General features: G+C 40.2%; 2 protein-coding genes across 2 annotated transcripts; both read left to right on the forward strand.

Annotated features, from left to right (window-relative positions):
• The first annotated feature begins 2,319 nt into the window (after window positions 1–2,319).
• Window positions 2,320–3,228, forward strand: LOC136126888 (lysine-specific demethylase 4D-like). Its single transcript, XM_065882353.1, has one exon. The coding sequence runs from the start codon at window positions 2,320–2,322 to the stop codon at window positions 3,226–3,228; it is 909 nt and encodes a 302-aa protein (XP_065738425.1).
• Window positions 3,229–37,644: 34,416 nt separating this feature from the next.
• Window positions 37,645–39,210, forward strand: LOC136126890 (lysine-specific demethylase 4D-like). Its single transcript, XM_065882354.1, has one exon. It carries the CDS (start codon window positions 37,645–37,647, stop codon window positions 39,208–39,210), a length of 1,566 nt encoding a protein of 521 aa, XP_065738426.1.
• The last annotated feature ends 32,142 nt before the right edge of the window (window positions 39,211–71,352 follow it).

Here is a 71,352-nt window from a genome sequence, read left to right on the forward strand (position 1 = left end):
CATCCTGTTGATGGACACTTTGGTTGTTTCCATGTACTGGCTATTGTAAATAGAGATGCAATGAACATTTTGGAACATGACTATTTTTGAATTATGGTTTTCTCAGGGTATATGCCCAGTAGTGGGAATGCTGGGTTGTATGGTAGTTCTATTTGTAGTTTTATAAGGAATGTCCATACTGTTCTCCATAGTGGCTGTATCAATTTACATTCTCACCAACAGGGCAAGAGGGTTCCCTTTTCTCCACACCCTCTCCAGCATTTACTGTTTGTAGAATTTTTGATGATGGCCGTTCTTACCGTTGTGAGGTGGTATCTCAGTGTAGCTTTGATTTGCATTTCTCTAATGATAAATGATGTTGAGCATTCTTTCATGTGTCTGCTGCCATTCTGTATATCTTCTTTGGAGAAATGTCTATTTAGGTTTTCTGCCCAGTTTTGGAGTGGGTTGTTTGTTTTTATAAAGTTGAGCTGTATGAGCTGCTTGCAAATTTTGGAGATTAATCCTTTGTCAGTTGCTTCATTTGTAAATATTTTCTCCCATTCTGAGTGAACCCTACCTATATTTCTAATAATTTGTCTATCAATGCAAATTAATGATTAGATTTTAATGAGAATGTTTCAGGTATTTACACATTAAGGATAATGCTTGTTAAGGATGTGTATATTTGTGTTCTGTACTTTTTTCCTGCTTTTGGTTACATAGGCACTCTGTCTATAATGGTAGATTTGTATCTGTGTCCCCTGTTTTATTATAACGTGATATGCTTGTACTTTTCTCTTATGCTTATGTTTTTACACTTTTCATGGTCTACAAATTGCATTTTGGTTTCAGTCATCATTTCTATTGGGTGTTATGTTTTCTTTTGTAATTGTTTCAGCTTATTTCATTGTTTTCCTTTCCCTAATTTATCTTTTGGGTTAAGCCACCCAATTTCTTGAGTTGAGTGCTTAACTCCTTTCCTTTCAAGTTTGCTTAATGTCCTTACTGTTCAGTTAAGTTTTAATTCCACTTTTTCTGTCTTATGATTTGTCCTAATTCTTTATTTTTAAATTTCAGCTTGATTGCTGTATAATTGACTTTTAAAATTGTAAAGTACTCAGTAAACTTTGTGCTGATTTGATATACATTGTGAAAGGATTCCCCCCAAGTAGTTAATTAACACATTTCCTTCATATATTTACTTTCTTTGGTAAGAACATTTAAATCCTACTCTTCTGGAAAATTTCAACTATACATCACATTGTTATCAACTATAATTACCATGGTTAACATTGGCTCCTGAGACTTTATTCACTGTGTACCCTTTTACCCTCCCTTCCCTGCCCTCCCCTGCAACCACTTTTCTACTCTGGTTCTGTAAGTTTTACTCTTTTTTTTTTTTTTTAACATTGCACATATAAGTGATACCATGCCATATTTGTCTTTCTCTGTCTTATTTTACTGGACATAATACCCTCCAGGACCATCCATGTTGTTGCAAATGGCAAAATTTCATTCCTTTTATGGCTGAGTAGTATTCCATCATATCTACGTACCACATCTTCTGTATCCATTCAACCGTCGCTGGACATGTTGGTTGTTTCCATATCTTATCCATTGTGAATGTGGGAGGGCAGATAGCTCCTTGATATTCTGTTGTTATTTCCTTTAGCTATATACCCAGAAGTGAGACTGCAGCATCATATGGTGGTTCTAGTTACAGTGTTTGAGGAACCTCCATACTGTTTTCCATAGTATGCACCATAGCTGCACCAGTTTACATGCCTACCAAGAGAGTGTACTTTTTGCCCTTAAATCCAAACTTTGCAATTAAGATTGCTATACAGTTTTCTTTTACTTGATGTTAACTCAGTTTGTTTTGTCATCCACTTATTTTCAATATTTTGTACTTTCTTCAGGTTTGGCTTGGAAACTTCCATGAAGAGACTTTCTGCTACAGTGAGGTGAGAAGCCACCCATGCACTCAAGCCTGGGAATCTGGAGAGGTCTCAGCCACTTATACCCCCAACAGAGGAAACTCTCAGAGCTGCAGGCTGAGTCAGGACTTGGCTCAGAGAGCCGTCTCCTCTGGGAAATAGTGGATTTCCTTTGGCTCCAAAATGCTGACAAGACTGGAGTCCTTCTGGTGGATTGACAAGCCTGGAGAAGATACCACCTCGTTTGTTGAAAAGTTCAAGTCTGAGTTCCTGCCTCTCAGCTCTATCAAAACTTCTTTAAAGATAAAGGAAGTATAGGGAAGAGGTTACTCCCCAGCATTCTCAGGTATCCAAAGCATACCTAAGAAGCTGGCAGTCCGTTGCTTATTCTGTAGCCGCCATGCACTCTAAGCACTTTGGGAGCCAGAACCCAAGTTATCAGATTACGATCGTCCACCCAACCATGGAAGAATTTGAAGATTTCTGCAAATATATTGTTTACGTGGAGTCGCAAGGTGCACACCGAGCTGGCCTAGCCAAGGTTATTCCAGCGAAAGGATGGAAAGCCAGACAGATGTACGATGATACCGATGACATCTTAATAGCCGCTCCCCTGCAGCAGGTGACCACTGGGCAGGCAGGTGTGTTTACTCAGCACCACAAAAAGAAGAAAGCCATGACCGAGAGCGAGTATCGCCGCTTAACAAACAGTGAAAGACACCAGACTCCATTCTACTCTGATTTTGAGGATCTGAGGCGAAAATATTGGAAAACACACCCCTGTGATTCACCAGTATACGGTGCGGACTTCCATGGCTCCTTATTCGATGAAAACACGAAGCAGTGGAACCTTGGACACCTGGGAACCATTCAGGACCTGCTGGAACAGGAGTGCGGAGTGGTCATCGAAGGCGTCAACACCCCCTACCTGTACTTCAGCCTGTGGAAGACCGCCTTCGCCTGGCACACGGAGGACATGGACTTTTACAGCATCAACTACCTGCACTTCGGGGAGCCCAAGACTTGGTACGCGGTGCCCCCGGAGCATGGCCGGCGCCTGGAACGCCTGGCCAAGGAGCTTTTCCCAGGCTGCTCGTCGGGCTGTGAGGCCTTCCTGCGGCACAAGGTGGCTCTCATCTCGCCCACGGTCCTCAAGGACAACGGCATCCCCTTCGGTCGGGTCACTCAGGAGGCTGGAGAGTTCATGGTGACGTTTCCCTATGGCTACCACTCTGGCTTCAACTGCGCGGAAGCCATCAATTTTGCCACCCAGCGCTGGATCGATTATGGCAAAGTGGCCTGGGAATAGGGCTCTGCATGACCTTTGGAAAGATCTTCGTCACAATAAGGGAGAGTTCAGGTGAGCACCCTTAGGATATTATAAATCGGTGGTTGGGTAGAGACTCTAAAAGGAACCTATAATTACCAGCTGCAAAGGGAGTTGGATATTAGAATAGTAACATTAATACAAGAGCCCTGTAAGGTACTGAAATTGTGTGTGTGTGTGTCTCTGTTTTCCTGAAGCAATATGGAATGGAGACTTCGTTTTCTTGGAGCAGCAAGGAAATAGGAAGGTGAGGAGGCTTTATCTTCCTATCCAGCCAGGCTTGGAGATGGAACAATAAGATGAGTGTGGGCATGAAGAGGTGAGGAAGATGGGCCGTGTCCCTGGCATGCACTGTAGAGAAGAAAGGAGACTTGGGGAGGTCTGTATTGTCACCCGACTGTGAGGCCCCCTTCCCTGGCCCCTCACCAGAGCTGCAGAAGCTTTCCTTCCTCATCATGGCAGAGAGGGTGACCCCCAGGGGAAGCTGACTCTGTCCATTATGAAGTTTTGTCCTTGGTATGGGAAATTCCAGAAAGGCTACTACTCTGGATAGTAATAACAATTCTCTATTCAGTTCTCCTTCCCTATCACCTCCCCTGCAGCCTCTTATTTTTCTTTTAATGGTGAAGTAAGTAAATGTGATGCTGTTGATGTGGTTTTGTGTTGTCCCTCCAGCCACAAACTCAGTCCATCCATGGACCCACTCTGTATGCGTATGTGCAAAGTTGAATCTGAAGCGTTATGTCTTTCGTAAAGGAACCTTTTTGGTAGTCACTGCTTTGAGCTTTCCAGCAGTTACTTAGAGGGGAGAACTGGACTTAGAGTCAGCAGAAATGGCATTCAAACCTGCGCTTTGCTACTGTCTAGTCGTGGGAGCTTCAGCCAAAAAATTATTGATTTTCTCTGAGCCAGAATTACAGTGCGAGAATTTTGTGAAGATACTGGGGATGTAAATGTTACAGGCATGTAAGAGGTGGTCAGTTAATCTGATGTGCATCCATACACTCTCCTGGCCTCTAGGGCCAGCCCAATGCCTAGGACATCTGCTTGTATTCTTTCTGTGATGCTCAGTTCTACTGTTGTTTTCCTCACCACAGCCCCAGGCTTACACGTTACTTTCCTTTTAGTTAATAGACTTTATTTTTGCAGAGTACTTCGCAACAAAATAAAGTGGAAAATACAGAGGATTCCAACATACTCGTTCCCAGGCTCCTCCACCAGCATCCACACCAGAAAGGAACATTTGTTACAGTCGAAGAACCTGCACTGACACCTCATTATCACCCAGAGTCCTTAGTTTAATTTATTCACTCTTGGCATTGTACAGTCTATGGATTTGACCAATGTATAATGACATGTATCTACACTTATAATACCATACAGAATAGTCATTGCCTAAAATCCTCTGTGCTCTGCCTAATCATCCCCCTCCCCGCCCCGACAACCACTGATCATTTTACTGCTTCCATAGTTTTGTCTTTTCCAGTTGACTTCTTTCACGTAGTAATATGCCTTTAAGTTTCCTCCACGTTTAGTGGTTTTATAGCTCATTTCCTTGTATTGGTGAATAATATTCCATTGTGTGATGTACGACCCTTTATTTATCCACTCACGTGCTGAAGGACATCTTGGTTGCTTCCAATTTTTTCTGCAATTATGAATACAACTACTATAAACATTTGTGTGCAGGTTTTCGTGTGGATGTAAATTTTCAGCTCATCTGAGTGAATACCAAAGACTGCGACTGCTGGATGGTATGGTGAGACTATATTTAGTTTTGTAAGAAACTGCCAATTTTTTCTTTTTTTTGCTGTACGCGGGCCTCTCACTGCTGTGGCCTCTCCCGTTGTGGAGCACAGGCTCCGGACGCGCAGGCTCAGCGGCCATGGCTCACGGGCTGAGCCACTCCGCGGCATGTGGGATCTTCCTGGACCGGGGCTCGAACCTGTGTCCCCTGCATCGGCAGGCGGACTCTCAACCAGTGCTCCACCAGGGAAGCCCTGCTAATTATTTTTACCATTAGAAAACTGATAGGTTTTTTTTGGGTTTTTTTTCCTCATGATCTACCGCATGTTTGCACAAAAGTTTACACATACCCGTTTACAAATTCCACTCCTTGTCGTATTTGTCCTTGTTGCAGTGTTACAAAGGCAAGGTAAAGATTTCACAGTCAGTCAAGAGCCAGAGGACCCAGCCTTTATTCAGACTCCTACACCAGCTTGTTTAGTAGTCTTTCACCAAATCAGGTTTCGATGGCTCTCCACTTGCCAGTTTAGGCAAAATGAGCTCTTAGCCACATTGCACCTCTGTTAGATTTGCACATAACAAGTTCAGATCAGTGCAAACATAATTTGTGCTAAATAAATATTACCTATTATCATTATTACTTAGAAGCCCAAAGTTGTAAGATGGACATTAGAACCTGTACTTAAACATAACTCGTAGAGGTTGGAGTTCGGGTCTTGGGACTCCTCTAAGATTTGTATAAAGGGTCAGTTATGGATCTGTCTGACTACTTGGCCACAATGAATTATTCGTAGAGATTAACCATTACACCAATTCAGTTTCCGTGTGTGTAACGGTTCCTTTCCAGATATTTGGAAATAACTTTATCATGATATTTATGTCATTAGATTGTTACCGTATATGGGTCTTGAAGTTGCTTTTTCCCCCAATGTTTGTGTTACCTTTCATCACTTTAAATAGGAAAGCACAAACAGTTGGTCGGAATTGGCTACCGAGGTAAGTGGAATGGACACTGATGTGAGTTGAAGAGATCCTGGTGAGGAGCAGCCCTTGCCCATCCCGCTCTGCTCACCATCCGCTCAAACTGAAATGCCTCCCAAGCTCCTTGTCATTGACCTGCAGTGATTACAGGGTAATAGTGAGACCCTTCTGACGGTTCCTCAGCAAGTGGTGGGTGTTAGGGGGATACGCAATTTCAGGGAGGACAGAGGAAGGGCAGAACTGAGCCCTGTTGGGCATGGGTAACATGTTGGAGGTGCCACTCAATGAAAATGCAACATTTGTGTGGCTGGGTTTCTGGATATTTCTAGGATCCTGGCATCCAGTATCCTCGTGCCCTAAATGTTCAGGCCCCTCTACCTAACAAAGAGCTACGTCCAGTCCTGTAGACCTCAGAGAGCATCTTTTCTTTGTCCCATCTCTCAGAGAGCCTTTTCTGAAAGGCTTCACATGGTGTCTATATATTTCAGTGCCCGTTCACTCACTCTCTTATTAACTCATTCAGCACATGTTTGCTAAGCACTTACCGTGTACCAGGCACTGTTTGTGGAATTGGGGACACAACAGTGAAAAAGGCAAAGTTTCAGTTCTCCTGGAGCTTATATTCTCATTATAAAGAGAGACATAACAAGTCAAGCAGCCACAAGGGCTAGGAGAAAAAATAAAGCAGAGTAAGGGGTTAGAGAGTGACAGGACTGCTGTGCCGGAGAGGGTGGCCTCTTGGGAGTGTGGTCTTCGAATGTGCGCTGTGGACAAGGGAATGAGAGCATCACTCTAGGCAGAGGGACAACACATTCAAATACCTGTGGTGGAGGCACCCTTAAGGAGCTCACAGGTTAGCAAAGTGGCTGGAGAGCAGGAGAGAGGCGGCCGGAGCTGAGGCGGGGGGAAGGCATAAAATGTCATAACTCAGTGAATGCCAACTCCTCCCACTGTGTGATTGAGGCCATTGGTGTTTTAGGTGACCTGGGGATGGAGAAATTTGGGGGCCACAGAGTCTTTGAAAGCACGGATAATTCAGCCATCCCTGGAAATGGCTCTGTCGTTCCTACCAGATGAAAATCCTGAGAGCAGAATGTCTGTATGTTCTCGTTTCCTGCTGTACCAGCTGACATGTCATGTTTCTGACTTGTATTGCATTAGGTGGGACTTTAACAGAGCCAGCAGATCACTGACATTCGCTAAGGTGAAAACAGCCATTCCAGCTGTGTATGAGCAACAGCAAATCAATGCACAATTTTGGAATTGTGCTGAGGCCCATATTCACATAATGCGGAGGGCAGTGAAGGCATCTCCTCAGGAGACTTCAGGAGAAATCCTCTGGAAAAACAGCTACCAGGTGAGAGATCAGGTGTGAGAGTTGAACGGCCTATAGATTTAGAATCTGAGGCTATGCATGGGAAATCCTGGCGCCAGAGATGGATAATTTTTAGGAAAGAGCTAGGATTAAGAATTTGCAAAGAAAGAGGTTAGGATCCATTCCCTGGGAATGTCAAGGGTCTATTGCATAAGTTTCTTTTTCCTGAGAAACTCCTTAGTAACCAGGTGACCTAACCTCAGCTCTCTTGTGCTATATCACCTTGACTGTACTTACACACGACCCTCTAGGACCCTGAGTACTTTATTACCCTATGGTTTAGCTCATGGATTGACCCAGATTAAAAGAGTTGATAATTATCTTTCTTGGCTTTCTCTGTTTAGTGAGGACTCAGTGAATATTGTCGATTGAGTGAATGACTTGAAACCACCAATAGAAATGAAAAAACGAGCTAGTATCATAAGAAACACCTAAAATAAATAAATAATTCCTATTACAGCATAATTGCTTTCATGTTAATTGTGTTTTAAAATAAGATACCCAGTTCTAAGCTGGGGATTGAAATAACTTACAGAGCCAGAGAATATACTGTTTCTCTTATTCCAATATGAGACCTTCATTCATTGACTCAACAAATATTAAGCCCTCACCGTGCCAGGCTAGTCGTACATGCTAAGGAAACATAGTATGACGTTTATGATCTGCTTGGAGACAGACAGGCAGTTAGGCAGTTTCACCACGCCACGGCTTCTTCCCAGCTACCATAACCGTAGCCAGGCTCTCCCCCAAACTGCTGGTTTTAGAGCCTCTGAAGAAAGGTATCTTTTACTGGGAACAGTCAGCCTCAAGTTCAGGGCCAAAGCCTCTTGGGGCTCTCAGAGCTGTTTCAGTCTGTTCTCGGGCTCATGGCAACTCTCTTGTTCACTTTTCTCAATCGTACCTGACAAATGGGCACAGGTCACCTTTTGGGAGAATGATGGCTACTCCGGGCATTCCTTTCTCACCAGGTGTGCAGGGGGATGGGACTGGCTTTGAATGCTCCCACTGGCTGCTTCACTCTAGGAAGTGAGTGTGGCTTACTGTCAAATCCCTCCCTTCCTCCACTTATGACATTGACATTCGTTGGCTCCTTTAGGGAGCCTGGTCATTTCAATTCCATTTCCTGTGTTCCATTCCGTTTTCCCACGATCTTTCCCCTTGCTGTGGACCAAATGTGTCCTCCTAAAATTCATATGTTGACACCTTAATCTCCAGTTAGGGATTTGCAGGTGGGGCCATTGGGAAGTAATTAGATCATGAGGGTGGAGCCCTCATGAATCAGATTAATGCCCTTCTAAAAAGAGAGACGATTATCCTCTTCAGCATGTGAGGATGCAGCAAGAAGGTGGCTGTCTGTAAACCAGGAAGAGAACCCCCACCAAGAACCTGACCATGCTGGCACCCTAGTCTTGGACTTCCTGCCTCCAGAACTGTGAAAAGAAAATGGTGCTCAATCCCCCCACTTTATGGTAAAGAATGTTGACCTAAAGAGGCATCAAACTTCTACCTGTCCAAGGTATCCACATCTCAGTGGGTCTCAGTTATATCCTTTCTGAGATCTTGGCTAAGTTAAAGGGATGGGTACCAGATGCTGCCACCAGCTCCAGGCCAAGTACTAAGAGCAGCTTCTCTCTTTCCTGGGAAATGGGTCAGTCATGTTATCATTTGCCATTGCTATCTTGGACATTGGTTTAAAAATGAGCTATATAATTTGGCTCTGATGAAGTTAGAAGAGCTATATATATTTTATATCTGTATCATCTATTAAATATTCATTTAGTACTGTTTATATGCTGTGTATTTTTCTGAGCTCTTTGTATCCTGAATTTCATCACATCTAAGATGCCACTGATTATAAGCTACACCATTATTTTTCCTACCACTGAGGCAACTAAACTCTGCTGTGCTATCGACTGTAAATTGCACCTCAATTTTAGACATGTTAAAATGTGAAAAATGCATGGCTTAGAATTAATGAAACATGGTATATTAAAGCATGTTGTCTTAATTAAAACAACTCTAGGAGGTAGCTTCTATCACTATCTTGATTTTATAGATGAGGAAACTGAGGCATAGAGAGGTTCCACAATATGCCCAGGATCACACTGCATTTGCACCCAGTCTAACTCCAGGGCCCAGCTCATAACCACTACACTGTTCTCCCTGCAGATAAGGAAAGCCGAAAAAAAAAAAGTTTCACGAAAGTTATTTTAAATATTTCTCTGCACGAGGAGACTCAAAGTTATTCCTGTCTGCAGTTGTCCCCTAACATCTGGATCTATATCCAAAAGCTGAGCAATCCGGAAGTGCTCAGGAGTTCTATGGACCATATGTCCAATTTAGTGCAAGGTCATGGGGTGAGAGTGTGCATGTGGGCACATGGCTGCTTCTGTGAGGACTGAGGTTGTCTGGTATTACTTCTAGACATCATCCAAGGTTTAGCTTTGCCAGAAAGAAGACACTTCTGCCCACAGTTTCAGGAGAGCGTGATTCAGCCTCCTGTTGGCTTGGGTGTCAACCACCTCTTTTGATTCTGATGCCTTCTGCTTCTCACTTGAGGGTTGAGCCTGGTGTCCTTTCTTAGGTTTAGTCATGATTAGGAATATAAATCAGGCATCCTCACCCAAATAGCACCTACTCCTCAGCCTCCTTGCCTCTCATCATAATGCAAATGTGGTTAGTTTCCTCACTCCCTGTCAATTTCATACAAGAGTTTGACAATCAACAGAGAGGAGTGACAAAGAAGTAGCTTCAGGAACCTAGAAATTTAATCATTATTCTAGTTTACAAGCCACAGTTTCAACATATCTCATCGTTAAGTATGATTTTACACCATTGCTACTGTTTATTCAGAGCTACTTCTCCCCAGATTAGCTTCAGCGACCTTTCTCTGCCCTCATAGCACATAGCTCTCTTAAAGAGCACTTCTCACACTGTATTGGAACTCCTTGTATGTCTGTCTGTCTGGCTTCCTTACCTACTTCAAGTTCTGTGGTACAAAGTTCTGTATCTGTCTTGCCCTGGGCTAGAGGTGACACAGCATGAAGTCTATGTTACAGAACTCACTGGTGGTGTGAAAATTCCCCAGCGTTGCCTTTCCCTGTCTCAGGCAGAGCATCAGTTAACTTCTGCTTTCTTTTCTGGTTACCCATGGAGCCCTGAGAGGTGCTGGCATGAGAGCAGGGACCAGATCTAAGCTCGTTCCTCCCTGGATACTCGGCATCTAGCCAGTGCTCATGGTAGATGTTTTAAAAACATTTTGAAAATGAATGAATGGACTAGAGCCAAGAGACTCCAAGTGAAATTTCATGGAAGGGTTTTTCTCCCTTTCTTTTATTCATTTCTTTAATCCCTGTATTGAATACTTACTGTATAGCAGGCACTATGTATATATATGAGGGGCAAGGTAGGAATTAGATACAGGGGAAATACTGGGATTAATAGACACAATCAGGGAGTTCCCTGGTGGTCCTGTGATTAGGACTCTGTGCTTCCACTGTAGGGGCCTGGGTTCGATCCCTGGTCAGGGAACTAAGGTCCCACAAGCTGCAAAAAAAAAAAAGGCACAATAAGAAAGGGCCCTTAACATCACGTAGGGCAGGAGGAGGGCAAGGGGTGAGTGAGGACATGCTTGTTAGGAAGATGGATGAGTTGAGGACCTAATGTTTGGCTGCATTGTGTTTAAAAAAAAAAGGAAAAATAAGGTAAATGAAAGAGTTGAAGGGATGGGAATACAAGGTGAGAATTCCAAGCCAAGGGAAGTATTTTATGATGTAAAGTCTCAGGACAAGAGAGAGCACTGTCTGTGGTAGAAACTGCAAGAAGTTGAATAGTACTGCTCAGAGCAAAGACGGCCAGGTGGCACAGGCCAGAGGTGAGGCCCAAGAGGAAGGGATCAGATCTCAGTGGTGTTGGGGGTCAGGTAGGTAGCAGGGTTTCATCCTAAGGCACATGGAGAGCGATTGACGGGCTGTAAGAGTAGGATGATGTCATCAGATTTATTTTAGGAAGTCACTCCAGCTGCACAATGGATTGGCGGGGATTCAAAACTGGGTATGAGAGAAGAGGTCATGAGGACTGCAGGGCTGGAGAAGGGTCTAGTTTGACTCGTGTCTTCAAACAGCTTGGAAAAGAATCAACCAAACCACTGAAATCCAAGTAGAATGTCGTTTTATTCCACATCAGCCATTCTTCTTCCCCTTCAGGTCTTTGCTGACAGCTATTGACAGATGTTGGATTGGCATGGGTGTGAGTGCTGAGGCCTAAGAGGATCTGGTTAGAAACCTCGTCCCCAGGAGAAGAGAGTCAGTGGCAAAGAAAAGGGACCAGAGGTGACCAAATGGAGACAGTGAATTATGGCTCATAAAGATGCTGGGAAAGACAGGCTTCCCCTAGAATGAGCAGTCAGTAAAAACTTTAATTAGATCAAGGTACTCCCATGACGTACTGTGTTCTAGAATCTTGGGGTGAGGGCATTTGTAATTTGCAAAAGTAAACTCAATAACATCATATAACTTCTCTTTGGAAATCAGGCAAACAAAAAGAAACTTTTTTGTTTGTACTATAAAGTAAAAGGAACTAAAGTAGACAAAATCAGCCTGGCTGTGGGATGTGCACATGTTCTGTGTTATGTGCGTGTTGGTCACTGACAGGGGTCTGGGGAAAAAGTAGAATTTGCCGAAGGGGGTGGGGGAGTAGTGGCAGAGATAGTTATGCTTATCAAAGGGGGGAGCAGGGATCAAGAAAGTTTGAAAAACAGTGAATTAAAGTCATATAAGTGCTTTAGTCATAAAAACTGAGAATTTATTTATATATTCTGCATTTTTTCAAACACAACATAATTATCAAATTTGACATCTATTACTCCAGACTCTGTGGTAGCCAATGGGACCCAGAGACTAAGAAGGGACCACCCTGTCCCCCCAAAGTACATGATCTAGTAGAGAAGACAGAGGAACGATTAATACCCTTACATGACAAGTAGCATAATAGAGCATGTATAAAGAACATGAGAAAGAGAGGGATTGATTTCTAGTTATTTAATTGTGTTTAGAGTTGACAACATGAATGGACATTGGGGAACATGTATAATCCTAGATAGTAATATAAATATTTAAAAATCCCATGAAAACCCTAATCCTCACAGCCTCACATGGAGGACATGGCAGAGGTGTACAAGGGTAAGGATGACCTGGCTGAGGGACAAGTACCACATGACCAGGGTCATGAACTCCAGATCAAAGGGGACTGCAAGTCAGTTTGTTACTGTGACATCACACTGTATGTGTGTTTTTTTAATTAAGAAAAAATTTAGGTTTCATTTCAGGGGCCAAACATAGTCAACCTTTTCAGGTATTGACGCCTCCAAGGAATTGGCTCTTAAGCTCCAAAATGTGTTCTTCTGACAATTTCTCTCCTATTTTATAGGCTCACTTCATGGATTTGCTGTGACTTAGAGGAAAGGCCAAGCTTAGGAAGCAGACGGGCCTGGCTCAAATCTGGCTCAGGACTCACTGATTATGCCATCTTGGACAAGCATCTGAATGCTCTGGTCCAGTTCCCCACGTGGCACACTGAGGAAGTAAGATTAAATAATAAGATGTGAGTGAAGGCACCCTAGTAGGCACTCTGCTTCTGTCTCTACCACCACCGCAGTAAAGGTACCATCTCTCATCTGGATCTTTATCAATGTTTGTCTTCATTTATTCTGGGCCACTCCAGTCCATTTCTGCACAGAAAACAAATGTGATTGTGTCTCTGACATTGAAAGATCAAAAGCTTCAACATGATTTATATAATATTTCTTTCCAGACTGCAGGACATGAGCCATTAATGGGTCATAGAAACAACTTTGTGGGTTAGCAGCAGCATATTTTTTAAAGGGTAACAAAATAGAACACAGCAGAAATACTAGATTGCAATGTCAATTTTAAGCATAAGGATTGTTACGTGAAGCTTGTTTTCACAATATGGGTCCGGGTTTTAGTATTTTCTGAGAGAAGAAATAAGTGCACCTGTGAAATAAAAATAGGACAATGGTGGGGGGCAGATCAGGAAGCTATATACCCTTGAAAAAGCTATGGGGACAGAAATGAGCTGTTAAATATTTAAAGTTTGATAGGAGAAATGAAAAAGACAATAGAAGTAGGTTTACAAGATAAGGATGAGAGAAAATTTCAGAAGATAAAGCATAGTGATAAGGGGATAGAAAATTGGAAGAAGAAAAGACACAAGAATTGGAGGTCCAGTCCATGAGGTCTGATATCCAAATACAGGAGAAAATGTACAGAGGAACAAACTAGAGTAAGTTGTCAAAGAAGGAACTAAAAAGTTTTCATAAAACTAAAGAACAAGAATTTTGAGACGGAAGAAATTTAAGAGCACTGGGACAAAGAAAAGCTCCCATAAACTAATAGAGAGGAAGACAACAAACTAGGACTAGGAATCATACTTACATCTCCCTTATTCCTCACACCATACTCGCAAAACAATAAAAAACGTTCATAAACCCAAAAACCCCAGTTAGAGTTAAAGGTATAACTAAAATCCAAATTAAAAGTACAACTACCATAGAAAGAGGAAAAACCCCATAAGATAATATTAATCTGTCTCTGGATGGGCAAATAACTTTCTAACTTTCTAAACATAAAGGCCATGAAAGGCATTACAAAGGAAAAGACCCACTCAGCATTTTAATATACTAAACCGAAATATGTGGCAAAACCATTTAAAATTAAAATTAAATATAAATTGAAGAAATGGCAAACTGGGAAAAAACTATGAACAGATTAAACAAAGGGTTTAACGTGTAAAGTATTCACATGAGCAATTTGTAAAATGTTCATATACTGGGTAAAATATGCAAAATAGTCACATAATATATAAAATGTTCATGTAAGTAGATGAGAAAAAACACTAGAACCATATTAGAGAAAAATGGGCAAAGGATATGAACCAATACAAATGGCTAGATTCACTGAAGACGAAAAAGTCAATCTTAGTTGTAATTTAAGAAGTATAAATTAACACTTGAGCTACATTTTTTCACCAAAATTTTTCGCAATAATTTTCTTACCAAATTATTAAAGATTGTTTTTCAGAGTAAAGTTAATGGTGAGGATGTAAAGTGATATGTTTCCAGAATGGTTTGGTGATACATTATAAGTATTTTTAATGTTTAAATTTTGCAATGCAGTAATTCCATTTCTAGATATCTAATCCAAGGAATTTTATTATTTAATGTTTTACCAAATATACTGTTCTAGGTACTGAAGTATAGGATATTTATAGGGGATTAGTAATACTTGTGGAAAAGTAAAAAACAAAATAACTGTCCAATAATAGAGGGAACGTTGAGTCACTTATCTCCATCAAATAGAATTTATTTCACCATCAAATAATATGGGTATAATTATTTTCAATAAACGGTAAGTAGACTTTCTAACTTGAGAGGAAATTTATTAAACACAGCATTTAGATATTGGCTGTCAGCAGAAAGAATGGCTAAGGTCTGAGGCATTCTCTCAACAATCCTCATTTGAAATAATAGCTTTGAAATATGCATGGAACATAAAAGACAAGAAGGCTTTCCTGCTGTCTTGAAATTGTTGAGCAATCTGTACAATAAGCAAACTGGACAATGGCCACTGTGAGAGGATTTATTAAACTGACTTCACTTCACACCAGGAAAGCTTGCAGGAATTATTTTTGAAAGACTCTGAATTTCCAGAAGTCCATCAAGTCTAATCATTCTGATAAAAATACTTTTCTTCAATTGTCAGAATTGTCAGGTTTCCTTAGATGAAGAATTTCTGTTACTGGGGTTACCATGAATGAGGGTAAAATGGAAGAGTAACTGAAACGAAAGGGTACTTATTCTCAACTAGTACCTGTGGCTCCAATTGAAAGAAACATGGAGGCGGTTTCACAGTAAAAGCAACCATCTGAGACCCGTAGAGAAGACGTTTGTCTGGATCACTGAAGGATCACCGGAATTGTAATCGGCAAATTCTGAGAAGTGTTGATTTGCGCAAAGAGTTACACTTACAAAATCAGAGTGTTTCCTTTGGATGCTCAGTATCTGAAGACTAATGTGTATGTAGATTATTTTATATAGATGGTAGCCTGGCCTCATTCCTCCTAGGATCCTTAGAAATGTAAAAAGGAAATAATTTAGTTTATAAAACAAATACAGGGAACTTCTTTGGCTGTCCAGTGGTTAGGACTCTCTGCTTCCACTGCAGGGGGACGGGTTTGATCCCTGGTCAGGGAACTAGGATCCCCTATGCCACATGGCAAAGCCAACGAAAACAAAAAAAAAAAATATGCAACTCTAGTCTTGTATTCGTTGTCTATTAATAATTCAATAAGAAATGAGGGCCTGTGTGATATTCATAATCAGCATTTTATGGTTTATTACGGGAAAGGCCCTTAGCATGGTATTTAAATTTTTGACATTAATTTTCCTTCTAAATTGTTTCACTATTCATTTCTTTAGAGGACGTTTTCACATAGAATGAAAATTTTTATTATATATTTATATAGTTTAAAAAAATCATTGTAGAAGAATTTTTAAAATTAAAAATTAGGGTGAGATGGGCAGATTATTACGTGATACAGGTGACCGCTACTTGTAGATCCTCAGGGTCTAGCTTGAGTGGTGACAGCTATAAGTAGGAGAGGAAGGAAAGCTGGATCCTTGGCTTCTTATATAAGGAAGGAGAGCGCAGGAAGCCTCCCTGGAGTATACAGATGTCCCTGGGGCCTCACAGTAGACTGTCATGGGATCGCCTGACATCACCGATTATATGACTAGGGAGAGGGAGATGTAATAACCAACGGTAACTGAGATACTGTATTCCCATCCTTAGAAAAAAAGATTTCTAAAGGAGGAAGTTAATTTCAGGAGAAAGATGATCAATTTGTACTAAACAAGTTGGTTTGCAGGGGCTCAGTGGCCAGTCATGAAGGAAAAGCAAATCAGAAGCACAGGACATAGTCAGTGCTATTAGATAAAGCTACGGCACTAAATAATATCTTTAAAGAGAGAGAGAGTGTGATACTAAAGAATGCCGTGAACATAAAAAGGAAATTTAAGGGGAAAAATAAAGAGTTAAAAGAGAGATGAGAATTGAGCTTTGAAATAACACTGCATTTATGTAGTAGAAAAAGAAGTGGAACCAAGGAGAAAGAAAAGAACCGGAGAAGACTGTCAGTACCCTGGAGGTCAGAGACATTTTAGGAGGAAGGAGGTGTGCCGTGAATCAATGATGTAGAGAGATAAAGTGTAACCCATGGAGCAGCACTTGGGAGACGATGTGATGATTTACAGAGATGAATTTCAGTGGAGAAGTGGGGTCAGAATCATAGGCGGAGAGAGATGAGGAAATGTTTTTGTAAACATAGATTATTTTTGTTTATGTTTTGACATGTTGCGTATTAAAAGGAAGGTAAGGGAAAGGATGCAGCTTAAATCAGGAAACAGACTGATGATGATTTAACTCTTTACAGAGGTGATAGTGATCATTTAATTGACCATAGTTTTGGAATGCATGGGAGGTGTCAGTTTAAGGAGTTTAAATGGCAAGATTAGCTCTGGAGAGGGGGAGTATCTTCTCTTCTCCTGAGACAGGAGAGTAGGAAGAAAGATGAGGTGTAACTAAGAGAAGAGAGACTGCCGTGTGCGCCAAATGATTTTCGTTACTTATTTTTTTAATAAACATTTTTGGAGTGTGCACTATATGAAGTACCAAGATCCCTTGGAAAATATGATGAAAAAGGCCTAGACAATGCTCTCAAAGTAGTTTTATATGGATGATAAGTCAAGTACAAAAATAACTCTAGGGATTGAGAACACAAGCTATTCACTTAAATATAAATTTTTCTACACCTCAGTTTCTTCCTCCATAAAATGGGAATAATGATAATACCACCTATGTTTCCAGCATCCCATTCTCTTTCTAGCTTACATTTCCTAGTGTTCTAATAGAAGTATTTGACCTAATGGAGACATTCAGCCCATAAATCAAACACTGTTTCATTCTCCATCATTGCCCTCAAGTTCTCATTTCCTTTTTTACCCAGGATAAATTTACTGGCCCATCATTTTAATCATTCTCTTATCCCTCCATCCAATCCATCAAGACACTTGGTCCTCTCTCCTTGACATACAAATGGCTGGAAAACCCTAACCCTGATGAAACCTTATTATTTGCTTTCTTCCCACCTTTTGAGTCCCCTTATGAATGGAAGAAAATTCCACAAAGTCATAAAAGACGACTTCAGGAAACATATCAGGGTCAAGGCACACATAGGCTCTGCATTTCTTCAGCATCTACATGGAGAGGCATCCCATGTTGAGGAGGGCTTTGTTCTAGTGGAGGCCCCTTCCCCATTGCTCTTCCTTCATATCAGGCTTTGATGACAGCCACTTTATTAGGAAAGGGACCTTCAGACTGCTTGGGAAGTATGCTGCCTAGATATCATGCGAGCCATTTACAGGAGCTGTCTGGGAAAGCCAGCAGCCCTGTACGTTAGGAGGCCCCTGGGGACCTTGGGCCCTTTTGGATGCTATAGCCGTCCAGTCATAGAAGGAGTGTAGGCTAGCCTACTGTTCAGGCATCCTAGGCTGAAATTATAGGGCCATTTTTGAACAATGCTTCTCCTTCATTACAATCTATCCCCAAGACCCTTGAGTGCTCCTCAGGTGTTTGTGGAATAGGAAGAGAGATATTATTTGACTTCCACCCAGTCTTTAGAGGCTAAGTTAACTGCATTTGTCACACTCCCTCAGGGATAGGCTAGAATGTCAACCACTTCCCCTCCCCACCATTTATTACCAATACATTCTATAGAGACCTCGAGATTGTTTCTTTTTTCTTTGACATTAAAGTTGGAAAAGGAGAAGAGTGCATTGATCCTGCATTACCTACCTTCTGCATAGTCCACGGTGCATGAGGCTCCAGGGCAGAGGTATAAAGAGCTACTACTGCTCACTCAAGGGGCCCCTGCCATCAGTATTCTGGTCTGCAGGAAACATTCGTTTGATGCACTCTTTTTTACTTTTATTTTTTTAACATCTTTATTGGAGTATAATTGCTTTACAATGGTGTGCTACTTTCTGCTTTATAACGAAGTGAATCAGTTATACATATGCATATGTTCCCATATCTCTTCCCTCTTGCATTTGATGCACTCTTGCAAAAGCTACCAGCAGGGGTCACAGAGAGCAAGCCCTTCCTTGGCTATTATTTGTCCCTGATCCCAGACCCAAAAGATAAAGGTGTTATGTTTAAGCCAAATAATGGTGAGCCTCTTTGGGGAGAGAGGTGGTAGAGGATTGGGCCCCAGCCCCAGCTTCCTCTTGTCTTGAATGGACCCCAGATAACATATAGGACCTCTGGCAACTCTTACAGACCATAGGAGATGTGGGGAGTTTCTATTACTTGGAACAATGGCAGGCCAGCTGATCTTTCTTAGCCTTATTGGGGAGACTACAGGGTGAGGAAGGTTCAATGCCTTTGTTCTCTAAAGGCAGTTGAGCTCTTCCTCACCGATTTCTTTAGCGTGGTTTTCTTCTCCTCTCCCTGGTTCTTGTGCTGACCAGATACTAGTGGTGTTTAATGCCCTGACCACTGTGTTAGCTCTACCCATTCTGGCAGTTTTCCCAGGGAAATCCCTCTGTACCTAAAAGGACCCTGACATTTGTATAACCTTTAGATGCCATATATTTTCTTGTAAGAAATCTTAAAGGAAATATTTCAGGCTAAACACCTGTGTTTTGTGGGCTGATAACTTTAAAAATGAGTCCTTTTACTAGACAGTTGGAAGAGCTGATTCCATTCAATTGTGATGTCATCAGGAATGATGCAGTTAGGGTGGGGCTGATTTGAGTAGAATCTGGGAGAGATACATGGGTACTGACCATCAGTTCAAGTTTCACTTGAAACTGTTTTCTTGAGAGAGTACCTGTTTTCCTTGAAGGAAAATTGTCTCTACTTTTATCCAAAGCAAGAGGATCAGAGGAGACTTCACTGAAAAGGTGATGTTTGGGCTGAGGCTTGAGAGTTGCCATGGTGCTAAGACCATCAGACAAGAGTGTACTGGCCTTTTTTGAGACACAGCCAGGAATGAGTTTGGAAGGAGAGAGCAAGGAGCAGGGTAGAAAGGGGTGAGGTCAAGAGGTGATGGTGGGCCAGATCACTTAGGGACTTTTAGGACATTCGAAGGATTCAAAGTGGGGTGGAATAGGTGTGCCTGACGTTTGAGGACAGGGAAAAGTGAAAGAGAATATTTGAACAGTGGAAATGAGTGGAGCTTAAGAGGATTAGGAAACAGTATTAAGGGAGCACTTGAATTGGGTTAATGAGATAGTTTGGTTTTTTTTTTATTTCTACACATATATTTTCTGTCCTAACATTATAATTATTGCATATGTTCCATACAGTTCAAGTTGAACTTGGAGTATTTTCAATGTTTCTGTTTTTTCACACACACACACTGTATTTTATTTTTCTAAGGGATAAATAAACTGACACCAAGCATTGTAAATGGATGACCACAACAAGAGCAGCAAGGATTGCAATTACCAAACACGAAACACACTCATACTATGTCATAATAGTGACAGTCAGTCCAGTAATCCTCCGTGGTAACAGCTCCTTTATTTGCAGAGAAAATTGATTTGTATATTTTTTGCCTCTGAGTCCTTGTGGGATTTTTTTTTTATTCAAACAGAAAGTCACAAAAATTATAACCATCCTCTTCAGTTCACTCAGTCCCATGTAATTAATTTTTTTAAATCTTGATCTTTGTTCGCACTTTAATGAATTCGTCAGTTTTCCATTAGTGTGGTGACAACGCTTATTCATTCAGTTCAGCAGTATAGTCAGTTACCAGAAACCTGTACTTGTCAGAATCTTTTCCATGAATTCCCTGAAGGTGAAAACCTCTTATAGGAACATTTTTGCAAAAGCATCAGAGTACACCCAGAACTGTCTGTAAATGACAAAAGACTTAAAAATGACCACGGTTAAAGATTTGATGAAAGTTCATAATAATGCATGTGACAAGGTAATTTAGTTATTTCTGACATATACATTTTAAAGTAATAACTAGAATTATGACTTATAACATTATACCAGAACATATAAGATTTTTTGAAATTTCATATAATGTCTGAGACATTTATATTAACATATTTCCATACAAATAATCCAAAGAAAGTTTAGTATTAGTTGTTTTTTGTTTGTTTGTTTATACTGCAGGTTCTTATTAGTCATCAATTTTATACACATCAGTGTATACATGTCAATCCCAATCGCCCAATTCAGCACACCACCATCCCCACCCAACCGTGGTTTTCCCCCCTTGGTGTCCATAGGTTTGTTCTCTATATCTGTGTCTCACCTTCTGCCCTGCATCCGGTTCATCTGTACCATTTTTCTAGGTTCAGCACACATGCATTAATATACGGTATTTGTTTTTCTCTTTCTGACTTACGTCACTCTGAATGACAGTCGCTATATCCATCCACATCGCAACAAATGACTCAATTTCATTGTTTTCTATGGCTGAGTAATATTCCATTGTATATATGTACCACAAGTTGTTTATCCATTCGTCTGTCGATGGGCATTTAGGTTGCTTCCATGACCTGGCTATTGTAAGTAGCGCTGCAATGAATGTTGGGTTGCATGTGTCTTTTTGAATTATGGTTTTCTCTGGGTGTATGCCCACTAGTGGGATTGCTGGATCATATGGTAATTCTATTTTTAGTGTTTTAAGGAACCTCCATACTGTTCTCCATAGTGGCTGTATCAACTTACATTCCCACCAACAGTGCAGGAGGGTTCCCTTTTCAACACACCCTCTCCAGGATTTGTTGTATGTAGATTTTGATGATGCCCATTCTAACTGGTGTGAGGTGATACCTCGTTGTAGTTTTGATTTGCATTTCTCTAATAATTAGTGATGTTGAGCAGCTTTCCATGTTGATGCATCTCTTTTTCCTAACTTTAATGAGAATGTTACTTTTGTTTCACTGTTAAGAGTGATCCTTGCTATTTTTTACCTTGAAATTCTTTAACAAAACAAGTTTCTCGTGATGCTTTGCAAGTAAGAATGTAAAATCATGAATGGATTTTGCATTTCATCAAATGCTTTTCTGGTACCTATAAGATGATGGTAGTTCTCATTTACTTTGTTAATATTCTGAATTATATCATTAAATTTTCCAATGTTGAATCATCCTTCCTTTCTATTTGGTCATGATGTTTTATTCTTTTATTATATTGCTGTATTTCATTGGATAACATTCCAGTTCATGTTTTCATCTATGCTTATAAACAAAGATGGCCTGTAGCTTTATTTTCCTTTTTTCGTTTTGCTATCAGAGATCAGAATAGCCTCATCTGAGTAGCTTTCCAACTTTTTCTGTACTCTGAGACAATTTGCACAATAAGAGTTAACTGTTTCTTGCAACTTTTCTAGATTCACATATAAAATGATGTGTCCCCTGGACTTTCAGGGGTCGTACTTTGAACCAGCTTCTTATACTGGGGAATTGTTCAAGCTTTGTGGTGTTTCTTGGATCCATTTTGGATATGTTTCCTCTCCAGAAAATTATTCTTTTCTCTTATCTTTTGAAAATCTTGCTGTCACGTTTCTCCTAAGATTCTCTTTTGAGATTTTAAAAATTCTTTTGTGCACTATTTCATTCCTAGTGGTTTATTTTCCCCTTCTTTCTTAGGCTCAGTTATGCCCATGTTTTATTGCTATCATTAATTTCTTCCAAGAATAATTTTGGTCATCAATGTTTGGTGTTGTATGTGTTTTCTTTCATTAACTTTGTCTTTATGCTTTGCTATTTTTTTACTCCTACCCCTTCTTTCTCTTCTTCTATTTTGTAGCTTCTTCAATTGAATGTTTAGTTCATATATTTTGAATCATCCTTCCTTTTCCTTTTGGTATGATGAAAGATATGTCTCCTTTAATGCTTTTCACCCTAAACTATATTTTTAAATTTATTTAAATAATTTAAATAAATTAAAAAAATTATTTCACAGAAATTTGTAAAAATCATCATAACCTCGAGATTGTTTCTTTTATCCTTTGACATTAAAGTTGGAAAAGGAGAAGAGTGCATTGATCCTCCATTACCTATCTTGTGCATATTCCATGGTGCATGAGGCTCCAGGGCAGAGGTATAAAGAGCTACTACTGCTCACTCAAGGGGCCCCTGCCATCAGTATTCTGGTCTGCAGGAAACATTCGTTTGATGCACTCTTTTTTACTTTTATTTTTTTAACATCTTTATTGGAGTATAATTGCTTTACAGTGGTGTGCTAGTTTCTGCTTTATAACGAAGTGAATCAGTTATACATATGCATATGTTCCCATATCTCTTCCCTCTTGCATTTGATGCACTCTTACAAAAGCTACCAGCAGGGGTCACAGAGAGCAAGCCCTTCCTTGGCTATTATTTAGTCCCTGATCCCAGACCCAAAAGATAAAGGTGTTATGTTTAAGCCAAATAATGGTGACCTCTTTGGGAAGAGAGGTGGTAGAGGATTGGGCCCCAGCCCCAGCTTCCTCTTGTCTTGAATGGACCCCAGATAACATATAGGACCTCTGGCAACTCTTACAGACCATAGGAGATGTGGGGAGTTTCTATTACTTGGAACAATGGCAGGCCAGCTGATCTTTCTTAGCCTTACTGGGGAGACTGCAGGGTGAGGAAGGTTCAATGCCTTTGTTCTCTAAAGGCAGTTGAGCTCTTCCTCACCGATTTCTTTAGCGTGGTTTTCTTCTCCTCTCCCTGGTTCTTGTGCTGACCAGATACTAGTGGTGTTTAATGCCCTGACCACTGTGCTAGCTCTACCCATTCTGGCAGCTTTCCCAGGGAAATCCCTCTGTACCTAAAAGGACCCTGACATTTGTATAACCTTTAGATGCCATATATTTTCTTGTAAGAAATCTTAAAGGAAAAATTTCAGGCAAAACACCTGTGTTTTGTGGGCTGATAACTTTAAAAATGAGGCCTTTTACTAGACAGTTGGAAGAGCTGATTCCATTCAATTGTGATGTCATCAGGAATGATGCAGTTAGGGTGGGGCTGATTTGAGTAGAATCTGGGAGAGATACATGGGTACTGACCATCAGTTCAAGTATCACTTGAAACTGTTGTCTTGAGAGAGTACCTGTTTTCTTGGAAGGAAAATTGTCTCTACTTTTATCCAAGGCAAGAGGATCAGAGGAGACTTCACTGAAAAGGTGATGTTTGGGCTGAGGCTTGAGAGTTGCCTGGGTGCTAAGATCATCAGAGAAGAGTATACTGGCCTTTTTTGAGACACAGCCAGGAATGTGTTTGGAAGGAGAGAGCAAGTAGAAGGGTACAAAGGGGTGAGCTCAAGAGGTGATGGTGGGCCAGATCACTTAGGGAGTTTTAGGACATTCAAAGGATTGTAAGGGTGCAATAGGTGTGCCTGAAGTTTGAGGACAGGGGAAAGTGAAAGAGAATATTTGAACAGTGGAATGAGTGGAGCTTAAGAGGATTAGGAAGCAGTCTTAAGGGAGCACTTGAAATTGGGTTAATGAGATAGTTCGGTTTTTTCTGTTTTTCTTTTTTTTATTTGTACACATATATTTTCTGTCCTAAAATTATAACTATTACATATGCTCCATACAGTTCAAGTTGAACTTGGAGTATGTTCAATATGTTTCTTTTTTATCACACACACACACACTGTATTTTATTTTTCTAAGGGATAAATAAGCTGACACCAAGCATTGTAAATGGATGACCACAACAAGAGCCGCAAGGATTGCAATTAACCAAACACGAAACACGCTCATGCTATGTCATAATAGTGACAGTCAGTCCAGTAATCCTCCACGGTAACAGCTTCTTTACTTGCGGCAAAAATTGATTTGTATATTTCTTGCCTCTGAGTCCTTGTGGGATTATTTTTTTTTATTCAAACAGAAAGTCAAAAAAATTGTAACCATCCTCCTCAGTTCACTCAGTCCCACGTAATTAATTTTTTAAAATCTTGATCTTTGTTAGCACTTTTATGAATTCGTCAGTTTTCCATTAGTGTGGTGACAACGCTTATTCATTCAGTTCAGCAGTATAGTCAGTTACCAGAAACCTGTACTTGTCAGAGTCTTTTCCATGAATTCCCTGAAGATGAAAACCTCTTATAGGAACATTTTTGCAAAAGCATCAGAGTACACCCAGAACTGTCTGTAAATGACAAAAGACTTAAAAATGACCACAGTTAAAGTTTTGTTGAAAGATCATAGTAATGCAACTGACAAGGGAATTTAGTTATTTCTGAGATACACATTTTAAAGTAATAACTAGAATTATGGCTTATAACATTGTACCAGAACATATAAGATTTTTAGATATTCCATGTAATGTCTGAAAGAAACGTTTATATTAACATATTTCCATACAAAAAACCCAAAGGAAGTGTAGTATTAGTTGTTTTTTGTTTGTTTGTTTATAGTGCAGGTTTTTATTAGTCATCAGTTGTATACACATCAGTGTATACATGTCAGTCCCTTTTCAGCACACCACCATCCCCACCCCACCACGGTTTTCCCCCCTTAGTATCCATAGGTTTGTTCTCTACATCTGTGTCTCACCTTCTGCCCTGCAAACCAGTTCATCTGTACCATTTTTCTACGTTCCACATACATGCCTTAATATACGGTATTTGTTTTTCTCTTTCTGACTTATGTCACTGTGTATGACAGTCTCTATATCCAACCACATCTCAACAACTGACTCAATTTCATTCTTTTTTATGGCTGAGTAATATTCCATTGTAAATATGTACCACAACTTCTTTATCCATTCATCTGTCGATGGGCATTTAGGTTCCTTCCATGACCTGGCTGTTGCATGTAGTGCTGCAATGAACATTGGGGTGCATGTGTGTTTTTGACTTATGGTTTTCTCTGGATATATGCCCAGTAGTGGGATTGCTGGATCATATGGTAATTCTATTTTTAGTTTTTTAAGGAACCTCCATACTGTTCTCCATAGTGTCTGTATCTATTTACATTCACACCAACAGTTGAAGAGGTTTCCCTTTTCAACACACCGTCTCCAGCGTTTGTTGTTTGTAGATTTTCTGATGATGCCCATTCTAACTGGTGTGAGGTGATACCTCGTTGTAGTTTTGATTTGCATTTCTCTAATAATTAGTCATGTTGAGCAGCTTTTCATGTTGATGCATCTCTTTTTCCTAACTTTAATGAGAATGTTATATTTGTTTTACTGTTATCGAATGATCCTTGCTCTTTTTTACCTTGAAATTCTTTATCTTACAAAACAAGTTTCCCTTGATGCTCTGCAACTAAGAATTGTAAAATCATGAATGGATTTTGCATTTCATCAAGTGCTTCTTTGGTACCTATAAGATGATGATATTGAATTTATGCTGTTCAGCTGTATCAGGATTTAATCCATGCTGTGCAGGCCTGACACTTCTCCTCTATATCCACACTCCTGGGTATTCCTAACTAGGGAGTCCACATCAGATATTGGCATTTGAGATAAAAAGGTCCAGGAAAAGGAAGGTTTTATTCTTCTCTTTTCCACGGAGCTTCTCAAGAAAGTAATGTTGAAGCTTATGGAGCAGAATCATGCAGGTATCTTAGAGAAAGAAGCAAGCACATCTCATTGAAGGGATTTATGACTTTAGACAAGTGCCCATTAGAAGTGAAAGCAAGCTGTCAAGTAAAACAGTCTGGAGAGTTCCCACATCAACAGTTTGTTTTAAGCACCAAATAAACCGGCCAGACAAATAGTGTTGGTGGAGTGTAGAGGACAGTCGTTTCTGAGACCTAGGTTTTGTAGAGAAGAATCCCTCAAGTAGGAGAGTCTTCTTGAAAGCAGGGATTGTAATTTAGAAAAGGGTAAGAGAACAGAAGTGAGGGAGGAAGCACATGGAGTCAGGGACAATGGCTAGATGGATTTGACTGAAGCTGGGAGTTTGTTTAAGGAACTATTGTGAGAGACATTTGGGGAAACAGAAAGAGATAAAGATGGTGGTTTAAACACAATCATTTATTTGTTCCCTCCAAAACTACACCGGAGTGACGATAACAGGATTTTTGTTTTAAGAAGTAATATACCAAGAAAATGGTAAAGGAGATAATATAGTAGCAAAACAGATGGACAAGTTGAAACTGATTTGTCAAACCCAGGAAATTTGAATGCTAAATTGGCAGTGAGGAAAGCCAAGAAGCAACACAATCATCTCTAAGAACCCAGAAGGCTTAGGATTTCATGGCACCAGGTGCCTCTGGAAGTGGCAGTTAAAATGAGGCTAAGGAGGGCTTGTGGAAAGTGTGTCTTAGAAGCAGTGAGAACCTCAGATCCCCTCCCTCTGGGCAGCAGGGTAAACTGCTCTCTCACCCTGAACAGAAGACTAAGCTTCATTTTCTAGAGCAGCTGGAAAGGATGGTCTCTGCACTGGGAATTTCCAGGAATTGTTGAGAGTGTGGTTGTCGTAGGGAAAACCAATTGATTTAGTGAACTTCCCAAGCTGGATATTGGAAAAGCCAGGACCCATTTTCCATGTGGTGGGGAAGCCAGGCCTGTCCCCTCGGGAGGAAGATGGGAAGATTCTTCACTGTTGAATATCACCTGTCGTAGAGATACCAGCATCAGAGGCGCAGACAGGAAACAACCCCGCCAGATCACCATTCAGGGAAGCATAATCTCCAAACTCATACACACACCCTGAGCTTCTAATCAGTTCTTTATGCTGTACTCTTATATGTGTGCCAACTACTAAAGATCACCAGACACTTGAGGAAAGCCCTAAACATGAAAGAGAGAAACCAAACCAAAACAAAACAAAACAAAAGAAAAAAAAATAAAAAGAAGTTTCAAAGAAACAGACTATGCAGGAGGGAAAAATACCTCCAAAAGCCATTGACGTTTTAGTATTTTCTGAGACATGACATAAGTGCACCTGTGAAACAAAAATAGGACAATGGTGGGGGCAAGTAAGGAAGCTATATATACTTGAAAAAGCTAAGGGGACAGAAATGAACTGTTAAAAATTAAAAGTTTGATAGGAGAAATGAAAAAGACAATAGAAGTAAGTTTACAAGATAAAGATGAGAAGAAATTTCAGAAGATAAAGCACAGTGATAAAGGGAAAGAAAATTGGAAGAAGAAAAGACACAAAGATTGGAGGTCCAGTCCATGAGGTCTGATATCCACATACAGGAGTTAACGTACAGAGGAACAAACTAGAGGAAGTTGTCAAAGAAGGAACTAAAAAGTTTTCATAAAACTAAATAACGAGAATTTTGAGACGGAAGAAATTTAAGAGCACTGGGACAAACAAAAGCTCCTATAAACTAATAGAGAGGAACACAACACACTAGGACTAGGAATCGTACTTACATCTCCCTTATTCCTCATACCATACTCGCAAAACTATCTTAAAAAGTTAATAAAACAAACCCCAATACCCCACGTAGAATTAAAGGTATAATTAAAATCCAAATTAAAAGTAAAATTAACATAGAAAAAGGAAAAACCCCATAAGATGATATTTATCTGTCTCTGGATGGGCAAATAACTTTCTAACTGTCTAAACATAAAGGCCATGAAAGGCATTACAAAGGAAAAGACCCACTCAATATTTTAATATATTAAACTGAAATATATGCCAAAATGACTTAAAAATAAAATTAAATTAAAGAAATGGAAATCTGGGAAAAAACTATGAACACATTAAACAAAGGGTTTAATATGTAAAATATTCACATGAGCAATTTGTAAAATGTTCATATACTGTGTAAAATATGTGAAATAGTCACATAATGTATAAAATGTTCATGTAAGTAAATGAGTAAAAACACTAGAACCATATTAGAGAAAAATGGGCAAAGGATATGAAGCAATACAAATGGCTAGCATACATTGAAGAAATAAAAGTCAATCTTAGTTGTAATCTAAGAAGTATAAATTAACACTAGAGCTACACTTTTTCACCAAAATTTTTCACAATAATTTTCTTAACAAATTATTAAAGATTGTTTTTCAGAGTAAAGTTAATGGTGAGGATGTAAAGTGATATGTTTCTGGAAAGTTTTGGCAATACATGTTAAGGATTTTAAATGTTTAAATCTTGCAATGAAGTAATTCCATTTCTAGAAATCTAATCCAATGAATTTCATTATTTAACTAATGTTTTACCAAATATACTGATCTAGGTATTGAAATATAGGATATTTATAAGGGATTAGTAATACTTGTGGAAAAGTAAAAAACAAAATAACTGTCCTATAATACGGGGAATGTTGAGTCACTTATCTCCATCAAATAGAATTAATTTTGCCATCAAATATTATGGTTATAATTATTTTCAATAAACAGTAAGTAGACTTTCTAACTTGAGAGGAAATTTATTAAACACAGCATTTAGAAATTGGCTGTCAGCAGAAACAATGGCTAAGGTCTGAGGCATTCTGTCAACAATCCTCATTTGAAATAATACTTTTGAAATATGCACGGAACATAAAACACAAGAAAGCTTTCCTGCTGTCTTGAAATTGTTGAGCAATCTGTACAATAAGCAAACTGGACAATGGCCACAGTGAGAGGATTTATTAAACTGACTTCACTTCTTACCTTCCCCAGTTTAAAACACACACACACACACACACACACACACACACACACACACACACACACACACACACACACACACACACACACACCAGGAAAGCTTGCAGGAATTATTTTTGAAAGACTCCGAATTTCCAGAAGTCCATCAGGTCTAATCATTGTGCTAAAAATACTTTTCTTCAATTGTCAGAATTGTCAGGTTTCCTCAGAAGAAGAATTTCTGTGTTACTGGGGATACCATGAATAAGGGTAAAATGGAAGAGTAACTGAAACGAAAGGGTACTTATTCTCAACTAGTACCTGTGGCTCCAATTGAAAGAAACATGGAGGCGGTTTCACAGTAAAAGCAACCATCTGAGACCCATAGAGAAGACGTTTGTCTGGATCACTGAAGGATCACCGGAATTGTAATCGGCAAATTCTGAGAAGTTTTGATTTGCGCAGAGTTACACTTACAAAATCAGAGTGTTTCCTTTGGATGCTCAATATCTGAAGACTAATGTGTATCTAGATTATTTATTTTATAAACATGGTAGCCCGGCATCATTCCTTCTAGGATCCTTAGAAATGTAAAAAGGAAATAATTTAGTTTATAATACAAATACAGGGGACTTCCCTGGCAGTCCAGTGGTTAGTACTCTGTGCTTCCACTGCAGGGGGACGAGTTTGATCCCTGGTCAGGGAAATAAGATCCCACATGCCACGGGCAAAGCCAAAAGGAAACAAAAACAAAAACTCAGCTCAAGGCTTGTTTTAGTTGCCTATTAATAACTCAATAAGAAATGAGGGCCTGTTAGTTATTCGTAATCAACATTTTATTGTTTATTTGAGGAAAGACCCTTAGCATGGTATTTAAATTTTTGACATTAATTTTCCTTCTGAATTGTTTCACTCTTCTCTTTTCACTTCTTTAGAGGAAGTTTTCATATAGAATGAAAAATGTGATTATATTTTTATATAGTTTTAAATAAAATCATTGTAGAAGAATTGTTAAGATTATAAATTAGGGTGAGATGGGGAGATTATGACATGATACAAATGAGCAGTACTTGTAGATCCTCAGGGTCTAGCTTGAGTGGTGACAGCTATAAGTAGAAAAGGAAGGCAAGCTGGATCCTTGGCTCCGTATATAAGAAAGGAGAGCACAGGAAGCCTCCCTGGGGTATACAGATGTCCCTGGGGTATACAGATGTCCCTGAGTCCTCACAGTAGACTGTCATGGGATCCCTCGACATCAGCGACTTTATGTCTAGGGAGAGGGAGATGTAATAGCCAATGGTAACTAGGATACTATATTACCATCCTTAGAAAAGAAGATTTCTAAAGGAGGAAGTTAATTTGAGGAGAAAGATGATCACTTTGTACTAAACAAGTTGATTTTCAGGGGCCCAGTGGCCAGTCAAGAAGGAAAAGCAAATCAGAAGCACAGGAGAAAGTCAGTGCTATTAGAGAAAGCTATGGCACTAAATAATATAGTTAAAGAGAGAGAGAGTGTGTGATACTAAAGAATGCCGTGAACATAAAAAGGAAATTTAAGGGGAAAAATAAAAAGAGTTAAAAGAGAGATGAGAATTCAGCTTTGAAAGAAGACTGCATTTGTATAGTAGAGAAAGAAGTGGATCCAATGAGAAAGAGAAGAACCGGAGAAGACTATCAGTACCCTGGAGGTCAGAGACATTTTAGGAGGAAGGAGGTGAGCCATGAATCAACGATGTAGAGAGATAAAGTGTAAACCACGGAGCAGCACTTGGGAGACAACATGATGATTTACAGAGATGAATTTCAGTGGAGAAGTGGGGTCAGAATCAGAAAACAAGAGAGATGAGGAAATGTTTTTGTAAAGGTAGATTATTTTTGCTTATGTTTTGACATGTTGGGTATTGAAATGAAGGTAAGAGAATGGATGCAGCTTAAATCAGGAAACAGACTGATGACTGATGATTTAACTCTTTACAGAGGTGATAGTGATCATTTAATTGACCACAGTGTTGGAATGCATGAGAGGTGTCTATTTAAGGAGTTTAAATGGCAAGATTAGCTCTGGAGAGGGGGGAGTATCTTCTCTTCCCCTGAGACAGGAGAGTAGGAAGAAAGATGAGGTGTAACCAAGAGGAGAGAGACTGCAGCGTGTGCCAAATGATTTTCGTTACTTATTTTTTTAATAAATGTTTTCAGAGTGTGCACTATATGAAGTACCAAGATCCCTTGGAAAATATGATGATGCAAAAGGCCTAGAAAATGCTCTCAAAGTAGTTTTATATGGATGATAAGTCAAGTACAAAAATAACTCTAGGTATTGAGAACACAAGCTATTAACTTAAAGATAAATTTTTCTACACCTCAGTTCATTCCTCCATAAAATGGGAATAATGATAGTATCACCTATGTTTCCAGCATCCCATTCTCTTTCTAGCTTACATTTCCTAGTGTTCTAATAGAAGTATTTGACCTAATGGAGACATTCAGCCCATGAATCAAACACTGTTTCATTCTCCATCATTGCCCTCATGTTCTCATTTCCTTTTTTACCCAGGATAAATTTACTGGCCCATCATTTTAATAACTCTCTTATCCCTCCATCCAATCTGTCAAGACACTTGTTCCTCTCTCCTTGAGATACACATGGCTGGAAAATCGTAACCCTGATGAAACCTTACTATTTGCTTTCTTCCCATCTTTTGAGTCCCCTTCTGCATGGAAGAAAATTCCACAAAGTCATACAATATGAGTTCAGGAAACACATCAAGACCAAGGCACACATAGGCTCTGCATTTCTTCAGCATCTACATGGAGAGGCATCCCATGTGGAGGAGGGCTTTGTTGTAGTGGAGACCCCTTCCCCATTGCTCTTCCTTCATATCGGGCTTTGATGACAGCCACTTTATTAAGAAAGGGACCTTCAGACTGCTTGGGGAATTAAGCTGCCTAGATATCATGCGAGCCATTTACAGGAGCTGTCTGGGAAAGCCAGCAGCCCTGTACGTTAGGAGGCACCTGGGGACCTTGGCCCCTTTTGGATGCTATAGCCGTCCAGTCATGGAAGGAGTGTAGGCTAGCCTACTGTTCAGGCATCCTAGGATGAAAATATAGGGTCATTTTTGAACAATGCTTCTCCTTCATAACAATCTATCCCCAAGACCGTTGAGTGCTCCTCAGGTGTTTCTGGAATAGGAAGAGAGATATTATTTGACTTCCACCCAGTCTTTAGAGGCTAAGTTAACAGCATTGGTCACACTCCCTCAGGGATGTGCTAGATTATCAAACACTTACCCTCCCCACCATTTATTACCAATACATTTTGTAGTGACCTCGAGATTGTTTCTTCTATTGTTGACATTAAAGTTAGAAAAGGAGAAAAGCGAATTTTTTTGATCCTCCATTACCTACCTTCTGCATATTCCATGGTGCATGGGGTTCCAGGGCAGAGGTATAAAGAGCTACTACTGTTTACTTAAAGGGCCCCTGCCATCAGTATTCTGGTCTGCAGGAAACATTCGTTTTATGCACTCTTTTTTTTTTTTTTAACATCTTTATTGGAGTATAATTGCTTTACAATGGTGTGCTAGTTTCTGCTTTATAACAAAGTGAATCAGTTATACATATGTTCCCATATCTCTCTTCCTCTTGCATTTGATGCACTCTTACAAAAGCTACCAGCAGGGGTCACAGAGAGCAAGCCCTTCCTTGGCTATTATTTTGTCCCTGATCCCAGACCCAAAGGATAAAGGTTTTATGTTCAAGCCTAATAGTGGTGACCTCTTTGGGAAGAGAGGTGGTAGAGGATTGGGCCCCAGCCCCAGCTTCCTCTTGTCTTGAATGGACCCTAGATAACATATAAGGACCTCTGGCACCTCTTGCAGACCATAGGAGATGTGGGGAGTTTCTATTACTTGGAACAATGGCAGGCCAGCTGATCTTTCTTAGCCTTATTGGGGAGACTACAGGGTGAGGAAGGTTCAATGCCTTTGTTCTCTAAAGGCAGTTGAGCTCTTCCTCACCGATTTCTTTAGCGTGGTTTTCTTCTCCTCTCCCTGGTTCTTGTGCTGACCAGATACTAGTGGTGTTTAATGCCCTGACCACTGTGCTAGCTCTACCCATTCTGGCAGCTTCCCCAGGGAAATCCCTCTCTCCCTAAAAGGACCCTGACATTTGTATAACCTTTAGATCCCATATATTATCTTGTAAGAAATCTTAAAGGAAAAATTTCAGGCAAAATACCTGTGTTTTGTGCACTGATAACTTTAAAAAGGAGGCCTTTTACTCAACAGTTGGAAGAGCTGATTCCATTCAATTGTGGTGGCATCAGGAATGATGCAGTTAGGGTGGGGCTGATTTGAGTAGAATCTGGGAGAGATACATGGGTACTGACCATCAGTTCAAGTTTCACTTGAAACTGTTCTCTTGAGAGAGTACCTGTTTTCGTGGAAGGAAAATTGTCTCTACTTTTATCCAAAGCAAGAGGATCAGAGGAGACTCACTGAGAAGGTGATGTTTGGGCTGAGGCTTGAGAGTTGCCATGGTGCTAAGACCATCAGACAAGAGTGTACTGGCCTTTTTTGAGACACAGCCAGGAATGAGTTTGGAAGGAGAGAGCAAGGAGCAGGGTAGAAAGGGGTGAGGTCAAGAGGTGATGGTGGGCCAGATCACATAGGGACTTTTAGGACATTCGAAGGATTCTAAGTCGGGTGGAATAGGTGTGCCTGAAATTTGAGGACAGGGGAAATTGAAAGAGAATATTTGAGTGGTGGAAATGATGGGAGCTTAAGAAGATTAGGCAACAGTATTACGGAAGCACTTAAAATTGGGTTAATGAAATAGTGTGCTTTGTTTTTTTTTTTTCGTTTACTTGTACACATATATTTTCTGTCCTAAAATTATAACTATTACATATGCTCCATAGAGTTCAAGTTGAACATGGAGTATACATAGTGAAATTTATTTTTGACATTGTTTTCAATGTTTTTTTTCACACACACACACTGTATTTTATTTTTACATGTGATAAATAAACTGACACAAAGCATTTTAAATGGATGAGCAGAAGAAATCAACAATGATTGCAATTACCAAACACAAACCACACTCATAGTATGTCATAATAGTGACATTCAATCTAGTAATCTTCTGCTGTAACAGCTCCTTTACTTTGCAGTGAAAATTGACTTGTATATTTTTTGCCTCTGAGTTCTTGTGGGATTTTTTTTTTTATTCAAACAGAAAGTCACAAATATAATCATCCTCATCAGTTCCCTCATTCCCATTTAAGTAATTATTTTTTCTTCTTGATGTTTTGTAAGGCACTTTTATGAATTCATCAGTTTGCCATTAGAGTTCTGAAAATGCTTATTCGTTCAATTACACAGTATAGTCAGTTACCAAAAACCTGTACTTGTCAGAGTGTTTTCCATGAATTCCTTGAAGATGAAACCCTTTCATAGGAACATTTTTGCAAAAGCATCAGAGTACACACAGTACTCTCTGTAAATGACAAAAGACTTAAAAATGACCACGGTTAAAGATTTGATGAAAGTTCATAATAATGAAATTGACACGGAAATTTAGTTATTTCTGAGATATACATTTCAAAGTAATAACGAGTATTATGACTTATAACATTTTACCAGAACCTATAAGTATTTTAGAAATTTCGTGTAATGTCTGAAACATTTATTTTAACGTATACAAATAACCTAAAGAAAGTTTAGTATTAGCTGTACTTTTGTTTGTTTGTTTTTACTGTAGGTTCTTATTAGTCATCAATTTTATACACATCAGGGTATACGTGTCAATCCCAATCGCCCAATTCAGCACACCACCATCCCCACCCCACCGCAGTTTTGCCCACTTGGTGTCCATACATTTGTTCTCTACATCTGTGTCTGAACTTGTGCCCTGCAAACCGGTTCATCTGTACCATTTTTCTAGGTTCCACATACATGCGTTAATATACGATATTTGTTTTTCTCTTTCAACTAACTTTATTCTGTCTGACAGTCTCTAGATCCATCCACGTCTCAACAAATGACTCAATTTCGCTCCTTTTTATGGCTGAGTAATATTCCATTGTATATGTGTACCACTACTTCTTTATCCATTCATCTGTCAATGGGCATTTAGGTTGCTTCCATGACCTGGTTATTGTAAACAGTGTTACCATAAATATTGGGGTGCATGGGTCTTTTAAAATTATGGGTTTCTCTGGGTATATGCTCAGTCATGGGATTGCTGGGTCATATAGTAATTCTATTTTTAGTTTTTTAAGGAACCTCCATACTGTTCTCCATAGTGGCTGTATCAACTTACATTCCCACCAACAGTGCAAGAGGGTTCCCTTTTCTCCACACCCTCTCCAGCATTTGTTGTATGTAGGTTTTCTGATGATGCCCATTCTAAGTGGTGTGAGGTGATACCTCATTGTAGTTTTGATTTGCATTTCTCTAATAATTAGTGATGTTGAGCAGCTTTCCATGTTGATGCATCTCTTTTTCCTAATTTTAATGCGAATGTTACTTTTGTTTCACTGTTAAGAATGATCCTTGCTCTTTTTTACCTTGAAATTCTTTATCTTACAAAACAAGTTTCTTTTGATGCTTTGCAAGTAAGAATTGTAAAATCATGAATGGATTTTGCATTTCATCAAATGCTTTTTTGGTACCTATAAGATGATGGCATTTTTTATTTAATTTGTTAATATTCTGATTATATCAGTAAATTTTCCAATGTTGAATCATCCTTCCATTCTGTTTGGTCATGACGTATTATTCTTTTATTATATTGCTGTATTTCGTTGGATAACATTCCATTTTTTGTTTTCATCTATGCTTATAAGCAAAGAAGGCCTGTAGCTTTATTTTATTATTGTCGTTTTTTCATTTTGCTATCAGAGATCAGAATAGCCTCATCTGAGTAGCTTCCCAACTTTTTCCATACTCTGAGACAATTTGCACAATAAGAGTTAACTGTTTCTTGCAACTTTTCTAGATTCACATATAAAATGATGTGTCTCCTGGACTTTCAGGGGTCATACTTTGAACCAGCTTCTTATACTGGGGTATTATTCAAGCTTTCTGGTGTTTCTTGGATCCATTTTGGATATGTTTCCTCTCCAGAAAATTATTCTTTTCTCTTATCTTTTGAAAATCTTGCTGTCACGTTTCTCCTAAGATTCTCTTTTGAGATTTAAAAAATTCTTTTGTGCACTATTTCATTCCTAGTGGATTATTTTCCACTTCTTTCTTAGGCTCAGTTATGCCCTTGTTTTATTGCTATCATTAATTTCTTCCAAGAATAATTTTGGTTATCAGTGTTTGGTGTTGTATGTGTTTTCTTTCATTAACTTTGTCTTTATTCTTTGTTATTGCTTTACTCCTACCCCTTCTTTCTCTTCTTCCATTTTGTAGCTTCTACAATTGAATGTTTAGTTCATATATTTTCAATCACCCTTCCTTTTCCTTTTGGTACAATGAAAAATATCTGTCTCCTTTAATGCTTTTCACCCTAGACTATATTTTAAAATTTAGTTAAATAATTTAAATAAATTAAAAAATTATTTCACAGAAATTTGTAAATATCATTATAACTTGATGATTTATGACAATGAGCCATTCTGATGGCTGTGTAACCAGCACCTGCCTTCAGGATAGAATATTCACATTATTCTAGAGACTTCCTCACACCGCCACTCACAACCTCTCTCTCTCACAAAGGTAAGCACTACTCTGACTTCTAACATAGAATACGTTGCCTCCTTTTTCTCTTTATAAAAATGGAAGCAAAGAATAGGTATTCTTTTGGGTCTGGGTAATTTTGCTCACTATTCTGTTTATAGAATTATTCTTATATTTTCATGTAGTTCTTGTTTATCTTCATTGCTGTATTGTATTCCATTGTATGAATATACTACGGTGTACTTAACCATTCTAATGTTGACTGGCATTTGAGTTGTTTACAGTGTTTGGCTACTGAAATAATGTTGTTCTGAACATTCTTGGACTTGACATTCATTGCACAGACATACACATATCCTAGGCATGAATCATACCATATGGGTAAGTTCACTTTTAGTGGATTCTGTCCAAATAGTTTTTCAAAGTGAATGTAATGATTTCCATTCTCCTTACTAGAGTACAGGAATTTCCACTGTTCACAACAACACCATTTCTTGTACTGTCAATCTTATGAAATTTTAGCCTTTATTTGAATATGCAATTATAGTCCACAGTGGTGTTTTATTTGTAGCTCCCTAGTAACTATTTCCAAACATTAGTTTTCAACCTGTCTCTATTGTATTTTTTCTTAAGTTTTGTTTTCAATACTGACCTGAAGACACGACATTTGGGATACCCACCCAGGGCTGGGTGATTCACTAGACCTCAAGAGGCCAGAGCCAAGTGTCAAGTAAGGACATCACAGACTTGCAGGCTCAGTCAGCATCAGTCCTGAGCAAGGCTTCTGCTCAGCGTGGAGTCCCCTGCAGAATCAGCAAGCCTAAGAAATATTATCAGCTCATTGCACTAAAGTCTACTGGGGGTTCCTGCTGATATACTCCAACCCATTTTTGAAAAAATAGTGGTTTCCAGCATCCTCACCTATCCAGAACATAAGTAAAAACTTGGGGGTTTCTTGCTTATTAATGAAAGTTATGAAGTCTAAGTCCACCTGGGCCCAGAACCCAAGTTGTAGCATAATGGTATTTCGTCCAACCAAAGAAGAGTTTAATGATTTCGATAAATACATTGCTTATATGGAATCCCAAGGTGCACACCGAGCAGGCCTGGCCAAGGTAATTCCACCCCAGGACTGGAAAGCCAGAAAGACCTATGATGACATCGATGACATCTTAATAGCCGCTCCCCTCCAGCAGGTGATTTCTGGGCACGCAGGTGTGTTTACTCAGCACCACAAAAAGAAGAAAGCCATGACCGTGCGTGAGTATCGCCGCTTAACAAACAGTGAAAAACACCAGACTCCATTCTACTCTGATTTTGAGGATCTGGAGCGAACATATTGGAAAACGCGCCCCTATGATTCACCGGTTTATGGTGCGGACGTCAGTGGCTCCTTATTTGATGAAAACACGAAGCAGTGGAACCTTGGACACCTGGGAACCATTCAGGACCTGCTGGAACAAGAGTGCGGAGTGGTCATCGAAGGCGTCAACACCCCCTATCTTTACTTCGGCATGTGGAAGACCGCCTTCGCCTGGCACACGGAGGACATGGACCTTTACAGCATCAACTACCTGCACTTCGGGGAGCCCAAGACTTGGTACGCGGTGCCCCCGGAGCACGGCCGGCGCCTGGAAGGCCTGGCCAGGGAGCTTTTTCCGGGCAGCTCGCGGGGCTGTGAGGCCTTCCTGCGGCACAAGGTGGCTCTCATCTCGCCCACGGTCCTCAAGGACAACGGCATCCCCTTCGGTCGGGTCACTCAGGAGGCTGGAGAGTTCATAGTGACGTTTCCCTATGGCTACCACTCTGGCTTCAACCACGGCTTTAACTGTGCGGAAGCCATCAATTTCGCCTCCCCGCGCTGGATCGATTTTGGCAAAGTGGCGTCGCAGTGCAGCTGCGGGGAGGCCCGGGTCACCTTCTCCATGGACGCCTTCGTGCGCATCCTGCAACCGGAGCGCTACGAGCTGTGGAAACGCGGGCAGGACCGGACCGTGGTGGACCACAGGCGGCCCACGGAGCCCAGCAGCAAGGGCCTGAACGCCTGGAGGGAGGTTCGCGCCGCCTGCGGAGCCGCTCTGGGCCCGAGGCACCACCAGCCACGCCGCGCTCGGCGCCCACGTGTGCCTGTAGCCCTGGACAGTGGGACCCGCCACCTAGTCCCTGTGCCTGCTGTGTCCTGGCGCCCTTCGCCGGCCCGGGGTTCTTGTTCGGCAGCCCAGTTCGATGCTGCGGCCACCTGCACCTCTGGGGAGCCCGGCCCGACCCAGCCGCCGACCCCAGGTCCATCTGCCCCGGATGGCCACCCATCTGGAAGATGTGGCCCTCGTCGTCGTCCTTGGGAACAGGGGACTCAGGAGGCAACTGCTCCCCCCAGGGCTAAGAGGAGGCTTTCCTTGGACATTGCTCAGGACCCAGAGGCTCAGCCCCTGCCTGTGGACGCACCCTCGCCGGACAACGCTGACCCGCTCAGCCCTGGGCTCCAGCATCCCGACAAGGCTTCTGGGTGTGGTTGTGGCCCTGTCCCTTAATCCCAGGGGGATTAAGAGTCCTGCACTTAATAATTATATCAAAGCATTTCAAGCAAAACTTATTTTTCTGAGCTTGTTGCCTGTGTGATCTTGGTGAGTGAATTTGGGGTTGATTGTTGGGTTCCAGCTGGCTGGCTGTGTTGGGGGATTTGGTTTGCAGCCCTATCTGAAGGGAGACTTGGTGGAAATCACCTGGCACTTGGCTGATCCAGGTTGCTAGGAGAGATGAGCAAACACAGGGCTAAAAGTGCCAGCATGTGAAAATCTTCTCTCCAAGTCGCCACTGCCTTCTCAATGCTCTATGTATATTTCACATGGTTAAGTCATTGATACATCCCAATATAAAAATCCACAAATAAATGAACAAGACAATTTCAAGTGGGCATATGTTCTGTGAAAAGATTAAAGGGGATGGGGTGATAGTGCAGAATGGGCAGTGTGGTTCCGGTGGTCAGGGAATACTTCATAAAGCAGGAGACCTTTCTGAGTCCCAAATGACAAGAAGGAAGGTCCAGAGCTGATGTCCACTTGGATAAAACAACAAGTGTAACAGCCCTAACATAGAGCTTGGTGCTTTTGTGTGTATAGAGAGGAAGCTCATTTGTATCTGGGGCTAGAGAAGGGAGAGGCAGGATCTTGTAGCTCATGTTAAATATTTGCGTTTTTTCAACTTGAAATGAGAAGGCATTGGAAGTTTAAAACAGCACTTGACATGATATAATTTGCATATTTAACTAATCACCTTAATTGTTCTGTGGACCCCTTGCGGGCAGGAGAAGTAGTTAGAACATCTAAGTAATACAGGTGAGAATCGATGGTTACTGACTTAGGCCATAGTGTTGAGAATGCACAGAAGTGGCCAAACTCAGAATAAATTTTAGAAATTGAAAATGATAGTTTGGATGCAGAAGGAAACATTTCAGAGAATCAAACCACATCTCTCTTCCCTCCAGCTGTCCCCTACAGAATTTCAGTAAGATTCTGGAATTTGAAGCACCATGTAAAACTACAGGCAGGAGCAAGGAAAAAGTAAGGCTTCTTTGAAGTTCTGATTGAGCCGTAGCAAAAGCCCATGTGTCCTCCCTATCACCATGCAGCTAGGCAACTCTGTGGTAGTATATTCTGTGGAAAACGGAAGCTGAAAGAGTGAACTCCGGATCCTCAGTGGAGGATGGCAGTGACATGCTTGGCTGAAAAGATGATTAAGCCCTGTATTGAGATGGTGGAACCACATGATGGAAGCAGACTGGAATTACTGGGAAGGCAGCAGCCCTGGAGAGCAACTGGACCATAGTAGATCTCATATGAGCCAGGAGTAACCTTTCATGTGATAAGTAACTGAGATCTTGAGGGCTTTTGGTCCTTTAATTTAGGTCAGTTGTGGATATGGCAGTGCAGAGAAATATGGGAACTCTGAGAAGCCTCTATGAAGACAGTAGCCTGGCTCATATTGCTATTTTAAATTTTAGAACCTGAAATTTTCCTTGTTACATTTCAGGGATATCACAATCTCTTCCCGGCAGATACACGCTCCAAATAGCCTAGGATAACAAAATTGGGGGTTTTGAAGGAAAAGAAACAAAAATAAATTTCCGAAAATATTTCTTCCACTACACTCCCTATGTTTTCACTTCACTTTTATACTTGAAACAAAATTTCCTTTACCCATTAAAGAGAAGCAATGTTAAAAATACAGTTTAGTTTTACCAGTACACTGGTTCCTAAATTAGTCTCCTTGATCTAAGTAGGCATTTCTCAAAAGAAGATATACAAATGGCCAACAGGCACATGAAAAGATGCTCCACATCGCTAATTATTAGAGAAATGCAAATCAAAACCACACAGGGGTATCACCTCACACCTGTCACAATGGCCATCATCAAAATGTCTACAAATAATAAATGCTGGAGAGGGTGTGGATGAAGGGGAACCCCCTTACACTTTCGGTGGGAATGCAAATTGGTTCAGCCACTATGGAAAACTGTATGGAGGTTGCTTAAAAAAACTAAAAATAGAGCTACCATATGATCCAACAATCCCATTCCTAGGCGTATATCAGGAAAAGACGAAAGCTCTAATTCGGAAAGAGACATGCACACCAGTGTTCATAGCAGCCTTATTTATAATAGCCAAGACATGGAAACAAACCAAGTGCCCCTCAACAGATGACTGGTTTAAGAAGAAGTGGTACATACATACCATGGAATATTACTCAGCCAGAAAAAGATGAAATATTGCCACTTGCAGCAGCATAGATGGACCTAGAGAATATCATACAAAGTGAAGTAAGACAGAAAAAGACAAATATATCACTTACATGTGTAATCTCAAAAACAATACAAGTGACCCTATATACAAAACAGAAACTGGCACACAGACATAGAAAACAAACTTGTGGTTAGCTAAGGGGAAAGGGAGCAGGGGAGGGATAAATGAGGGGTATGGGATTAACAGATACTACTGTACAGAAAACACATAAGCAACAAGGATTTGCAAAGCAAAACAAAACAAAAAAAAAAATAACACAAGGATTTGCTATATAGCACAGGGAACTGTATTCATTATCTTGTAATAACCTATTATGAAAAATAATCTGAAAAAATATGTATATAACAATCACTTTTCTGTACACCGGAGACTAACACAATATTGCAAATCAAGTATACTTCCGTTAAAAAAAAATTTAGTCTTCTTGAAAGGATCAGGAGCTGGGGGTGGTAATGAAGGGGGTTCATCAAGCAATTCTATTGAAAATTCTATTTTATTTCAAGTCAGCCGGCACACTCAGTTTGGATACTCACAATCTGGACCACTCTTCTCAGGAAAATATGCCCAAATCCAGCTGTTCTTACATGTCCAGTAAGTTTTTGCTATACTTAATCTTGGAAAAGCAAGGGACATTGACAATGACAATTACTTAGAGGCAAGGATAGAGCCACCTTTGTTCTCACTGCCACAATCTCTCCTAGGCCTCTCTCCACTTCTGAAAAATAACAATCAGGAATCCAGTGTATATTCATCAAGTTTGTAGACAAAAGGCTATGAAACCGAAAGTAGTATGTCGTGTTGGTTTAACAACTTACCCCACCATCACCTTTTAGAAAAGTCAATATTACAGTTAACAAGATTTAATACTTTCCTATCTATAGTTCCTAGTCAGTTCAACAAAGTCAACTAGATCTGTGTATTTTATTCACTCTGCTGATGGACAATGGGGTCATTTCCAAATCTCTGTTATTTCAAACAATGCTTTAGAGAACAGCTTTGTATATAGGATTTCTGGGTTGTATTTTCACTTTTAACTTTTTAGGAAAAGCCAGCTTGCCTTCCAATTTCCACCTCTATTGGCAGTGTGGGAGAGTTCTGGTTTCTCCATATCTTGACCCACTTTTTTATATTGTCAGACCTAATCAAAATGGGCAGAGAATAGCTTCTCTGATTGCTAGGGATCCTGCACATCTTCTTGTATTTATTGGCCATTTGGATTTCCTCTTTTCTGAGTTACTTATTCTAAAGCTCTGCCTACTTTTTTTGGTTTGACTATTTTTTGTTGTTGTTAATGTAGAAGTTATGTGATATTCAGAATACTAATTCATTGTCTGTTTCATGTATGATGACAAACTTCTCCTAGACTAATTTCTTTTAATTTTTGACGTCATTGTATTAGTCAGGGTTCTTCAGAGTAATAGAACCGATAGGAGATATATGTATAGCTCTTAGTAGGGGAACTCATTCATTTGGTTATGGAGGCTGAGGAATCCCACGATATGTCAGATGGGCCGTCTGCAAGATGGAGAACGGGGAATATGGCTGGGTCTGGGTTCGAAAGCCTGGGAACCAGGAGTGCCCATGTCAGATGTCCCAAAGCAAGAGAAGACGGATGCGTCTGCTCAAGCAGAGAGTAAATTCACCCTTCCGCTGCTCTTTTGTTGCATTTGGGCTCTCAGTGGTTTGGGTGATCCCAGCTGTGAAGGTGAAGGTGATCTTTACTCCGTCTACTGATGCAAGTGCTAATCTCTTCCCGGAACAGCCATGCAGAACACACAGAAGTAATGCTTTACCAGCTATCTGGGCATCTCTTAGCCCAGTCTACATGTGAAATTAACCATTAGAGTCATTAGTTTGGAATCATTTAAATATTTCCGACATTCCCATCATGGTACTTTTGGTTCTCTAAGACATCGTTCCACCCTGAGTTCATAAAGACATTCTTCAGTATTTTCTCTTAAAATTCTGTGCTGTATCCGTCTGTAATGCACCTCAAATTTATTTATGTAAGTGGTATGCGGTCAAGCTCCAATTCTACGCCCCCCCCCCAATAGTGCGAATGCCACTACCACATATTGAATAGCCCATCCTTGCCCACTGGTTTGGTACACTACTTCCATCATAGGCAGACTCCCACATATCCATCCATGTGTCTGTGTCTGGCCTCTCTATTCTGTACGTAGATATATTTGTCCATTGCGGCTCAAATATCACAGTTCGGTGGAGAAGTCACCCCTCTTTTAAGGAATCATCTTGGAGATTCTTGCTTGAATACTTCCCTACTTACTAGATATGTCACCTTGAGCAAGTTTCTTAATATCTCCTTGATGCGGTTTCCTCATAGGAGAAACAGGATTCATAGGATTTCCCTTATAGGGTCACTATGAAGATAAGGCATAAATTCTTCTATGCAGAGTGCATTGCACAGTGTCTGGCATTAGATAGTTATCATATATTAGCTTTTTTTTTTTTTTTTTTGCGCCGACGCGAGGGGTCCCGGGAGCCATCCTAAGGGCCAGGAAGCGATTCGGCCGCCAGGGCTCCACACGGGGTCTCACCGCCAGACCTCCAGCGCAGGGGCGGTCCCGCAGCACCCAGGACGCAGACTGGCCTCCTCGGGCCCCCCCCCCCAGGGGCCCCCCTCGCGGGACTCGGGACCACCACCGCCAAACACCCACGAGCCGCGGCCGCCCCGCGACAACACTCTCCCGCGCGCACACCGGCCGCCACGCGGGTCCCACACACACCTCCGCCGGGCCCGCCTCCCCCGCCTCGGGAACCGTGAGCACTCCACCCGGGGACGCCGCCGGCCGAGGCGGCCAGGGGGGCGACACCCTCACGTGGACGAGGCCGACTCGGTCCCAGACGGGGAAGGGGGCGCGGAGGGGTCGGGGCGGGAGAGGGCCGGCGGCGACGGGGAGGTGGCGGCACGAACACACGGCGAGGGCCGCGGGGCAGGGGCGCGGGGCGCTGCCCAGGGAGAGGAAGGGCCGAGACACGACCGGGCCAACAGGAAAACAAGCGCGGGGTCCCACCGCCACACACACAAGGGCGGTCCCACGACGCCTGAGACGCCGGCCGGCCCCAGCCACCCTGGGGCCTCGCACGGCCCGGCCCCGCCGCCAGGGCCCGCGTGCGACGGTCCCCCCACGTGGCACGGAGGGACCCGACCACCCAAACTCAACCTCTCCGTCCTCGCCAGATCCGCCGTCATCGAAGTCCGACCCCCGGGGCTCGCGCCCCAGGGAAACGCTCCCGAGCGAGGCGACCCGCACCGTGCCCACACACCGCCAACGGCTGCGACTCGCGGTGAGGGTAGGCGCGACGGGCTACTCGTGGCTGCGGGACTGGGAAGCCGGGACATCCGGGCGTCCACGCCCCCTTGGGGTCGCCACCAGGGTCACCGCACGCGCACGCACACGCGCACGCGCGGCCCCGCGCCGGACGCAGGCCTGGCGGGACCCTCCCCCGAGTCAGAGCGGGGAGGCGCGGCCAGCGGTACGCAAAGAACGGCGCTCGGCCACACCGCTGGGCCGGCGCAAGCCCTCCCGCGAAGGCGAGGGTCTCTGCCCAGGTTCTCTGGCAGTCGCCACCGTGACCACTGCACGCTTGAGAGGGACAGCGGCTGGGGGTCCGGTACCCCAAGGCTGCCTCTCGGATCGCTAGAGAAGGCTTTCTCACCGACGGTGCGTCATCCCCCACCCATCGTCTCTCCCCTTTGGGCCCACGAAGGCGCTCCACGAGCCGCCAAGTCCACGACTGGGCGGGGGGTGGGCGGGTGGGTCTGCGGTGTGGGTAACCACACGGCCCACAGGAGTGTTCGCGACCACAGCCTGGGACACAACCTCTGCCGCCTCCAGGCTCGTCCATCGGGTTCCGGAATGAGGGAGCACGCCGGAGAAGAGCGACAGATCCCCTTCTCACAGGCCCCGGCCCAACACGATCGCACCCACGCCCGCGTGCGATCCCCCCCGCCCAAAGTGGTGGCGGCACACGTGGGGGTCACGTGGCCACAGTCAGTCCCCCCAACAGCACACCGTGGGAGGATGATGGCAACGAGGAGGTACCTGTCCCCCACCGAGGGAGAGAAACAGAGGCACGCCTCCCTTTACCCTCTCGACCCCCTCAAGAGAGCCACTCACGGGACACACCACCACAGCCGGGACCCGAGGAGCATGCTGGAAAAAGGGAACGACACCACCGCTTGGCCTCGGGCACCTGAAGGACGACCTGGAGCTCTCCAGGGGCACCACAGAGGACCAAGCAAGGCACGCTTACGCGCCGGCAGGGGCGCGCAGCGCAGCGGCGGGATGGCCCCCCACCAACGCGGGGAGGACGGCTCACGAGACCCAGACCAGTGAGGTGAAGCTAGAGTGTCTTCTGCGTCCCAGGACCACGGCCCCGCCCACGCCGTGAGGCAGGGTGCGGGAGACCGAGGGTCAGGGCCGGAGACCACCACCCCTGCCTTCCACACACCCCTTGACAGGCCGGGAGGGCGTGACAAGAGAGACGAGGGGCCCACGGACAGAACAAGAAGAGTGGTCCCGTTTGCCAAGAATGTCCGTCCCTTGTCTGGCGTAACTTAGGCCCGGGCCAGGAGAGCGGGACATCACCACATGGATCACTCAATATTAGATTTTTTTTTTTTTTTTTTGCGGTACGCGGGCCTATCACTCTTGTGGCCTCTCCCGTTGCGGAGCACAGGCTCCGGACGCGCAGGCTCAGCGGCCATGGCTCACGGGCCTAGCCGCTCTGCGGCATGTGGAATCTTCCCAGACCGGGGCACGAACCCGTGTCCCCTGCATCGGCAGGCGGACTCTCAGCCACTTCGCCACCAGGGAAGCCCAATATTATCTATTTTTAATAATATTCTGATAGAGGTACAGGGAAACTTGTGTTGATCAAAAATAAACAAATAAATAAAAAGAGAGTGAAAAGAAAAATCAAAGAGAACAGATATCGTGTTACTCATACCCAGTAAAGAACTAATAAGCAGAACATATAACTACTACCAAGACAGACAACCCAGCAGAAAAATGGACAAAATACTTGATGAGCCACTTCCTGAAGGAGCACCTCCAATCAGCCAATAATCATCAGAAAAATTGGTTCACCCCTATTAGTAACCAAGTTAATGCAAATCATTATGAGGTACCCCTATGCCCTCACCTGATCGGCTAAAACTGAAAAGGTAGAAAATCACCAAAGGTTTGCAGAAGTGAAGAGTGATGAGCACCCTTGCATGCAGCTAGTGCGTAAACTGGTAAAATGTGTTGAAAAATTTTGGCAAGTTTAAGTTTACGTATTCTATGGCCAGTATACACGTCAGAGAATTTTCAGAGCAACGCTGTTTGTGAGAGGCCCAAAGTGGAAGCAACCCAAAGCCCCATCAACAGTAGAAAGTTTATATGGTTGAATACTTTACAGCACTGAAACAGAAAAGTCCAGCTGCATGCAAGGGCGTAAGTGATGAAAAATTACACCAAAAATACGCTAACGGACATAAATACAATTGTGTTTCTTCAAGGTTATATAAAGTTTTCAAAAATGGGCAGAGTTTTAATTTTATAATGTTTCCCAAAATTACTATGTGAATAGTTAGGATAAGGTCAGTCCAGGAGGCAGAAGGGGCTGTAATCTGGGCAAAAGAGCAAAAGTCAGGCAGCCAGGTGCCTGGTAATGTTGCATTTCTTGACCTGGGTAGTGGTTCCACTTCTGCTCACTCTGTTATTTGTTTTAGTGTACATATATGCTTTATAGATTTCTGTGAACACTTTATAATTCATAATTTAAAATATTTTGAAAAGTGCTCTGAAAGATTATGTCACATAGTGGTTCATAGAATCATTTGGTTTATAATGTGCTGTATTGTAGACTGTTTCCAAAACTCCAAGATTATGTTTCAAATTTTTTTCATTCTAATATTGTTTATTGATGCCTTCTCCTATTTATTTACAATATTATATTTAGCAATACCTAAATTTTTGGGCAGTTTTAGATTTACAAAGCATTGAGCACGTGGATCAGGGAGTATTGACCCGACCCCACTCCCATGTCCCCCTATTAGTAACATCTTAATTCCCATGGTATATTGATGACAATTAATGAACCAATGTCAATATATTATTGTCTACTAAAGGCTATCATTGGTTCAGATTTCCTCACCTTTTACCCAACGTCCTTTTTCTGTTCCAAGATCTCGTGTAAAATATCAAATTACATTTAGTTTTCATGTCTCCTTAGGTTTCTTTTGGCTGTAACAGATTCTCAGACTTTCCTTGTTTTTGACCAAAAGTTTTTATAGACACCTGACAATCTGGGGGAATACTGATCAAGTATATTGTAGGATGCCCGTCTATTGGAATTTGATGCTTTTCTTATGATTATCTTGGGTTCCTCTGTGTTTTTGGAGGAAGATTATGGAGGGAATTTTGTCACATTTTAATTACATCATATCAAGGACATATACTATCAAAGTAATTTATGGCTTTTTTTTTTTTTTTTGGCCACGCCTCGCAGTTTGTGGGATCTTAGTTCCCAGGCCAGGGATCAAAACTGGGCCCTTGGCAGTGAAAGCGCGGAGTGCTAACCACTGGACTGCCAGGGAATTCCCAGTTTATGACTCTTGATGTTGACCTGGTTAAAATGGTGTTTGGCAGGGTCCACCTCTATAAAATGACTACCCCTCCCCGAGTCCCATCACCACCTGCCACTCTGCACCAGCTTCTCACACGCAGGGAGCACTGTCTTCCTGTAGCAGGGAGTACTATATAATTTATTAACCGGTTCTTTCTTTATTTTATTTTTTAAGTAACAGATTCTATTTTATTAATCATTTATATTTTTGTATATGGTTGTTTTCCCTTTTGTTTTTTGAATTGTTTTATCTTTTTTTTCTTTCAAATTATTCTGAGGTATTTTGGTTTAGTTTTTACTAACTACTTGCAGACAACAGAAAAATCAATAGACTTTTAGCTATTATATGGATATTGTTGTAGATGTTATGTGGATATTCATTTTTAAATAAATATGGTGGTGTTCCCTTTTTTCATTATTGACTTTCAATTTTATTTCATGATTGAAATAATAGATTGATCAAGATGGTACTCAATACATTGATTCTAAGGAATTTTCATTGAGATTAATTATGTGGTCTTAACAGCGGTAAATTTTTGTAAATGTTTTATATGTGTTAAAAAGCATTTTGCTATGTGGTTGCTGCAGGAAATATAATCAAAGTTGTTAACTTTATTATTTATGCTTTTATAACATTATTAATTTTCTTCTCTCCTCATGTATCAGTTTCTGGAAGAACGGTGTTTGAAGAAAGTACCTCACACCATGATTGCAGATATGTCAGTTTTGCCTTATAATTCTCAGTCTCTGAGTTCTGTGTCTCAGTGCTGTGTGTCTAGGTGCGTAAAGTGCATCATTGTAATCTTCCCCAGGAGGTTTTCTTTTTCATAACTAAAGCTGCCCTTCTTTTACCTTATAAATACATTCGATATTAATTGCTGCTAGACCAGGTTTCTTTCGTTTAATAATTGCTTGGTTTGACTTTCCCACTCCTTTTATTTTCAACCTCCTAGTTCGCTGTAAGACTGGTTTAAAAACTCAAAGGGGCGCAGACAAAGTGGGCTGACCAACGAGAGCAATTACCGTTGACTGGTGCTGATCAAATTATACCTTTGCCCAGGTAGAAAGCCAGAGCCATCAGGACATGGGTCTGCATTTGGAGGCCAGCTGCCCAGAGAACACTGTCTCTCTCTCTCTGGGTCCTTGAATATCTCCAACTGGAATCAGGATTTTGTTGGTAGAAGGTAGGTCACTTTATTTCTGTAATTTGTGCTTATGAGCAAAAGAGTTATTTTCCTACCAGAAGTTTTAAAAAATGACACTATTTATGCATATAGAGAGAGCGAGAGAGAGGGTACTATACATTGGGATAACCTTTCCTTGAGTTTTTATTTTTAAACTATTTTCCAACTTGTGAAGTTAATTTTTTTCTTAATATTTTCTTGGTAAAAATCACAAAGATTTTCAGGAAAAAGCACCTGATTTAGTGCACTGCGATCTAATGGGAATGAGAGGGTTTCTAGAACTGGGTAAGGAGTGTGTCAATTGGAAGGGACTTGAAAAATATGTGGGATCAAATTAGAGATTTTGATTGGATATGAGGGTATTAGATTTGGGGTGGTACTGATTGAATTGAAATTGGTGTGGGACATATCTAGCCAGACTTTGAGCACAGCCTGTTTCATTCAGATGCTGAATCCTTCAAGGAAACCATTTTCTGGGTCCTGTGTATCATCATTTGGAATTAAGATTTTAGACTGGCAGAAAGCAAGCACTTTTTTGGCCTTTTTTTTTTTCCTTTAAAGCATAAAGATGAAAAGGATGACATTTTATACCAGAAAGCACCTTTTTTTCCCTGGTAAAATTCACATTTATTTATGCATTTAAAGTACAAGCATTGCATGCATATCATTTTTAGATTTCTTCATCGGGGCCATGTATTTCTGTTATTAAAGGGATTAAAACCTTTTTACTCTTTCACTTTATAACTGATTGTTAACTGGTGCATGGGATCTATAGATTTTGTTTGCTAATCAGTGTCTAGAAACTTGGTTGAACCCTATATTTCTTTTTTTTTTTTTTAACATCTTTCTTGGAGTATAATTGCTTTAGAATGGTGTGTTAGTTTCTGCTTTATAACAAAGTGAATCAGTTATACATATGTGCCCATATGTATTCCCTCTTGCAACTGCCTCCCTCCCACCCTCCCTATCCTGCCCTCTAGGTGGTCACAAAGCACTGAGCTGATCTCCCTGTGCTATGTGGCTGCTGCCCACTAGCTATCTATTTTACGTTTGGTAGCGTATGTATATCCACGCCACTCTCTCACTTTGTCCCAGGTTACCCTTCCTCCTCCCATATCCTCAAGTCCATTCTCCAGTAGGTCTGCATCTTTATTCCCATCTTGCCCCTAGGTTCTTCATGACAATTTTTTTTTTTTAGATTCCATAGATATGTGTTAGCATACAGTATTTGTATTTCTCTTTCTGACTTACTTCACTCAATATGACAGGCTCTAGGTCCATTCACCTCACTACAAATAACTCAGTTTCGTTCCTTTCTATGGCTGAGTAATATTCCATTGTATATATGCGCCACATCTGCTTTATCCATTCATCCTGTTGATGGACACTTTGGTTACTTCCGTGTCCTGGCTATTGTAAATAGAGACGCAATGAACATTTTGGTACATGACTCTTTGAATTATGGTTTTCTCAGGGTATATGCCCAATAGTGGGATTGCTGGGTGGCAGGGTAGTTCTATTCGTAGTTTTTTAAGGAACGTCCATACTGTTCTCCATAGTGGCTGTATCAATTTACATTCTCACCAACAGGGTAAGAAGGTTCCGTTTTCTCCACACCCTCTCCTGCATTTATTGTTTGTAGATTTTCTGAAGATGGCCATTCTGACCGGTGTGAGATGATACCTCATTGTAGTTTTGATTTGCATTTTTTTAGTTAGTGTTTCTCTAATAGTTAGTAAAGATGTTAGAGCATCTTTTCCTGTGCCTCTTGGCCATCTGTATGTACATCTGTACAAGAAGACATCTGTATGTCTTCTTTGGCGAAATGTCTATTTAGATCTTCTGCCCATTTTTTAATTAGGTTGTTTGTTTTTCTGATATTGAGCTGCATGAGCTGTTTGTATATTTTGGAGATTAATCCCTTGTCGGTCACTTAATTTGCAAATATTTTCTCCCCTTCTGTGTGTTGCCTTTTTGTTTTGTTTATGGTTTCCTTTGTTATGGAGCTTTAAAGTATTTTTTTTTAGAACATTAAAGTATTTTAAAAAAGTAAATATGTATTAGAGCCTGGGGATAAAGGAGCTGAAATAATTTTAATTGTTTTCTTTCAAACATATTCCAGAGACGAGTATAATACTCTTTGATTTAGTTCATGTCGGTACAAAGACAGATTTATCTTGTCCTTATTGCTATATTGACTGATCTAATCACTTTCAACTTATGAAAGAAATATTAGTATTATGCATAGAGTATCTAATTTTACTCTTTGGAATATATATATATATTTTTTTTTTTTTTTTCTTTTTCCGGTATGCAGGCCTCTCACTGTTGTGGCCTCTCCCGTTGTGGAGCACAGGCTCTGGACGTGCAGGCTCAGCGGCCGTGGCCCACGGGCCCAGCCGCTCCGCGGCACGTGGGATCCTCCCGGACCGGGGCACGAACCCGTGTCCCCTGCATCGGCAGGCGGACTCCCAACCACTGCGCCACCAGGGAAGCCCTGGAATATATTTTTTTACTATTCTCATAAGAATAGTTTTTTCTTAAGCGAAGATTAGCGTAATGGTAGTGTATTGGTTTCAAACAGAGGAGATTTCTAAGTACATATATGACGTTTACTTAAAATAATCTGATCAAATAAGGTAACGATTTTACATGATTTTTTTGAAATATGTAACGACAGCATCTCTTATTCACTTACAGTGATCTAAGTGCCAGGCTTGTCTGCTAACCTTTTTTAACCACCGCGTGCAACAGGAACTTGTATTATTACTATTTTATAGATGAGCAAACTGAAGGTTAGCAAGACTAAGGAAATTACATTAGAGTACACGACAGGGAGGTTAATGGAGGATGTTGCCAAAAAGAATCCAAAATCTAGATAGCCTGCAGTGCTTTGTTAAGGAATTTAGAATCACTATATAGTGCACTGGATTCCACTTCAGGTTTCTGAGTTGGGAAATCAAAAGCAGAGTAGAGACCTTGGAAAATTAATCTGACAACATTGTTCTGTTTGAGCTCTCAAGCTTCCTCCCACTTGAGTTGACAGCAAGATTCCAAGATTTCTGGGTCAAGACTGTATTAAATCATTTCAGCCTAACAAGGTTGGATTATACACATTCTCTCCAAGGCTGGTTAGCCAGCACAACTATTTTGTACTGATTTATATATACTCAATTCTAGCCAGTCATAGGTGGGGAATCATAATAGCTACTACTTATTGAGCATCTGCTTTTACCAAACCTTAGAGTTCAGAGAGTCAGAAATCGCAGCTTAAGCAAAAAGAGATCTTATTATTTGGTGTTTCTGTGACCCAACCTAGTACTTGGCCCATGTTGATAATTTTAAGAAATGCTTTTCAGACTGAATAAAATATCTAAATGAGTATATATTAGTAAAGGACAAAAATGCTTTCTCTCTTTACTGAATTAAAGTTAAATAGTTTTATTTTCTACTATACTGTTCTATTGTTTAAAAGAGTTTTGTAACCAGGTAATAACTATTCATCATCTAATAGTTGCTGTACTGCTCAATCATTTAAAGGTATTTATCGTATCAGTATTATGTGCCCAGTGCTCTGTCAGGCACAGCCCTTCCTCTTTGGAGCTTTCAGTCTAGAGATTCTGTAAGAGCTGATAACTAGTAGCAGATACAAGTGTATTACGTTTCCTTCAATTAATATTTCTATTCTGAATCTCTTATTTCCTGCACTGGGAGAGGAAGAGGATGATCAGGTCACATTTTACCTTATCTAAGTACCTACAAAGTAAAGCCACACATTTTTTGTGTATGGATGGGCATATGGCACTATGAAATATTTCAAGGTGTTCTTCAAACAAAAGCTAATGAGGTTAATAGGAGTCATTAGGTACAAACAAGGAGCCCAAAATGCTTTCCTGAGCACAAGCTATTGCTGTTCTTTTAGGCTCATAATCTCTGCTTTCTGGTATTGTTATTTATCTTTCTGTTTAGGTCCTGTCTTCCCCCTTTGAGTAAAGTTCTTCAGTAACAGTAGTGATCTCTTATACCTCATAATCACTTCTTTACTTAGCATGTCATCCATTCATTCAAAAGGATGTTTCTACATGCGAGGCATTGTGATAACTCTGGAAAATAGACAGGAACATGATATGGTTCCTGGCACCAAGAAGCTTAAAATCTGAAAGGGAATAGGAGAGTAACACGTGTAACAAAAGGCTGACACAAAATTAAGGAAAAGTAGAGATCAGTGTATTAGTACCAAATGTCTATGAATATCAAGAAGACTTCACACCATAGGTATTTTTAAGCAGGATCTTTAAAGAGAGAAAAACTTATGCATATGAAAGTGGAAATAATACGTCCATATAAGAAGTTATGCATATGAAAGTGGAAATAAGATGTCCACATAGACGAGTACATTTGCAATTTTGGACACTTTCAGAAATAAAGCATTATTAAACAGATGTTGTATTCATTTTTCCTTGAGAGTTTATGAAGCATAATGAATGTGTGAAGGAAGTAAATGGTACAGGGTTGGGGAGAGTATTGTATGAAACCGGTGTTTTTGAAATCTCAAATAGGCTCCCAGGCAAGTTGTAGGGATGTCAGATTTTTCATTTGTCATTAGGTGACATAATATATAGTGAATTATCAAGCAAATAGTTTTCCTTTCTAACATTAAAGTTGTTTTTCTGTTTAATGATTCACCTGTTCGTTAATTGAAACCAATAGCTATTCCTAGCTATATTGTGCCAGGAATTATGGGTACAAATATATATCAAATAAAGTCCTTGGGCTTCCCTGGTGGCGCAGTGGTAGAGAGTCCGCCTGCTGATGCAGGGGACGCGGGTTCGTGCCCCGGTCCAGGAAGATCCCACATGCCGCAGAGCGGCTGGGCCCGTGAGCCATGGCCACTGAGCCTGTGCGTCCGGAGCCTGTGCTCTGCAACGGGAGAGGCCACAATAGTGAGAGGCCCGTGTACCGCAAAAAAATAAAAAAATAAAAAAAAAATAAAGTCCTTGACTTCAAAAAAAAAATTCACAATATCCAGGAAGATGGACAAGTAAACACAGTTACAATATAGTATGATAAATGTTACAATCAAGAAAAATAAGAATAAAAAAAAAAAGGAAAAAAGAAAAATAAGAATGTATCTTACTGAGTTTGGCATTCTTCTTCTTCTACAAGTCCTTATATGAAGAGTCATCTACAACCTTTCCTCAATAGTCGAAGAAGGAAGTATAGTGTGATCTAATGCTTATCAAAGCAAACATGTGTCAGGTTTTTTTGGGGGGAGGGTGGGTGTTAATGAACTTCATTAAAGCTTAGTTTCTTCAGCTGTAAAAGAGAAGTAGTGGCAACAGGAAAATCTAATGTGGCTTGCCTCAGTGAGAATCCTGCGCACTGCAAGGAAGAGTAGCCACTCCTCGTTGCAACTAGAGAAAGCACGCGTGCAGCAACGAAGGCCCAATGCAGCCAAAAATAATAAATAAAAAATAAAGAAAGAGAACATCTTAAGAAAGAAGAGAAAAGGAAACAAAAATCTAGTGTGGCTTGCAAAACCACCTGTTAGAGATTTCAAATTCTTTTGGGCTAAATCCTGATAATTAAATGAAATAATTCTGTAAAGCATTTAGCAAGTGCCTGCCATGTAAAATATGCTCATAATATTAATCAGTCATTAATTACTCGTAAAAGCTATGCTTTTCCCACTAAACTGTAAGATTCATGAGGAGAGAACGAATCCTTTCAATAAGATTTGACAGATGTTCATTTGTTCTCCGATTTCTTCAAATGTAGCCCAGCTCACCATAAGGGTATTAATTAAATTGTTAGGTAGTTGTAACATTGTTCAAAACCCTTCTTATATTTAATAAATATAATTTCCCTCAATTACACTCGCATCTGACCTGCAGAACGTCTTTATTAACAGATTGTACCTAATAATGTTATTAGATGATCCTATATTTTACAAATGAGAAGATACATTCAAGTAAACCGAATATGTGACTCTCTAGAGTACAAGGCTTAGACAGGACCAGATCCAAAGCTTAAGTCCAAGTCTTCCGACTCCAAGCCCAGTGTTCCTTCCAATACAAGCAAAGAGCTTAGCAAGTGCAGCCCATGCTCAAGGGAAGCAGTACAGTGGTTTAGAGTAAGGCACACTTTGGATTTTGTCTCAGCTTTGTGACTTTGAGTGATTTATCTCATCTTATTAAATTTCAGTTTTCCTACACGTAAAATGGGAAGGGTGATAGTATCAACCACGAAGGGTACCGATGATTAAACGAGTTGATGTATATAAAGTGGCTCATTTAGAAAGTGCTCAGTAAGTATTATTCTTCCACCATTCCTGGTTAGATTTAACAATAGGAACATTAGGAGACATTTAATAAATATAAGCTATTGTTAGAAAGGGCTGAAGAAACTCCTTCCTTTCCTGTCCTAAGTTATCTAGTAGTTGTCTTGGTTCACTGTTAACATTTTAATTTTCCCACATCTCTTCACTTAGCTCAGAAATTCTTTATCAAAGTACCCAACCTTCTCTATGATGTAGCCCCGTGTCTCCTCGCTCTCTCCCTGTTTGCTCCCTTTCCCAAAGCAAACTATCTGCCATTCCTTGACTATCCCTCTGGCTCCCAGACCCAAAGTTTCTTCTCATCTCCCCTGGTTCAAACTCTGCTGGTACTTAGATTGTTTTAAATGCAATGCTTCCATAAAGCACTCCTACCTAGAGGCCATGAATGCAGTCTCCCTTACAGATTATAAGAACATCGTTGATTTTATAAAGCATGTCGGTATTGTCCTCCTTTAGATATCATTGTTATATTTTTTTAAGAATTTATGACAGGGGTAGATTTATGTGTGATTGACTCTTCAGGTTAACTCAACAAAGACTGATTTCATACCCACAATGTAAGAGAGTGCCAAGGGCAGCTCTGATATAAAAAGAGATGTACTCTCTGCCTTCAGCAAATTCCAATAATATTTCTTTTAAAATGGTTGTGCTATGTAAAGGGAGGAATAATTCCCTAATAATTGATAAGTATCAATGATCTTCATTAGGAAAAAGAGCACAGTGGTAACTGGCATTGACAACAAAATTCACTACCTGAATATCAAAAGCAGTGCCAGAACTGGACACCACCGTTTTCTACTTGATTTTACTCCTTTTAGGGCTATAATAGTATTTAATAGGATTTCGGATCTGAAAAAAGTTCTTGAGGAATAGTTTAGTCTACCAACTGGCCTGGAACATGCATTTTCCTAGACAGACAAAAGAGGATCGTTCTATTGAATTACGGGGTACTTAGTGTTCTTTTTGTGAATCGGATTGTGGTCTGGAAGTGGAGAAAGGAGAAGAGTTTGTTCTTTGCTTCCTCCTTCCCTTTCTTCCTTCTTTTCCTTTTATTTTAAAATAAGGGCTAAAATTTTCAAGTTAAACTTTTTTTTTTTTTTAAGCACCCCTCCGAAGGGGCCGGGTTTTCTTCTTCTGGGGACTGATGCTGCCTCTTGCTCTGCGGGATTGGTTGAGAGTAAACTAGAAATACTTTCAGGGGCGGAGAAACTGGGAGTGCCCTGGGAGTGCGAGTGGACTGGGCTGGGAGTGGACTCTAGGCTGCGGAACTGCTAAGAGCGGCCCTCGAAAGAGGAAGCCTTTGCCCCGCCACCCGCGAGGCAGCAGGTGGTGCCCCGCAAAGGCACCGGTTCCCAGAGGCCCCGCCGGCCATACGCTGAGATGTGGAATCCCCAGCGCAAAACCGACTCGACGTTTGTCGCCTGGCGCCGCCCGCGCTGGCTGTGCGCTGGGGCCCTGGTGCTGGCCGCCTGCCTCTTCGTCCTCGGCTTCCTTTTCGGTACGGGGGCCCTAGCCACGCACAACCCCGAGCCTACCCGGCTGTTCGGCGGTTCGCGGGATTCCCGGAACAGCTGTCACGTGGGGCCAGCTGCTGGTCTCCGGGTCTCCCGGGGGGTGGGGGAAAGTGGGGACAAGCACCCGCGAGTTAGGTGGGAGTTGCTGGGGGCGGTGCACAGCTGGGTTCTGGATGGGCTACTGTAGGACAGTCACCCAGGGTAAGGAGTAGAACGGAGAGACTCAAACTGAACTTGAGAAAGTTCCAACTGCTGAGGCCCTGCGAGCAATCGGTACGTTTTAGCAGGAGCGCCGGATCTCTGGGGGCATTTGCTAGGTCGTCCAAGGAGCTTTGCCAGAAACGACTCTTACCTGTCTGGGGTCTTTATCTAGTGCCTGTGCCTGGACCTGCTTCGTGTATACAGTAGGTAGAACTCAGGGCACTGCTGCGTGGGAGCCCTCTTCTCTCATTCTTTCATCCTTGGGAGTAAATAAAGAGGAACATTTAGGAGCTAACTGGCTGACATTGTCAGTGCTCTGAACAGATCCTTAATAGCAGTTCTTGAGCGTTTTCCCCTGTGTACTGATTTGCAGACTTAACCCAACTCTCCATGATAACCAGGGGGCAGCACAGATTCGCTGAAACTCTTTTAAATTCTGATATTAACTCTGCAACTTCTCTGTGGCCTTGAGCGAGTTACCGAGTCTCTCTGAGCCACAGTTTGTCAACCTTTGTAAGAATACTATCTGTAACTTAGTGGGAATCATAAACAAAATAGCATCTAAAGCTCCTGGCACAGTACTGGGGTATTGGCACTTTTTAAAAAGTCTTTCTTGGTGAGGAGATGCTTCTAACTGGACATTAATGCACAGGACTAGCGTTAAGGTATAGCCTGGTAGTTCGGCCGTACTCTGAATTCTGGGTCCCCTTTCTGGGATTTAGAAGACCAGGGCATAGACCAACTAAGCTGGCTCAAATTCAGCCTCTTCTTGCTTGTTGTGTAACCTTTGAGCCACACTGCTCATAACTAGCATGTGGATATTAGGGTTATTGTGGGGCTTAGATAAGTGTGCTCGTTAAGGGCACACTTCTACTTGAGTTTCAGTTTTCTCAGCTGTACAACGTGGGCAAGGGTAGCATGAGGATTAAGATCTTCTGCATCTTTTAAAAGCATTTTATTTGTCCCAGTATTGCCCTCAGCCCCATCCTTATATTCACTGCTCAATGGCTGTGGGTTCTTTATTAATGTTTGTTAATTTTTTACCTAGGATTCTCTGCTCCCTCCCTCCCACAGGCCTCCGTCCTCTTTATCCAGCTCATTTTTTAGATCTCGATTCAAGCCTTTCATCCTCTGAGTGCCCTTATCCTACAGTCTAATCCAAGTCCCTTTATTTTACACACTGGTGGAACTGTATTTCCATTTGCTGCCAACCATTTATTTCAATATGCGTGTATTTATGCATGTGTGTAACGTGTATGTGATTAATAACTGGAAAGCTCCATGAGAGCCAGCTGGGTGATTTTGGTAACCATTTTATGCACAGATCATATCATTTATCTAAATAAACTATGTCACGAAGCCAACTATCAGAGCTAATGGCTCTACGCGTTCTGGCTAACCATTGCCTCTAGTCTCTGTGTTCACTGTGTGTCTTGCAGAGATGTTGGGTAAATTGGAGTTTCACTGTAGCTCTCTGAAGTTGAACCTTTGAAGCCTACTTCAACTGCAAGCACAAAATATTTAAGCATATTTTGCTTTAGTTTCCGAACCAGAACAAATTACAAGTCTGAATTGCCTTCAACTCTTTGAGATAATTTATGTACTTGAAATATACTCATAATTAATTCATTACAGACATTTACTAAATGCTTATTCTGGGTCAGCAGAGGCATCGTCACTGGGGATAGAAGCTTTAAGGAGAAAGAAGGTGGATCTCCTCATTGCCTTCATTTTTCCCATCAGTTGAACCATCTTCAATTTTAGTGCTAATTTCATAAAACATTTCTTAGAATAACAGCAATACTTATTGAAATTGGGTTAAAAAATACGTTGCAACTGATTTGTAATTAAGTCTGTCTGCATGATTTTTTTTCCAATGGAAGTAGGCAAGAGCAATGAAACTTCAGAAAATCTCAGTTAATACCAGGTCATTGATGTTTTATATATGATAAATACTATAATAAGGAAAGATAGGATAGGCTCATATCTCATTCCTATATTTGTTTGTATTTTACAGGATGGTTTATAAAATCCTCCAGTGAAGCTACTAACATTCCACAGCATAATGTGAAGAAAGCATTTTTGGATGAGTTGAAAGCAGAGAACATCAAGACGTTCCTGTAGTAAGCATATACTTAAAAGTTTACTATTCTGCTTAGAAGTTTTGATCCAATATTTCATAAACAGAAACTGACTTTTTAAAAAGGTTTTATTATTGAAGATCTTGTATCATGTTTCATCTGGAGAGGATTGTACCTTCAGCTGAACTTTATCATGATAGATGTTGTAAAGCAGGTGTCAGCAAACTTTTTCTGTAAAGGTCCAGCTTTTGTAGGCCAGCTGATCTCTGTCCCAGCTACTCAGCTCTGCTATTGTAGCACCAAAAAAGTGATAGTAAATACGTAGTTGAATAACTGTGACAGTTTCGATAAAACTTCATTTGTAGGCACTGAAATTGAAATTTCATATAAATGATATGTCACAAAATATTATTCCTCTTGATTATTTTCACCTATTTAAAATGTGATAACCATTCTTAGCTTGTGGGCTGTACAAAGAAAGGAAGTGAGCTGGATTTGGTCAGTGAAACATAGTTTGCTGACTCCTGTTTCAGAGAAAGATAGTATAGTTTAGTCAAAAGAATAAATTTTGGACTTCGAAGTCAGACATACGCAAGTTTAAATTCCATCTTCGCCCACTGATATTAAAGTAACTTTGAGCGAATACTTAACCTTCCGGAGCCATCATTTTCACCTCTATAAAATGGGGATAGTGATATGGTTCTGATGAGCATGAAATTAGAGAGCATATGTGTGACCTAGTGTAAACACCAGCTCCCTATTTCCTGAAATAGCTATCCCTGCTGTAGGGAAAAAGAGGTAAATGAGTAAATATAAAAAGGATTTGCAAGGCAACTAAAAATAAAACACTTTTATTGAATAATTGATTGGAATACTTAGCTTTTTCAAAGTGACATACTTGAAGTCCTGATAACGATTAAAGGACTCCTTAGTGAATACAAGTTATAATTTTATGTAAAAACAGTCAAGTAAAAAAAGATATATATATGTATAGATGTACCTACACATAGTCATACAAACGCATATGTCTATTTAATTACGATAGAATTAAAACTATGAATAAAATTTGCTAGGGCACCTATCAAGTCATTGGAAGGGCCATTTCAAGTGAGAGATCTAGAAGCTTAAATTTTGTGGAAATCCTTCTGCCTCTTACACTTCTTTTACTATAATTATGTATAATAGGTATAATAAAAGTGGAAGTCTGGCGAGATATAATCTTCACTCCTAGACAGGGGTGCTGCCTCTGCTTCATTTTTCCTTTTCTAACCTGTGAGATGGAATGACCAGCAAGGAAATAAAATGAATGCCTGCCTCTAGCTCACTTTCTGGGCCGTCAGCTTCTTGCTTATTCTCCGTAGCCTTGACCAAGCTCCTCTAACTGTTTAGAACTCAAGGGTTTTCATCATTAACAAACAAAAGAAAGAGATTAACAGAACCCCCCACTCACCCCTCCAAGGACCACAGAACCTCCAGAAGCCTCCTGGACTCTCCAGGATTCCAATTTGCCATTTGTCCCTCAGAGTGCTTTCAGTCTATTTAGACCCTTAGGTTAGGGGTCATTAAAGCCTCAGATCCTCTGTCTTGTTCCCCTTTCTAATCCTTTGCTTTACTACTAAAAATCCTCTACTACTTCTAAGTCACCTGACCCTCAATAGTGTCTGGGGGTGGGGTTAAGTAGGGGCTGCCTTTTCATTCTCCCTAGGGGTGCAAGGTTGTCCTATGTTTTCCCTTTTGTTTTGTAGCATCTAGTTAAATTTTCAGATCTGTTCACTATTTTGCATGTCTTTAGAGGGAATTTCCTCCACCCAGTTCTGAAAGACGAGATTATTTCAGAAGAATGTCTTAGCTTTCAATGATCTACATTTGAATACCAGTTGCATCTGTCACTGGCTGTCTTTAGGTCATCTAACTTCTCCAAGCACTGTGCATTTGTAAACCAGATGCAATGTATGAAAACAGGAATACCAATAGCTCCCTTTATTAATTGAGATAACATAATGATACTTGGAACATATATAAACTTTTCTAGCCAGACAGAGATGTATGAGCCTATTTGTTTTGTTAATACATGTTGTTGGCTAATTTGGATAATTTGTAAATTATTCTTCTTATTAGAAAATAACTGGATATTCTAATAGAATCAAGACAGTGTGACACACTTCTCAATTGATGAAAACAAACAAAAAAAAGAACTTCTGTTTCTTAGCAGTTGTCTAATTGAGCCTCAAATCTTTGTGAATTAGTGAGGTAGCACTATTCTCCCCATGTATGGATGAGAAATTGAAGACATGGCCAGGATTACACAGCAAGTTAGTGGCAAAACCTGTAATACACTGATTTTGTAGCCAATTGATTTATTTATCCTTGGAAACAAATCTTTTCTCCTACTCATCATTTTCAGGATTAACTTTGCTCCAAATGAGTGGGTTCTAAACCTGATCATGGAACACCATTGCATCTTGGTGGGTAATGACAAAACTTTTACCAGGAATTTCACTCATAATGTTACCTAACCAAAGTTGGGTGGGCTAGCCTGCTGTGCAGCAAAGCCAGTCTGCTGACACCAGGTTGAGGTGAAGGAGTCCAGCATTTACTGTAGGGCGTCAAATAGGGAGAACAGACAGCTTATGTTCAAAAGACCAGAAATCCCAGGTGGCTTTCTAGGGAGGGTTTTTTTTTTTTTTTTTTTAACGCATTATATATAATTCCTTCTCTCTTTTTTTAAAAATTTATTTATTTATTTATTTTTTGCGGTACGCGGGCGTCTAACTGTTGTGGCCTCTCCCATTGTGGAGCACAGGCTCTGGATGCACAGGCTCAGCGGCCATGGCTCACGGGCCCAGCCACTCCGCGGCATGTGGGATCTTCCCGGACTGGGGCACGAACCCGTGTCCCCTGCATCGGCAGGCGGACTCTCAACCACTGTGCCACCCGGGAAGGCCTCTCCTTTATTTTTATAGGCAAGATACTTTAGACGATCCTAAAATATTTTTCCCATTTGATTTTTTTTAACGTTTTTATTGGAGTATAATTGCTTTACAATGGTGTGTTAGTATCTGCTTTATAGCGAAGTGAATCAGTTATACATATACATATACCTATATCCCCATATCTCTTCCCTCTTTAGTCTCCCTCCCTTCCACCCTCCCTATTCCACCCTTCTAGTTGGTCACAAAGCACCCAGCTGATCTCCCTGTGCTATGCGACTCCTTCCTAGCTATCTAAAGGGGAAGGTTTTTACCTTGGCAGTTTTGTTTTTGTTTGTTTTTTCTTTTTGCGGTACTCGGGCCTCTCACTGTTGTGGCCTCTCCCTTTGCGGAGTACAGGCTTCTGACGCGCAGGCTCAGTGGCCATGGCTCATGGGCCCAGCTGCTCCGCGGCATGTGGGATCCTCCCAGACCGGGGCACGAACCCGTGTCCCCTGCATCGACAGGCGGACTCTTAACCACTGCGCCACCAGGGAAGCCCAAGGGGAGGGTTTTTAAAGGCAACATTTGGAGTGAGGGTTGCAGCTCATGGACTTTCTTCTGATTGGTTGGTGGTGAGGTAACAGGGTGATGTTTTGGAAATCTGAATCATCAGTCTTCTGGTTCCAACTAGTCTAGGGTCTGTGTGATTGTGGTCAGCATGTAGTCAGCATCCTCCACCTGCGTGGGGTTCTTAGTTTCTGCAGAAGAGCCCAGAGGTGTGCATCAGGTTGTTATACTGTTTAAGCTATCATTACTGTCTTGCTTGACCGCTTTTCCTTTGTTTCTCTATTCCCTCACTTCCCTAATTAGTAACTGCTTGAGTCTGCTCTTTGGAACCCATGGAAGGCCTAGAAGACTAAAGCCTTTTACTACAAAAAAGAAACGGGGGACACTGAGGGGCTCTTGTACCTGGGAGGGGCCTGCAGGGTACTGCTTGGTTTCAGTCCCCCCTTTTCTCTGATACTTCTTAATCCTGAGAGGACCAGGGGCAGAATGAGAAAGAGAATAAAGCTTTGGCGAGAGAGGTTAATCATAAACTTGGCAGGGGAGCTCGGTTTTAGGGGGAACTCAGTTTCAATAATAAAGTCTAATAATGATCTCTTCTGTGTGTGTCTGAGCAGGTTCAAGACTCCCATAACAATTCTTCTCTCATGTAAGAATAGAGTTCTAGCTGTGACTTCAGGAAATATGCATAATCTGCATCTAGCTCTGTTACAGTTTGGATTTGTGTAATATGGAAGAAAATAGCAACTTGTTGGCTATTTTCTGTTTTCTTTGCAGGTATCCATTGATGAAGGGATATACAGACTCCTCAGCTGGCTCTTAAAATTGTGTTCTTTTCATTACTTTATTTTGTAAATACACATTAGAAATCCCATGTAAGGTTTTAAGCCCCTAAAAATTTATTGAATGAGGACTTCCCTGGTGGTGCAGTGGTTGAGAGTCCGCCTGCCGATGCAGGGGACATGGGTTCGTGCCCCGGACCAGGAGGATCCCATATGCCGCGGAGCGGCTGGGCCCGTGAGCCATGGCCGCTGAGCCTGCGCGTCCAGGGCCTGTGCTCCGCAACAGGAGAGGCCACAACAGTGAGAGGCCCGCGTACTGGGGGGAAAAAAAATTATTGAATGAGAATTTTAATACTATTTTTGTAAATACAATTTAAATGATTTTAATGTAATTATAAAATTAATCACCAGAATCCCCCTCCTCTTTTTTTTTTAAAGATACACAATAGAATCAAACATTTGAAATTGGGATCATCATAGCCATGTTGGCTATTAGTTATTTTTAAATCACCATCAGGATGGAAGTATGTTGAATTTAGAAAAATCTACATATTTAGAACCAGAAATTCATGAAGTTCAAGAAGTTCATGAGCTAGAAATAAATCAGTGTCTTATCATGCTACATGATGCTTGGTCGTATGGGATTTTTTGTTTTTTCTTGAAGGGGTTTGAAAATACCAATGAACTGAATCTTCAAGGAAACAACAAATTTCCAAGAGAGAGAAATTTAAAACAAACAAAAGCACCAGTATCTGGACATACTAAATGAGAAATTAATCTATTCATGAAAGTATCTGTGGTAGCTAACATTTTAGCCACATAGTTTATTTGTTAAAGATATTTGTGGTCAGACTAATTCTCATCGTTGATTTTAAGTATTATACCTACTTAATAAGTATATATGGTGAATGGAGTACAAAAGATTCAGTTTGAGCTTGTGTAAGTATGTTCAGATTACTCCTTAAAGAAGGCACTTTAAAATGGTTGCTAATGAAAAGGTTTCTCACTTGGCTATAACTTTCAGTATTTAAAAATAAATGTACTTATCAGTAGTTCTTGGCATGTCACAGCTTGATCTTTGGATGAAAATATTTTTATCTCCTGATTATATTTTACAAGGTGAAGTAAACAGATAATTCCATGAAAGTTCAAAGATGCATTCTTTCTTAAGAAAGAATATAACACTTTCCTCATCTGATATGTAGAGATACATCTACAGGGTTGTGTGTAACAATTCTCTACAAAGATCAGTTTTTCTAATTTTTCTCTTGAATGAGTATAAATTAGAGCATGAAAATTTCAAAACACACTTGAAAATCTATTTGATGTAATAATAGTGCCACTTACATTTTTTTTTTTTTTTTTTTTTGCATTATGCTGGCCTCTCACTGTTGTGGCCTCTCCCGTTGCGGAGCACAGGCTCCACACGACAGGCTCAGCGGCCATGGCTCACGGGCCCAGCCGCTCCGTGGCATGTGGGATCTTCCCGAACCAGGGCATGAACCCGTGTCCCCTGCATCGACAGGCGGACTCTCAACCACTGCGCCACCAGGGAAGCCCCCACTTTGCTTTTTTAATGTATAACACGTCAAAGTATTTTTTAATGTAAATCAGCCTTATTTGGTTGTTGATTTAAGATAAAGTCTGACTAAAAATTTCTAACCATTTTAAATTTTTGTTCAACAGTAATTTTACACGGATACCATATTTAGCTGGAACAGAACAAAACTTTCAGCTTGCAAAGCAAATTCAATCTCAGTGGGAAGAATTTGGCCTGGATTCTGTTGAGTTATCCCATTATGATGTCGTGTTGTCCTATCCAAATAAGATTCATCCCAACTACATCTGAATAATTGATGAAGATGGAAATGAGGTAAAAAGAAAGAAAGAAAAAATAAGCCCCCCGGTCTACTATTTTGAAATACCTTATGTGAAAGAATGCCCTCTACCATCTCCAAATACTGATAGAAATCAATATTGACACTTGTGAATGATGCCTTTTATAATCTTATTACTGGTGCCAACTCTTTCTTATGATGTTTGAATTTATGTGATGTTGGAAAGATTCTGAAAAATTGATGTTTGATGACATTTGCTATTTTCTATGTTTTAGTATTGTACACTAATGTAAAATATGATATATTAGTAAACTTCTAATCAACTAAATTGATACATTTTTGAAAGGTTCGGACTATAAAAGATCATGCATAGATTTGAAGATGCTAGAAAATTCAGAGAAGTGCTGTTTGAGCTAGCAGGTTTTAATTGGTACTTAATGATTAAATCTCACATGATCATGTGTTCAGCTCTGTGCCCAGAAGTTGGGTGTGGTCATTTGGAAGGAGGAGAATTTGGAGAGAAGTACTATAGAATTATATCTACACTAAAGAATTTACAATCTTCTTTGCTAGTTAGGGCACTTGGGAAAGAAGATAATACAAGTAATTGAGGTATTTCTTATCACGATATATATTCAATATGAAAGCTCATCAAATATAACTCAATATTCATCCCTATTTGCCTTACAGCTACCATTTTAAAGTAGCCGCTTTTACTCTGGATAGCTTCTTTCAGTCCTTTGGTTAGCTGGGCCTTCTAAATTGCATATAGCTTCGGATATGTCCAGTTTGATCAGTCAACTAAAAATGTCATGTGATTTAAGTATATATAAATTTTTAATCACCTCTGCTTATTGACATATGAATCAGCCTCTTCTTAATAATTAATATGTTGTTTTACAGTCAGTGATGTAATCCCATGCTAAATTTCCTAATATGAGTTGAAAGTTTCCATATTCACTATTTTCAATTATAGTAGTTAATACAGTTTAACTTTTAAAAATATTATCAAACTATTTCAAAATTTTAAAAATATTTTTAAGGTAGGTATGGAGAATACTGATATATTTCCTATGGTCCCATAACCTTTATTAAATAAGTGGGGGCATATCTATATAATTAACTATTAAGGGGTCTTTAAATGTATATTTAGGAAGATTATTTAATGATGTAGTAAAATAATGGTGATGTTAAAAAAATACACATACTTAAACCAAATTTGATCTATCAAATTTGGCAATTGTGTGCAATGAGGAAAATAGCAAACTTTCAATTCTCTTCTTTTTTCCTTCCTCTTCACTTCCAATTTTGACTGTACCTTTGCTTTTATTTCATTTCATTGTTTCTTTTTGCTATTATAAGCACTTATGAAATTTCTAAAACCTGTCACTTAATATAAACCTATCTTGTAGACGTTTCATTTTGGAGATTTTCCTGAATGGTGTTAGCTGCCAAAAGCTTATTAACTTTTTTGGAAGTTATATCATTAAATCATTTTTATTTTTACCCTAGTTTTACCTGCACATAAAGAATCACACAGTTCTCCAAAGGACCCTCTATATCCCCCTTCCCTGAGGCAATCACTGTTCAACACTGAGTTGATTCTTTTGGTATTTACTTCTGTTTCTTTAAATGACATGCTTGCATTGCTTGTGTTTCAGATTCAGGCATTATCTTTTGACCTTGTGACAGTTCAGCTGTATTCTCACCCCAACTACAAATGCTCTTTTATTGTGTCCCCATCTCCCAGTTTAATTATTGTGACTATTCATAGCCAAGCTATGTGGTAAACTGCAAACTTTTACTTTCCTGCACGACACAGAGGAGTTCCCCTTCCCACAGGCAACAAATATGATTAGCATTTTATAGATTCTGCAAGAAATATTTTTAATACTGTATGCATTATTGTAACTTTGTTTACATAAGGACAACGTGCCATATGGATTGAACTATATATATTGCCTTTTTTGTGTCACAAAAAGTATATAGAAATTTGTAGACCAAAATTATTTTAGTTATACTCAGAATACATAATTTGAGGCTATATTAGTGAATTTTGGATAGTGAGCAGTGCTCACTGGTGTATTGTCTACCTTTGATAAAGTCACCCAAAAGACTCTTTTCCATCACCTTAGGAAACTTTTCCTAGTTGTTAGAATAACTCATAAACTTGATGTAAAATCCACCTGCTCAGTGGTGTTGTAAAATTGAAGATTACCATAAAGGCAAATCAAGTGAGACAAGCTTGAGTACTTCCTTGGCTGAAAGAGTTGCTGATGGGGTGACTTTGTCTCTAGATGGATTTTTATTGCACTTTGTATAGTTTTTCTTATAATCTTTCCCAGTGACTCAGCTGTATTTGTACCCTATGTGGACCCCAGAAAAATTATGGGAAAGATGGAAGATATGGGAATTTTTGAAGAGTAGTAGTTGATTTGGTTTCATTTTAGGTTCTGTCAGCACCAGAAGTAGGTAACCGGTGCTCTAGTCAGTACAATATAATGTCAGCTCAGAGTCACTCCCCATCTCCCACAACCCTTTGCATTACTGCACGGACCAGGACTTATAGTTTAACATGAAAAATGAGTGGTGATAGCAGGTGTCCTTGACTTGAATGTTTTTAATGTTTCACCTTAATTTTGATATTTGTATCAGGTTACTTTAATTCACTTCCTTTCCAAGTTTACTAAGACTTTTTGTCATGGATTTATGTTGAATTTTATCAACACTTTTTTTCTTTTCTTTGGATATCTTTTGAGATGAGCGTATAATTTTTCTTTTTCACAATGATAATTATATTAAATGATATTCTAATATTAGACTAATCTTATATTTTTGAAATTTGTAATATTAGTCAGTAGTAGAGTTTTCAACTCATATATCTATATATATTCAGTTTATATTCATAGCATGTTTGGCCTGTATTTCTGCAATTTGCCTATTGGGGTATAATTTCTAGATTAGACCTGCCTTATAAAATGAGCTGAGTTTTTAATCTCTGAAATAGGTTGTGTTATACTTAAACAATCTTTTACTTTCATCTTTCAAACTCAAAGGAAAACCAGTTGGTTTTGATACTTTGTTTTGTGGAAGATTTTAAAGTACTGATTCAATTTTTATTATTGTTATAGGACTATTTAGATTTTAAAAAATGCATCCTTATGTCAGTTTGAATAAATTTTTTTAAATGCATTTTTCCGTTTCATCTAAGTTTTCAATTATTGGCATAGTTCTTCCTAGTATTTTCTTATTACCTTTTTGAATCTGTGCAACATCTATAGATATGACTTTTTTTCAACTCTTAATATTATTTATTTGTGCTTACCTTATATTTGTTTCTTATTGACAGTGACAGAGGTATGTCAATTTTACCTGTATTTTCTAAGAATAGACCTTCAGCTTTGGCAATCATTTCTTGTATGTATGTTGTATGTTTCATTAATTCTGTTCTTACTTAATATAATTTCCTCTTTTAGCGTCCTGGTGTCTATTTTGCTGTTCTTTGTAACATTTTCAGTTGAATACTTAATTTATTGATGTTCAAGCTTTCTTCTTTTCTAAAATGAGTATTTAAAACCATAAATTTCCTTCTAAGAGCCACTTCAACTAGATCTCACAAGTTTGGAGAAGTGTTTTAGTTATCATTAATATTTTAATATTTTCTAAGTTCTGTGTTTTCATCTTTGAGCCTTGGAGCTATTTAGGAGTATTTTTAAAATTCCAAATTTAAAAGTTATTCCACTATCGGTTTGATCTGATTTTCTAACTTAACTACATTGTGATCAGATAATGTGGTTTGTATGACACTAGTCATTTGGCAATTGTTGAGGCTTCCTTTATAGCCTATTATGTGGTCAGTTTTTATTAATGTTCTGTGTTTATTTGAAAAAGATGTATTCAGTTGTTGAGTTTAATGATCTTATATTTGTTCATTAGTTCAAGTTTGTTAATCGTTTGGCTAAAATCGCCTTTATCCTTGATGTAGTCTTATTTTGTCTGCAATCTTTATTAATTGCTGGGAAAAGAATGTTAGATTATCTCACTATAGTGGTGGATTATTTTTATTTCCCTTTGGAATTCTGTCAGTTTCTTCTTCCTGTAGCTTGGAGCTCTCTTTTAGAGGTAGTGGTTTGGAACCTTAAAAAAACAATTGATTCCTACTTAGCCATGTCAGTGATACACTTAAAAGATTATATTATATTTGGTTCAAAGTGAATTTAACATTAGTTTGCTGCCAAGTAATTACCTTAGCATTTTTATAAGTGACTAAGAATACTGTACGCTGTTATTTTTATTTGGGAATTAAAGTTTTCCTTCTAAATCAAAAGCTAGTGCTTATACATCCTCTAAGGGTCGCTAAGTTTATTCATCTCATGAAATCCTCATAGCCTCTAGCACAGTGCTGGCTCTTCGATCTGTATCTTTAAAATACCAAAGGCTTCATTAACCATCTACTGACAGAAAGAGATAGTACACATTTCCTTTTTTGGTTATAGTAACGAAACTTTACCTGACTTGACTCTGATTATTATATTTTGTTTCTCTAGATTTTCAACACATCATTATTTGAACCACCTCCTCCAGGATATGAAAATGTTTCAGATGTTCCACCTTTTAGTGCCTTTTCTCCACAAGGTATGCCAGAGGTAAAAATGCATGCAATAAAATAAAAATAACAAAGAGAACTTCCTTATACATACAAGCAATAATTAAAGAGGTATTATGAAGGTTTTTGATGTCATCCAAATTCATCTTTTTTAACATTTAAGAAATAGAATTTCTTAGTAATGAAAAGGAATACATACTATTTTGTGTTCATAGTGTTTTTTAAGATAAAATTTACTACACTGAGATGGAGAAATCCAAAATGTACATTTATTGACTTTTGACAAATGCATACACCTGTGTAATTCAAACCCCATCAACATATAGAATACTACTATCACTTCAGAAAGTACTTTTAAGCCCCTTGTCAATCAACTCCACACACTCTCAAGGCAATCATTGTATGGATTTTTTTTTTTTTGCCACCTTTGATTAGTTTTGCCTATACTAGAAATTCATATAGATAGAATTGATAGCATGTAATCATTTGTGTCTATTTTCTTTCACTAAGCATAGGGTCTGTGAAATTCACATGTTTTGCATTTATCAGTAGATTGTTCCTTTTCATTGCCAAGTAATTTCCATTGTATGAAAATACTACATATCTTACTACCACTGTATAACTTGGATTAATTTTCAAAGAACTTGAATGAGAATTTGAAACTGTTGCCATTTTCAAGTGAAGGGTACGAATGTCCTTTTTACAAAATGTTATGTGGTTTACTCAATAAAACATTGTCGGGGCTTCCCTGGTGGTGCAGTGGTTGAGAGTCCGCCTGCCCATGCAGGGGACACGGGTTCGTGCCCCGGTTCGGGAGGATCCCACATGCCGCGGAGCGGCTGGGCCCACGAGCCATGGCCGCTGAGCCTGCGCGTCCGGATCCTGTGCTCCGCAATGGGAGAGGCCACAACAGTGAGAGGCCCGTGTACCGCAAAAAAAAAAAAGCAAAAACAAAAAATAATAATGATAAAGCAGTGTGTATAACTATCATCTGAGATTTTACAATAAATCCCCAGATTCTTGCATAGTACTTTGTTTTTTTAATAAGAAAGTTAAATTTGAAAGAGTTGAATATAATTTATTAATGTCTTTTAAAATGTTATGTCTCCTACCATAATATTTAACATTAAGTAGATTCAGTTTTGGACATACTGAGTTTGAGGTGCCTAGGATATATTCCAAGAAGTTGCTAATAGACAATTGGGCATACTGAAGTATC

This window comes from Phocoena phocoena, chromosome 8 (genome assembly GCF_963924675.1).
Source record: "Phocoena phocoena chromosome 8, mPhoPho1.1, whole genome shotgun sequence".
Taxonomy (NCBI): domain Eukaryota; kingdom Metazoa; phylum Chordata; class Mammalia; order Artiodactyla; family Phocoenidae; genus Phocoena; species Phocoena phocoena.

Excerpts from the sequence above, each read along its gene's own strand:
- LOC136126888 (XM_065882353.1), top strand. The coding sequence starts at position 2,320 with ATGCACTCTAAGCACTTTGGGAGCCAGAACCCAAGTTATCAGATTACG.
- LOC136126890 (XM_065882354.1), top strand. The coding sequence starts at position 37,645 with ATGAAAGTTATGAAGTCTAAGTCCACCTGGGCCCAGAACCCAAGTTGT.